Raw genomic sequence first — 72,089 nt, 5'->3', positions numbered from 1 at the left:
TCGGTAGGGGTGGAGTAGTTAGCGGTGATGCACGGCCAGCACAGCCTGAGTTGTGGCTCACAACGTGACGCTACCCAGCCTGAGCTCTGGCTCGCAATCCACGGGTTAATGGATATTTGTCAGCTAGCAGTTAATATTAAATATTAACTGCTAGCTGACCTGTAAATGCAAAATTTTTGCATTTACAGGTCCAGGCTGCCATGCTTAACTGCTCTAATCTCTGGTTGGTGCGGGAGGGGAACGACGTCACTCAATGGCACCGATAAAACTGAGCCGTTCTGCTGGGTTGCTCTACAAACGTCCTTCAGCTTCCTTCCTATCCCTCCAAAGAGGATGATGGACTGCAGGGAAAGGGCAACTTCAGCCTGTGGTCCATCGGGTTAACGTCTTAATGATCCTGGGGCAACAACAATAGCAGCAGCAACAGCAGCAGCAGCCTTTGACTTATGGCATTTTTCTCAATTGAGGATAATCGTTTGGTGTTGGTCTAAGCAAAATTCCTAGGTGTACCAAATGCAGAGAGAGGGTTGCTCGTCTGGTGCTGTTCAAAATAAAGTGTCTAGGTGTACCAGTAGCAGAGGGAGGGTTACTAGAGATAGTTTTCAAAGCCTGTGACTGCCCAAATTCTCTCAGTTGAATTATACCTGCTGGTGTTAGCCTAAAGTATTAGAAAGCACCAATCGCAGCAAAAAGGTTAATGCTTCGTGTTCTGTATTTTGACTCCCTCCTGGGCTGTCGATGATTGGTGCTGGATCTAACTGTGGAAAATATGATGATAATGGCGGTGGTGATCAGCGGCGTATCAGGGAGACTGGAAAATGGAGATGAATTGAATTTCTGTTGTCTGACAGTTAAATACAAAGTTTCTCCTTTGCGCAAGACAGATATGAATCTTATGCAATATACGTAAAGCTGCCAGAATTTCATGTTCTGAAACTCAGGTCTGCAAGATAATAGCAGAAGTTAGGGCGAATAATTTATTCAGTACTGGAAAAAGCAGGATAATTACATGAGCAATTGCTGAGTGAATCTTTACACTTGGAAGACGGGAGGCAACTTCAACTCTGAATAAAAAGAAGAAAATAAATAAAGTTAAGTAAACACTGGCGTGAGCCATGTAACAATATTTCAGATTTCTCACGTCTAAGCAAGGCGAGTCAAAGGTGTCCTCTTCCCTTCACGTTACGTGCATCACCTTGTTAACTAGTCTATAGCAGATAACTGAAGGACAGGTTTTACAGCCTCATTCATAATTTTGTTGAAATGATTAGTGCTGAGTGTAAAAGTATCTAGATCTCACATGTACAGTACAGTCAGAGAAACAAGTATCTTCCCATTTCTGTCTGAAGAAAATTTAAACTGACGAAACACAACGAAAATCCTGTCTCAGATTATGCCTGTCTCAATTGGTTTGACTTTTTTGCTGTCTGTTCGTCAAACTTAAGGAAGATATTTGTGTCTTCGCCTGCACGTAAAACTTTAGCACAATGTGCCAGAATAATAGATTGTTTTTATAGTATCCGTAATTTTTTTGGACAATATAAGCTTATCTCCTCTCTCATTCCCGCCCTTCCCCCCCACCCTCTTCACCTACTTCTCTCCCTATCCTTTTCCTACCCTGTTCCCCTCTCTCTACCTGTCCCTCCCTCCCTCGTGTGGCCAGTCAGCTCAGACGTGCCTGAGACCTGTGGTAGTGTTGTGCTAGTGTGCTTTAGTGATCTGTGATAGTGGTTGTGTTAGTGTGTTGTAGTGATCAGCGATAGTGCTGTGCTAGTGATCCGTGAGAGTGTGTGTTGTGGTGACCCGTAGTGACCCGTGATAGTGTGTGCTACCTTGTGTGAACTAGTGCGTAATGGCTTCCTCGGCAGAGAGCTGTGTCCCCACTGCAGGTACTGAAAAGGACTACCTTGAATTAAAGGAGGAACTTCTCGAACTGAAGCGGGAGGTACAAATTCTCAGGCAGGAGAAGGCACAGATGAGGGAATTGTTGGAGGAGATGTTGGAGGAGAAAGAGAAAAAGGCTGAAGGTTGGACACTAGTTAACAAGGGTGCAACGAAGTTCACCCTTAAAAAGCAAACGGAAATTAAGACAACTAATACATTCGACGCACTACGGGACGAATGTGAAGGGAAGGCAGAGAGGGAAGTAGGTGGGGAAGGACGGTGAGAGAACTTCCAGTACAGGTAAGTATAAACAGAACAAGAAAGGTAAGAAAAATGTTGTTGTTGTTGGAGACTCCCAGGTGAGATATCTGAACAGGGCCATGTATACTCCACTCGCTAAACATGTGTGTCTTCCAGGGGCCAGGGTGGCTAATGTGGTAGAAAAAATTTCAAATATCGTAAAGGAAAGTGGTGACAAACCCACTGTGTGCCTCAGTGTAGGAGGCAATGATATTAGTAGCCGTAAGAGTGAGGTACTGTGGAAAAGGTACAAGTTGATGTTAGAAAAGGTTAGGGAGAGGGGAGGAACCCCTGTAGTGCTTGGTGTTTTACCAAGGTGGCGGGTTGGAAGGGAATGGTTGAGCAGGGCAATAGGGTTTAATTGCCGCCTTGAAAGGTATTGCAAAGATAATGCAATACCTTTCATAGACAGCTGGGACCGGTTTTATGGACGGAGTGCCTTGTATAGTTGGGATGGGACTCATCTTAGCAGGCAGGGAGTTACTGTTTTAGCTGGAATGATAGATAGGGAGTTGGAGGGATTTTTTCGAGATTGAGAAGTAGGTGTACAGGAAGATGCAGCAACTACACTCAGAAATCATTATTACCATGTTTGGATAGATGCATCGATACTTGCAATTTTAAGAACAAAAGTTCAACCAATAGTGTAGATACATCCACTCAGGCACCTCAAATTGAGCAGGCGATGATAGATGATAGAACAAGCGATGATAGAAGGGCGATAAGCGATAGTACAAAAAATTGTTATATTAGTAAAGTAAAGAGTTTCCCAGTTAGTAATAAAATAAATAACAGCAAATGCTAAGGTAGAGGCATAACTACTAGTAATAATCTGAAAGTGTACTACACAAACAGCCGGAGTTTACGTAATAAAATGGATGAACTGAGGGCTTTAATTTGTACAGAGAAAATAGACATTGCCGTTATTAGTGAAACTTGGATGAATACAGACACTCGAGAATTTTTAGCAGAATATCAGATAAAAGGCTATAATATTTTTGTGTCAAACCGTCAGGGAAGAAAGGGGGGAGGGATAGCTGTTTATGTAAAGGATTCATTAATCTGTTATAATAAAGAAGACATTAAAGTAAATAGGGACACAGAAAGTGTCTGGGTTGAAATTAGTAACAATAGGGAGAAATTAGTCTTAGGAGCAATTTACAGATCTCCTAAATTAAGTAGAGCTGATAGTAAATACCTTTGGGAGGAAATGAGGAAAGCATCACAGTCCAGCTTAGTAATAATTGTAGGGGACCTTAATCTGCCAAGGATAGATTGGAGAATTCAGACAGGAGATGCAGAGTCAGAGGAATTTCTAGAGGTAGTACAGGATAATTTCCTTTATCAGTATATAAGGGAGCCCACCAGAGGTAATAATATACTAGATTTGGTTTTAGCTAATAAAGAAAATATCATTAGCGATAGAGGTTGGTGGACGACTTGGTAATAGCGATCATGAAGAAATTAAGTTCAAATTTATTTGGGATGTCTGTTCCACTGAAAATACCTCCACCGTTCCTAATTTTCGTCTAGGAGATTTCGATGGCTTAAGAGCTTATTTTCGAACGGTATTCCACAGGGAGATTAGCTATTGGAGGGAATGCCAGGTCAGTGTGGAATCCCAGGTCATAGGTCAGGCTCAGGAAACACCTGGGGATGTCCGTCAGGTGCCTATGAGGGAGGAGGTGGTAGATAGGAATGTAGTCCAGGTAACGGAAATTAACTCAGCTACAGTACCAAGCAGACGTTCAACCAGTGAGAAGTATAACGAGTTAATAAATATAATACACGGAGGCCAAGATAGATATATTCCTTCAAAGCCGTTTAGAACTAATAATTCGGAACCTAGATGGTTAAACAACAGATTAAAATCTCTCATAGGCCAAAGGAAAGGAATATATAGAAAAATAAAACGTGGAGAGGAACACTTACGTAACCGGTACACAATTTTAAATAGAGAAGTAAAGAAGGAGATAAGAAAAGCAAAGAGAAGTTATGAAATTAAGGTTGCCAGTGAATCAAAAGAAAACCCCAAGGGTTTTTATCAAATGTACCGAACGAAAAATAAAGACAGGATAGGACCACTCAGAACAGAATCAGGTGACATTACCAGTGAAGATAAAGAAATGTGCTCCATCCTAAATAATTATTTCATATCAGTATTCACCAAGGAAAATCTAAGCCTGGTCCCTCAAGCAGCAAATATTTACCATGAGAATACGGAAAATATTCTTAGTAAAATAACCATTAGTAAGGAGGACGTATTGAAAGAAATTAATAAGTTAAAACCTCAAAAATCGCCAGGTCCGGACGATATATATGCAAAAATTATAAAAGAAACCAAAGAAGAATTATGTCAGCCACTTTTAACGTTATTTAATGACTCTTTAAGTTCAGGAGAAGTTCCAGAGGCGTGGAAAACCGCAAACGTAGTGCCCATCTTTAAAAAGGGTGATAAATCAGCTGCGTCGAATTATCGTCCGATAAGTCTAACGTCAATAGTAGGAAAAATGTTAGAGTCAATTTTGGCAAATAAGATTAGAGAACACTTAGAAAGATTTAATCTTATAAACGAAAGTCAGCACGGATTCAGGCAAGGACGATCCTGCCTCACAAATTTGTTGTCATTCTACTCGGAGGTCTATGAGGCAGTAGATAGCGATAAAGCTTACGATGTTATTTATCTGGACTTTAGTAAAGCTTTTGATAGGGTCCCACACGAAAAGTTAGTTAGAAAGGTTCGAGCACACGGTATAGACGGCGATATCTTAAAATGGATAGAATCCTGGCTGAAAGGACGAAAGCAGAGAGTATTAATAAATGGAACTAAGTCGGACTGGGGATTAGTAACTAGCGGTGTACCACAGGGTTCAGTACTCGGTCCCTTATTATTTATCATATATATAAATGATCTAGACTTAGGAGTCAATAGCAGCATCAGCAAATTTGCCGACGATACAAAAATAGGGCGTATCATTAACTCGACTGACGATTGCCATAACTTACAGAAAGACCTCGATACATTGTCCAAATGGTCTAAAACTTGGCAAATGGAATTTAACGTTGAAAAATGTAAAGTACTTAACGTAGGCAAGACCATTGGAGATACTAAATACAGCTTAGATAACAAAGAAATTAGCAAATCGGAATGCGAGAGAGATCTAGGAGTTATGATTAGTAACGACCTTAAACCTAGGCAACAGTGTATTAATGCGAGAAATAAAGCAAATAGGGTCCTTGGATTTATTTCGAGAAGCGTGAGCAATAGATCATCTAAAGTAATACTAAAGCTTTATCTAGCATTAGTAAGGCCACATTTAGACTACGCAGTACAATTCTGGTGTCCTTACTATAGAATGGATATTAATTCGTTAGAAAATGTACAGAGAAGAATGACTAAAATGATACATGACGTCCGGAACCTGTCATATGAAGACAGACTGAAAAGACTAAGTCTGCATTCGCTAGAGAGGCGTAGAGTAAGGGGAGACTTAATTGAGGTGTTTAAGTGGATGAATGGTATAAATAAGGGAGATATTAGCAAGGTACTTAAAGTGAGCATACAGGATAGAACTAGAAATAATGGTTTCAAACTAGAAAAATTCCGTTTCAGTAAGGAAATCGGTAGAAATTGGTTTGGTAATAGAGTAGTAGACGAATGGAATAAGCTACCTAGTAAAGTAGTTGCTGCCTCTTCCATTGAGAGTTTCAAGCATAGGCTAGATAAGCATATGACAAATAAGGGGTGGATATAGAATAAAGAAAATCTTATAACCAATACTAATTCAAAAAAATTTTCTTTTCAGGTTACACTATGATAGTCTCTATTCTCCTTTCACACTTTCCTGTAAAATGTCCACGCCAGTTTTTCTATACGGCGTGGTGTTCTTTCTGATTTTTTCCTGCCGGCTTCGGCTGGAGGTTTTGGAGGGCGGGGGAGAGCCTTCTTCTTTGCTGTCCTTATCTCATTCTAGTAGTTCAGTTACTCTTCTAGGAGCTGCCTAGCATGGGCCAACCGGCCTACTGCAGTTATCCTCTCTTCTTATGTTCTTATGTTTTCCTACCCTCTCTCCTCGTCATTTTTATCTTCCTACCCTTCCAACCTCCCCCCCTCCTCTCTCTCTCTTCTACCCCCACCCTACCCTCATAAAGCCGGTAATGGTAGCATGATGGAAAAGTGTTGTGGTAATGATGAATGAGGTGATGTCACGCACTGTTCTTTAATCACCACAAGTCTGGTGAGTCAAATATTCAACTACATCGACATTTCCCGGAGACCTCTAGCGGAAGAAGAGGAGGGTGATGTGGTAATGTGGTGAGTGACCTGGCAAGTGATGAATGGAGTGATGAGAGGGGTGAGTGATGTGATGATACATGGAGTAGTGAGAGGAGTGAGTGGTGTGATGATAAATGGAGTGATAAGAGGGGTGAGTGGTGTGACGATAAATGGAGTAGTGAGAAGAGTGGGTGTTGTGATGATAAATAGAGTAGTGAGAGGGGTGAATGGTGTGATGATAAATGGAGTAGTGAGAGGGGTGAGTGGTGTGATGATAAATGGAGTAATGAGAGAGGTGAATGGTGCGGTAGGTGGTTAGTGTTGAGAGGGGTTAGTTGTGGGGGGGGGGGAATGGTGAGAGGGATGAGTGATGTGACAGATGGCAAATGAACTGGTGAGAGGAGTTTGTGTTTGGCAGGTGGTGCATGGAATTATGAGAGGGGTGGGTGTGATAAGGGTGAATGGAGTGGTGAGAAGGGTGAGTGGTGTGGTAAGTGGTGATAAGCGAGGTGAATAATTAGGTAAGTGTTGACTGGAGTGGTGAGTGGTGTGATTAGCAGTGTGATGAATGTGTTGAGTGTTGTGGTGAGCGTGATGAACAGTGTAGTGGGTATAGTGTGTGTTATGCTTATTGTGGTGGTGGATGTGGTGTTGGATATGGTCAAGAGTGTGGTGGAGGGTGGTGTGAGGGATGTTGTGGTGAGTTTTGGTAGTTGTGGCACGAGGAATGAATGTTGTGGTGACAGTGGGAGGAGGGGCGAGTGTGTGGTGAGTGGGAACTGCCTGACATATCACGAAATACAGGGTGGTGTTTTGCCTAGGAGGGGGGTTGGGAGGGAATGGTTGAGCAGGGCAATAGGTTTTACTTGCTGCCTTGAAAGGTATTGCAAAGATAATGCAATACATTTCATGGACGGAGTTCCATGTATAGATGGGATGGGACTCATCTCAGTAGGCAGGACTCATCTCAGTAGGCAGAGAGTTACTGTTTTAGCTAGAATGATAGACAGGGAATTAGAGTTTTTTTTCGAGGTTGAGAATTAGTTGTAAAGGAAGTTGCAGCAGCTACACTCAGAAATCATTATCGTCAGATTTGTATAGATGCATCATGACGTGCAAAAGTAAGAACAACAGCTTAACAATCAGTGTAGAAACATCCACTCAAGCACCTCAAAATGAGCAGGCGATGATAGAGGACAGAAAAAGCGATGATAGAGGAGCGATAAGTGATAGTATAAAAAACTGTTATATTAGTAAAGAGTTTCTCTGTTATTAACAAATTTTAAAACAGTAAGTCCCAAGGTGGAGGTATAACGACTCGTAATAATCTGAATGTGTACTACACAAACAGCACGAATTTAAGAAATTAAATAGATGAATTGAGGGCTTTAATATGTACAGAGAAAATAGACATTGCCATTATTAGTGAAACTTGAATGAATACAGACAATCGAGAATTTTTAGCAGAATATCAGATAAAGGGACATACTATTTTTGTGTCAAATCGTCTGGGAAAAAAGGGGGGCGGGGTATCTATCTATGTAAAGGATTCATTAAATTGTTACAATAAAGCAGACATTAAAGTAAATAGGGACACCGAAAGTGTCTGGGTTGAAATCAATAACAACAGGGAGAAATCAGTCTTAGGAGCAATATACAGATCTCCAAAATTAAGTAACGCAGATAGTAAATACCTTTGGGAAGAAATTAGGAAAGCATTACAGTCCAACTTAGTGGTAATTGTAGAGGATCTTAATCTGCCAAGGACTGATTGCCAAAATCAGACAGGGGATGCAGAGTCAGAGGAATTTCTAATGTAGATATAGTACAAGATAATTTCCTTTATCAGTATATCAGGGAGCCCACCAGAGGTAATAATATACAAGATTTGGTTTTAGCTGATAAAGAACATTTCATTAGTGATATAGAGGTTGGTGGACGACTTGGTAATAGCGATCATGAAGAAATTGAGTTCAAATTTATTTGAGGATATCTTTTCCACTGAAAATACCTCAACCGTTCCTAATTTTTGTCTAGGAGATTTTGATGGATTAAGAGCTTATTTTAGAACGATATTCCATAGGGAGACTAGCTGCTTTAAGGAGTGCCAGGACTGTGGGGAACCTCAGGTATTAGGTGAGGGGCAGGAAACTGGTGGAAATGTACGCCAGGTCTCTGCGGAAGGTTAGGTCATAGGTGGGAGTGTAGTTCAGGTGACGGGGATTAACTTAGGTCCAGTACCAAGCAGCCGTTCGGCCAATGAGAAATATAACGAGTTAGTAAATATAATACACGGAGGGCAATATAGATATATCCCTTCAAAACTATTTAGAACGAATAATTCAGAACCAAGATGGTTAAACAATAGATTAAAATCTCTCATAGGCCAAAGGAAAGGAATACATAGAAAAATAAAACGTGGAAAGGAACATTTACGTAACCGGTACGGGATTTTGAACAGAGAAATAGAGAGAGAGATACAGATAGCAAAGAGAAGTTATGAAATTAAGGTTGCTAGTGAATCGAAAGAAAATCCCAAGGGTTTTTATCAAATGTGCCGTACAAAAAATAAAGATAGGACAGGACCTCTCAGAACAGAATCGAGTGACGTTACAAGTGAAGATAAAGAAATGTGCTCCATCCTAACTAATAATTTCATATCAATATTTACCAAGGAATATGTAGACCTGGTCCCTGAAGCAGCAAATATTTACGATGATAATGCGGAAAATATTCTTAGTAAAATAACCATTAGTAAGCAGGACGTATTGAAAAAAATTAATAAGTTAAAACCTCAACAATAGGCAGGTCCGGACGATATATATGCAAAAATTATAAAAGAAACCAAAGAAGAATTATGTCAGCCACTTTTAAGGTTATTTAATGTCTCTCTAATTTCAGGAGAAGTTCCAGATGCGTGGAAGACCGCAAACGTAGTGCCCATTTTAAAAAGGGTGATAAATCAGCTACGTCGAATTATCGTCCGATAAGTCTAACGTCAACAGTAGGAAAAATGCTAGAGTCAATTTGACAAATAAGATTAGAGAACACTTAGAAAGATTTAATCTTATAAATGAAATTCAGCACGGATTCAGGCAAGCACGATCCTGCCTCACAAACTAGTCATTCTTCTCGGACGTCTGTGAAGCAGTAGATAGCGATAAAGCTTACGGTGTTATTTATCTGGACATTAGTAAAGCTTTTGATAGGGTCTCACACGAAAGGTTAGTTAGAAAGGTTCGAGTACACGGTATAGACGGCTATATCTTAAAATGGATAGAATCCTGGCAGAAAGGACGAAAGCAGAGAGTATTAATAATGGAACTAAGTCAGATTGAGGATTAGTAACTAGCGGTATACCACAGGGTTCAGTACTCGGTCCCTTATTGTTCACTATATACATAAGTGATCTAGACTTAGGAGTCACTAGCAGCATCAGCAAATTCGCCGAGGACACAAAAATAGGGCGTATCATTAACTCGACTGACGATTGCCGTAACTTACAAAAGGACCTCGACATATTGTCCAAATGGTTTAAAACTTGGCAAATGGAATTTAACGTTGAAAAATGTAAAGTGCTTAACGTAGGCAAGACCATTGGAGATACTAAATATAACTTAGATAACAAAGAAATTAGCAAATTGGAATGCGAGAGAGATCTAGGAGTTATGATTAGTAACGACCTCAAACCAAGTCAAAAGTGTATTAATGCAATAAATAAAGCAAACAAGGTCCTAGGATTTATTTCGAGAAGTGTGAGCAGTAGGTCATCAAAAGTAATACTGCAACTTTATCTAGCAATAGTTAGGCCACATTTAGACTACGCAGTACAATTTTGGTGTCTTACCATAGAATGGATATTAACTCGTTAGAAAATGTACAGAGAAGAATGACAAAAATGATACATGATGTTCGGAACCTGTCATATGAAGAAAGACTAAAAAGCCTAGGCTGCGGCCACACCGAACGCGACGAGCGGGGAGGTAGCGTCAAGCGATGAGCGGGGAGGTGAGCGTCAACTCAGTGGGTGTCCAAATAGGAAGCGGCAACCTTGTGGGCGACAGATAGTCAGAAGCATGCCTATAGTGAAATATCCATATATACATATACACATACATATAGTGTATACACTTATCTGTTTATTAGTTTTAGACCTACGATGTAACAAAGGGAATAGAGCAATAAATACTAATAAAATGCCCGCCGTGCCCGCCGCCGGACCTCCCACCTCACCACCCCCCACCCCACCACCGGGCCGCCACCGCACCACCACCCCAGGAGGACACACTGGTGAGGTTAGTGACCCCGTTCAAGAGGGTCATCAGGACATTACTGTCCTGGGCCCTTGTTCACCGCAATTGTCCCAACCCCAGGTGATCAGGGGAAGTAGATTACATTGCAGGTGGAGCAATGATCGCCAGAATAGGGGTGGGACTGAACCAGATTCAGTCCCAGGTAACACCGTATTGACGGCTTTGTTACACCCTCTAGGGCAGGAAGCCCAAGGCTACGGCCTTATAAAGTGTGTGAAGGGGAAGGCGACCCCAGGCTCCGGCCTTAGCACACCAGAGAGAGAGAGTTGCCCCAGCGCATCACTGTCTTGCTGTTCTCTCCTTCAGGAGCAACTAAACGTCGTCAGCCCTGAGCCACGGCGAAGAAGGGACGGCCCTGTACACCCGTCAGTTGTTCCTGAACGGATAGATCAGCTTCCGGCTACGGCCAGAGTACGGACCAGGGTAAAGAGCCCGTTACCATACGTGTAGCACTTCCCTATTACAGGAGCAACACCACATCGTCGGCCCTGAGCCGCGGCAAGGGGACGGCCCCGTATGCCCTGTAGGTGTTCTCCATACGGGTAGGCACTCGGCTCCTGCCGGGGCACATACCAGGGTAGAGAAGCCCCTGAAGGTAGATTCAATCCGTATTGGAGAGAGTGTGGCCTCTGTGCCCCTCACTCCGGCTTGTCTCCTACTACGGGAGCAGCACCACGCCGGCAGTCCTGAGCCGCGGAGACGGCCTCGTACACCCTGCAGGTGTTCCCCGTATGCCGGGCAAGTCCACGGCTACAGCCAGAGTACGTAACAGGGGAAGGCGACCCCAGGCTCCGGCCTCCAGACGTACTCGAGAGGACACGAGTAACGTGAGTCCTCCTCCAGCCTCTTTCCCTTCGGGGAGCCCTTTGTCACCACCAGGGAATATAGCCCCGGAGGAGACGCTAGAGTGGTGGCAAGGCCCGATATCGGGCTTACCGCCTACACCCGGGAGTTCCTTGTTCCTGTCCGAGCCCCGTAGGAGATGCTGCCGCAGCCCAGTCCTGATGGCGCCTCTCCCCCTTGGTGCCCGCAGTCCCAGGACGCCCAGGCCAGACTCTCCAACTCCTGACAAAGGCGATCCGGGCTCCCTCACTCCCCGGAGCCAGAAACGGTAGGCCCGATTACTCCAGCTGTTTGGTCCCATTCCCGAGGGCCACCTATCAGGTCGAGGCCCCCAGATTAGAGGGCCTCCCTGCACCCCACCGGCGCGGCCCTAGTACGAGGGCCGCCTCCCAGGTCGAGGCCCCCAGACGGGAGAGCCTCCCTGCACCCCACCTACGAGTGCGACCTAGAGTGAATATTACCCAGGAAACAGGAAAACAGTGATTCACCCCCCCCCTTCTTTGTGTCAAGAACGACTGGGGAAAACGAACAGTGCACAGTGACTCCGTAAGAAACAGAGCAATAGTTGCCTACCACAACTCAGTGTTGACAGGGTAGAAAGTGAACTTTGTGTAATTATCCCAGCCCCCCCATGTAAGAGAGTCTGAGAATTTTCTGTGAACATCTGAGGTAAGGGCTCGCGGGCCAGTCAAAAACCTAAGTGTGTCTCCGTGACAAGGTGACAACGTCGAGTGTCGCTATCCGCGCCCTACCTCATTTATAGTAATATTCCCCATACAGACTCCCAACCTTGTTTATTCCTTATGTGAACAATTCTATTTAAATCCTACCTCCAAGTGACGTATAAGCAATATTGTAGATAATTCACGATCTCCCTGTATGAACATTGTATTGTGTATTCAGTATAACTTTACTTTGTGGTGCTAAGTGTTAAGTCTGTGTCTCTGTGTCCCTGTATCTCAAATATCACTCTACGTGTATTGTTACGGTTAGAATTAAGGTAATGGATGTGTTAAGGTATACTGCCTGGTTTTTATGTTCTTTTCCTTTGTTGGTGCTTTACTTCCGGTCTAGAAAGAGGACCCCGCTTCAGTAGCTAGTGTTTTTACAACGAGAAGTCGCCTTAAAAACACCAGCATAACAACTAGTATGAATTTTAGACATTAATGGTCTCTTATACGTTTTATAACAACGGTGGAACAAACGTTACTTAGGCAAACGTATGACAGATTCTCGATTATAATTTATCATTTGTATGCAGTTATTCAGACATCTTCCCAGTATTTCTTCAACACTCCAGTATTTTTGTGGAGTGGATCATTTGGATCCCACACAGCTCTCCTCTGGTACACGGCTTCAACAGGGTGTTCAGTAGACATAAATACCAGAACCTAACCGCCCCAAAACACAGTAATAGCATGAATGAATGATGATGCAAATGTCTGGGGAGTGGGGGTGTCGCTAGGCAGTGCGCGACATTTTGGAACATGCTGCATCGCGTAGAGACGAGCGTGGAGGGTGAGCGGGGCGACAAACCTCCCCGCTCATTCAGTGTGGCCACCCACATAATATTTAGTGTGTTTTATCGTGTAGTCTCATCCCTCCCCGCTCAAGTTGCCCCGCTCGTCGCGTTCGGTGTGACCGTACTTATAAGTCTGCACTCACTAGAGACGTAAAGGAAGACTTAACTGAGGTGTTTATGTGGATGAAGGAAATAAATATAGGAGATATTAACAAGGTACTTAAAGTGAGCATACAGGATAGAACTAGTAGCAATGGGTTCAAATTAGAAAAGTTCCGTTTCAGTAAGGAAATGGGTAGAAATTGGTTTGGTAATAGAGTAGTTGATGAATGGAATAAGTTACCTAGTAAAGCAGTTGCTGCCCCTTCCACTGAGAGAGTCAAGCATAAGCTAGATAAGCATATGACAGATAAAGGATGGGTATAGAAAAAAAGTCTTATAACCAATACTAATTCATTCTTTTTCCTTTTCAGGTTACACTGTGATAGTCTCTATTCTCGTTTCACACCTTCTTCTAAAATGTCCACGCCAGTTTTTCTATACTGCGTGGTGTTCTTTCAGACTTTTTCCTGCCGGCTTCGGCTGGAGGGTTTGCGGGGCGGGGGAGAGCCTTCATCTTTGCTATCCTTATCTCATTCTAGTAGTTCAGTTACTCTTCTAGGAGCTGCCTAGCATGGGCCAAACGGCCTGCTGCAGTTATCCTCCCTTCATATGTTCTTATGTTCTTATGGCTCTACACTCAGCTACCTGGTGTCTATTTCCTATACGTGTAAAAGTCTTACTATAGTCTTCTGCCTTAAGATGGCCCAGATTTTTGTCCTGTTGGAATCAATATGACGAAGTTCAGTGGCAGAATGAGACAATGATCTGACTCTACATCCTTTAAAAGGATTTCTTCATGACTTGCATCATAGTCGTGTTTATACCTTCTTACAGTTCCAGTATTCATGATGAAGAGATGACAGTTTCAGGCCAAGTTGGAGTAACACGTGTATAGGACTTCTTTTTTTTATGGGTTACTTTTCCATATGGGACAGGATCTATTGTATTTTAAGTGAGATGTGTCAGTAATAAAAGTGTATCAACCCCTTGAATCCACTGACTTGCATTTTCGCTTTAGCACCGACTGGCTATTTTGTTCAGACTAGATTTTTCAAGCTGGGTGGGTTAGATATTACATTTATTACCCCACTGCGTATTAGATATATAAAATGATTTATCTGTAGCAAAAATAAAGTAGAGAGTATTTTATCACAGGGTAAATATCATACACACAAGTTGATATTCGGATGTAAAATAAATCACTGAGGATGAAGTGCTAAGGAATCCTCTAAACTTACGGTCCCGGGTCTGGTTTCTCGGGATTTGGTATGGATTATGGAAATGACACCTGGTACAAGCAACAATCTGGACTATTACGGTGGGAACTGCTCAGCTTCAATTGCGCATTTGGTAGTTTTATCAGCTGTAACTGACTCTCGCAAAGTTTTACGTCTTAGATACCCAGTTCTGCCTGCCTGCCTGCCTCTGTTTGTCTGTCTGTCTCTGTCTCTTTCTGTCTGTGTCTGTCTGTGACTGTCTGTCTCTGTCTGTCTGTCTGTCTGTCTGTCTTTCTGTCTGTGTCTGTCTGTCTCTGTCTATCTGTCTGTCTCTCCGTCTCTGTTTCTCTGTCTCTGTCTCTCTATCTCTGTCTGTCTGTCCGTCTGTCTGTGTGTGTGTCTGTGTGTGTGTCTGTGTGTGTGCTTGTGTGTGTGTGTGTGTGTGTGTGTGTGTGTGTGTGTGTGTGTGTGTGTGTGTGTGTGTGTGTCTGTCTGTCTGTCTGTCTGTCTGTCTGTTTGTCTGTTTCCGTCTCTGTCTCTGTCTGTCTGTCTGTCTCTGTTTGTCTATCTGTGTGTGTGTGTGTGTGTGTGTGTGTGTGTGTGTGTGTGTGTGTGTGTGTGTGTGTGTGTGTGTGTGTGTGTGTGTGTCTCTCTCTACGGCTAATGACTGCTGCTGTGGAGGGACCGGCAGAATGCGTTCCACTTGGCGATCCCATTCTCAGCACCTTTTCCCCGAGGCTACTTTTAGACGATTTTATTCAGCTTGGGTGGATTCTTTAGTAGCAAGTGAGTTAAAGACTATATCAAACCTCTACAGTTCAAAAAGCCAATCTCTAACTTAAGGAACCTGTCTGGGATAAGCAATAGCAAAGGTCATCGGACTGAAGGGGTTATATTTCTGATGTAAAAGATGAGTCACGTTTTTTGACCGTCTAGCTTCGCTGAATCACACCGTCAGAAAAACATCTGACACGGCCCACTATATTGTTACTTTATCTAATTATCAGCCAATTGGTTTAGTGATTAGCTGAAGAACCATTTTTTTTTAAGTGCTATACATTAGGTTAGTTCAGTTCCACCTACGCCAATTCATATCCATTCAAGATCAGTTCGATAAAGTTAAGGGGAAGACCTGCTCTGAGCTCTCCCAAGATGCCGTCAAGATGGAGCCTGTCCAATGATTTTCCTGCCGTATGTGTTCCAGGGAGTTTGTAAGAGACTTCATGGTGAAAGAGGAAGGTGAGTACACGTGTTGTCTGTTTTGTGAGTTAGCAAGTAGGCATTGTTTATAAATTAGGCAATACAGTGAGGCAATTGACGCGTTGAAAGATTGGAAGAATGAGGCTAGAATGGTGAGCGTCAAGGCAGTGCATGTAAAGGAAATGAAAGCAGAAGTGTTAGGCAAGGTAGACGACTTAAAAATAGGCTAGTTAAGGCTGAAACAAAGCTAGATGACAGTGATGGCTTCCGGCCAGTCAAGGGAGGGTGCAAGTGATAGGACTGTGCTGTTAGGAATAGCTTTCAGGTACTAGAGGACGAAGTGCAAGATGAGCCTAGCTTCACACTTGCCGGGGATTTGTTGATTAGGTATCAAGAGAAGGAGTTTTGTATTAAAAATTCTAGGAGGAAGACTCTTTGCTTTTCTCAGTTTAGGATACAGGACTTGACTAAGAGAGCTGTTGACATAGAAACACATTAGAGGATTCGGTTTTCGTTTCTGTGGTAGGGACTAATAATGTAGCTTCAGGCAGGTCAGTTGAGATTCGTAGGAGTAATAAGGACCTTATAAGGAAGTTTAGGGAACATCATTGGAGTTAGTTGTCTGTTGAGTATTACCAAGATTAGAAGTTGGTTCTGTAATTCTAAGTAGAGTGATAGGAGTCAATAGTAGGCTAGAAGGTCTGTGTAGAAAGGAGGTTGTGATGTTTGTTGATGTTTGGAATAATTTCAGTCATGACAGGAATTGGTATAATTGAGGCGGCCTTCGTCTAAATAGGGAAGGGAAGGTTAGGTTGGATGGGGTTCTAGATGAAATCATTAGGCATGCTTTAGGTAGTGTTTGAGAGGTGGAACGAAGGACAGTTAACGGCGCTGTTAGTAATCCAATCCCTGAGGCCAGAGGAGTAGGGTAATTGAGGCAAGATCAGTTCACCAGAATAGACGGGTGCATCTGACCTCACCTCGGGTGCAGGTAGAAAATCAGGGGATTAGTGAGGAGGTCATCAGCGGCTCGTAGGAGTGTTGCCACACCTACAACACTAGATCCAGCTGTACTATGAATATCTGTCTATCTATGTATCTATAGCCCGACGCCATAATCCTGCAAAGGGTGGCCGCAGACAAAACTCCTTCAAGTCGTTCTGTCACCCACCATATAACTGCCCTCCCCCCAACTCACTCCCCCCTCCCTCATATACCTCTCAATTCCATCCCTCCACCTCATCCTCGGTCTTCCCCTCCCTCTCCCTCCCTTCACTTCACCTACATACACCCTCTAGTCAGTCTGTCATTCTCCATTCTCTCCACATGTCCAAACCACATAAGTGTATTTCTCTTAATTTTCTCAACCACATCCACATCCACCCCACAACGTTCCTTCACGTCGTCATTCGTCAACCTGTCACTCCATATGTTCCCCTCTATCAAGGTCCGTGCCTCGCTTCCATACGTCAGGGAAGAGATCACAATACTATCATGCAGTGATTTCATAACTTCCATACTCACCTCCCTATTTCTCATCAGTGCTTTCAGTGAACCAACAACCTTCCTTCCCTGCTGTACCCTTTCAAGCACTTCATCCCCAAAAGTTTCATCCTTACTCATCTCCCTACCCAAGTACTTGAATGCACTCACATTCTCCATATCCTCACTATCCAACCTCACCGTGCATTCTGTAACTTCATTCCTTTCAAACACCATAACTTTACCCCTGTTTACATTCACTTTCAGATTCCTCTTCCTACACACTGTCCCAAATTCATTCACCAGACCTTGCAACTCCCATTCATCTTCACTCAACAATACTGTATTATTAGCAAACAGCAACACCAGAATCTTCCACATCTCACCCTCATTCATTAGAGCCACCCCCACATCCACTGCCCTACCTTGCACCTCCTTTACAACCCCATCCATGTATATATTAAACAGCCATGGAGACATCACACATCCCTGTTTCAGCCCCACATTTTGATCAGAGAACTCACTCAGCTCACCATCCATTCGCACTGTAGCCTTGGCTCCTTCGTACATACTCTTCACAGCACTCAACAATTTCCCCTCCACTCCATATATTCTTAATACTTTTCACATACTGTATCTTGCCTATCTATTCTGTCATAAGCTTTCTTCAAGTCCATGAAGGCAGCATACACTTTCTTTCCTTTCTCTAGATACTTCTCCACTAAACATCATAGAACAAAAACCTGATCCACACAGCCTTTTCCCTTCCTAAATCCCCATTCTTCTTCTCCAGCTAGTTCCTTTGTTATATGCTTAACCCTATCAATAAGTATTCTACCATATATATTTCCAGTCATTCTAAGAAGATAAATACTCCTACGGTTACCACATACTTCTCTCTCCCCTTTTCCTTTGTATAAAGGAGCAATTATACCTGATCTCCGGTCCTCTGGAACCCTTCCTGCTTCCCAAGCCAATCTACACAACTTCCATATCCACTCCACAACAATCTCACCCGCATACTTCAGCATTTCACCACACACTCCATCAATTCCTGGGGCCTTTCCCATCTTGATCTTCTTCACTGCTTCCACTACTTCCGCCCTACTGATCTCTTCCTCCTTCCTGTCATCTCTTCTTCTCCCAGCCATTCCCCAACCACTAATACTAGCACTACTCTCACTCTCAACATTCAACAAATCCTCAAAGTGCTCCTTCCATCTCCTCAGTTTCTCTCTCTTCTCCATCAACAATCTATTATATCCATCTTTCACTCCCCTGCTATTTCCCCTTTCACACTCTTACTTTCTTTACTTCCTTCCAAAACAATTTCTTACTCTTCCTCCATTTTACACTCAGAATCTTCCCAAATTCTTCATCCACTTTCTTCTTGCTCTCCTTCACCAATCTCCTCACCTCCCTTCTCCTGCTCACATATACCTCTCTCTTCTCTCTCTCATCTTCTCCCCTACCTCTACTCGCTAGCCATTCACTATATGCCTTCTTCTTTTGTTCCACAGCTCGTTTCACCTCATCATTCCACCATACTGTCCCTTGCACACCCCTGCATCTCCTCCTCAATCCACAAACCCCCTCACACGCTGCGCCTATCTCTTCCGTGAATATCTTACATACATCTTCCACCCCTTCCATCTGCTCTAACTCATACCTTCCCAATCTTTCTTTCACTATGTCTGCCATTTTCTCATTATCTTGCAACTTCTCCACTCTTCTCACAGGAGCTGTTTCCTCCTGTCTTACCATTCGTCTCTTCACCCATTTTCTTTGCAGCCTTAACCTTGGCCATCACTAAGTGATGGTCCGAGATTCCATTCCTCCACCCTCTCCACACTCTTGCATCCAACACTTGTCTTCTCATTCACTCATCCACGCACACGTAATCTATCATTGCCTTTCGTTCAACAAGTTCACCGTCTATCCTCCTCATGACTCTTCATGTATACCTGTGGATCATCTTATGCTGAAAGAAGGTGTTGGCTATTGCCAACCCCTTACCAGCACAGATGTCCACCAAAGCATTACCATTCCTATCTACTTCAGCTGGCACACCCCACTGACCAACCACTCCATCCATTCGTACACTCCCAACTTTGCCATTCATGTCTCCAGGCAAAAACACTCTCACTTCTCTCAGACTTGTCCATACATGCTTCTACACTTGCCAAAAACTCATCTTTCACTCTTGCCACTCGGTCCTCTGTCGGTGCATACGCACATACAATAGCCTAAGCTTGTATATCTACTTTCATCCTTACCCATACAATCCTTGCACCCACTGTTCAATACTCTCTTATATTCTCCTTCCACTTCTTGCTTATCATCAGACATACTCCCTCTCTTGCCCTTTCATTCTCATTAACTCCCTCACATATTCCTATACCGTATTCCCATTCTCTCACCCTTTCACCTTTCCATTTAGTTTCAGTCAATCCACATACATCCAATCTTGCATCCTCAAGCAGCTGAACAATCTCTCTCTCTTTCACTTCATCATTCACTCATCTCACATTCCATGTCCCCAACCTTAGAATGTCCTTTGTCCGTCCCTTAGTCGTCAACGTATGGTCCGTCCTGGTTCGAGGCTCTTTATTCGCTTGTTTAGTTAGTTAATTTTACTGGGTGGGGCAATAACCCACCACCAAGCCTTCTCGTTGCCTCATACGACAAGCAGGGATACTGGGGGAGTATTCTTGAAACCACCCTACCTGAGGGTAAAGGGGTTTCAAGAATACTGTTATTTCAAAATGAAATGAATTGATTACTCATGCAACTACTGAATATCTCAACATAATTATGATTACAGCATCATGGTTAAACTCTCATGAAGAACACCTCATTGGAGAAGTTTCGCTACAAAATTATAATATATATATATATATATATATATATATATATATATATATATATATATATATATATATATATATATATATATATATATATATATATATATTGTTATTAGTTTATTCTAGTTGTAAAGTTGTTTGATCGATATGTGAGCGATTGAATTTTAGTAGTATAAGGTTATTGGAGACTGAATCATAACTCAGTGGCACAGAGTACTTAAAAATGACTTTAGAATATGCTATATTTATATCGTATACCCATTCCACATGGCCTCAAAATGATCATAAAATTGGCCAAAATGCAAAATTCTCTCGTGGGGGCGGGGCGCCCACAGCGTCCCTATGAACCCCCCCCCCCCTGCTGTACGGGCTGGCTTCGCTCGCCAGTGATGGGTTCCGCAGTTAAAAAGATAATTAAAAAAATAGGCCCCCTCCCCTTTTCAACTTTCTGGGTACGCCACTGTATATATATATATATATATATATATATATATATATATATATATATATATATATATATATATATATATATATATATATATATATATATATTACCCACTAAACCACCAGGCGCCAAAATTTGGTTATATGGTTACCACCCAGCGTAGTAAATGGTTTCCTGGTGCACAGGAAATATATAGATAGACAGATAGATAAATAGATAGATAGACAGATAGACAGGAGCCTCTGTGGTACAGTGGTAGAGTGTGCGTTTCGGAAGCTGGTGAGCGCGGGTTCGCCTCCCGTCAGAGTTGTAAAAACTTTGGGAAGCGTTCACCAAGCCACTTGCTGCTTTGGCGGACACAAGGAGTACTGTGGTTGAACCAGTGTCGCATACAAGTATGCTTTTTTTTTTTTTTTTTTTTTACGTGTCCGACTCTGGGCAAAGGCTTCAGGGCCTATTTCCCAGGGGCAGTGGCATATCCCAAGGCCCAGTAGTCTTCCTACATCTCCACATATCACCAATTCGGCGCTAACACCCACCGTCCATATTGAATACATGCTAGGGCTGTCTCATACATGACTGGTGTATCGGTATTACCGGGGGTAATTTTTCGACATGTCGGCGGGTCATCTTGTAGATCAGGAAAGGCTGCATTTAGGAAATTCAAATCCTTAAACTGTTCCCTGCCCCAGTCGGGATTCGATCCTGGGTCCATTAGGACCGCAGGCCGCCTCTCTACCGATTCAGCCACCGCCTCCCCCCAATCGGCTTAAGGCTGGCCGATTACACTTGGTTCACAGACTACACACACATCCAAAGCCACAACAACATTACAGTTACACTTACAAGCACTTCTCACCCTACAACAGTCTCTACCAGACTGCCTAAGCCACTGGGTAGAGATACATTGGCTGTATCGTCCCTGCTTCGGTAGGGGTAGGCCGGTCCTGCAGTGGACCACAACGGCTGACGATATATATATATATATATATATATATATATATATATATATATATATATATATATATATTTCTGCCATCTTTCCTGTCACTTCTTATTGCTTTTCTTTCCTTTACAGGTGGCTTTACATTAAGTGACAAGCCAAATCGTTTCCTGTAAGCCAAGAAATCATTTACAACGCTGGGTGGTAACCATATAGACAAACCATACGTGCTCCCTACGTATCAACTAGTGGGTTGGTGGAGGGTTAGTGACCCTCCCCGTAAAACAAATAACTCAAAGTCAAATGGCCACCCCTTATGGGATTATGGCGTCTGGCAATATATATAGATAGATAGATAGATAGATAGATATAGATATAGATATATATATACCTATATATATATATATATATATATATATATATATATATATATATATTTATATTTATAAATAAATAAATAAATAAATAAATATATATAGATATATATATACCTATATATATATATATATATATATATATATATATATATATATATCTACGTTGCCCCATGAGGAGCGTAGGAGTCCAGGGCTAGGCAATTGGTCCTGACATTTGAGATGAGAGTGGCCAGCCTCACTCATCCCTAAGTGACATTACTTGAGCAATAAACCCCAACCATCCCTTGGATATAAACCTTCACCGGCTCAATAATTACCCACTAAACCACCAGGAGCCAAAATTTGGTTATATGGTTACCACCCATCGTAGGAAATGGTTTCCTGGTGTACAGGAAATCATTTGGCTTGTCACTCAGTGTCTAGTCATCCACAGGCAGACGGAAGAGGAAAGAATGAAGGAAAGAAAGACAGAAGAGGGTGTGTAAAGTCACACGTAAGCAGAAGGACGAGGAAAGAATGAAGGAAAGACAGAAGAGGATGGAAGGAAAGAAGGACGGAAGAGAGGAAAGGGCAGACACCCGAGAGCAGCACTACATGGAGTGAGTGGATGGTAAGAGCCCCCACCTAACACTAATATATATATATATATATATATATATATATATATATATATATATATATATATATATATATATATATATATATATATATATATATATGCAATACAAATTAGTAATTTAGAGGCTAAAACATACTGGTATGGTTGTCGAATTTTTCAAAGAGTAGTAAACCCAATCTTTTCTCTGTGATATATAGACGTCTCAAGTTTGAGGAGGAAAATTATATGATATTGTATGACAAAATAATACCAGTAATTAATAAAGACTGAGGTATTTGGGGGCCTTAAAGTATCAGAATATTGATTGGAAAAATCCATGTGTAGGCAAAGAAGAGAACAGGTTGTTAAAACTGATAGACGATGCTCTTTTAAGTCGGCCAGTGAATACACCGACGCGCGGTAATTACAAGCGAGCGAGCCATGTTTACTATTGGTCAAGTTTGGAAATTAGCGGCCTGGTTCGATCCGACCGTCACACTAAGTAGAAGCTAATAACTCTGCTCCTGTGCGAAGTAGTGTTGAAATTGTTTTTGCATGTGCTACGTTCATTGAATAATTTTTGGTTATCAACTAAAAACTTACCCATAAAGGCATAGGAACCCCTTGGAATCTCGACTTTTCCAAGGGAGTGTTCGACTCTATATCACTGAACGCCTGAATTAAGAAATAAAATAAAAGAAAATCCTTCGTAACACTGTGTTTTTTGGCATCAACTCTGGCAAATAAATATCTGAGATTCATCTTATAATTTTATATTTATATATAATATACTGTATATGATAACATGGTGCTCGCTCGCTGGTCAAGCTCTCACAAAGCACACTTTACTGCTAAGATTCTCGATGTTACCCTAGCAACAGACAGTGATCTTATAAGATTATGTGATGCTGGTGAACATTTTAGCAACAGCGATCTACTGTAATTAGACCTGAATAAATACCAGCTGTAAGACCTATATAAACAGCCTTGTAGTTCCTAACTTCAAAAAAGCCAACTTCGATAATATAACAAAGGAACTCTCCAGCACCAACTGAATTACTACACAAGGATAACGTCGAAGAAATGTGGGAAATATGCAGTAATCGATTGATGCCTATCAAACGAAAAAATATACAGAGAATTACCGGAAGAAATTATCACATTAATAAACCAGCCTGGAGATCAAAGAAAACTGAAGCAATCACTGGTTGCAAGAAAAGAGCATATAAAAAATATAAACGTACAGGAATTCATAATCAGGGTGCCGAATACTTTAAACTACAGAGGCAATGTAAGCAAATTATTAGGAAAACTAAGCGATACTACAAGGAGAAAATTTCTCGTGAACCAAAATCAAACCCATTTTTTTTTTTTTTTTTTTTGTGTGTGTGTGTGAGGAGTTGGAAAAATGTTAAGGAGAACATAGGCCCTCTAATAAGCTCGGAAGGCGATCTCGTCGATGGTAACCAAGCAACAGCAGCATAACTGAACGACTGCTTTCACAGTGTTTTCACAGAAGAAAATAGTGTAAACATTTCCGTCCCTCAGTTGATTTTCTTAGGGCAAGATGATGACAAGACACAAAGTGTTAAATTATGTTCAGCAAATCGACCCAACTAAATCAATTGGACCAGATCACACATCTCTTCGCATACTGCGTGCATATTACAGACAGATAGCCTTTCGTATAACTTCAGTGAATCCAAGACCAAATGTAAAGTGCCTTATCAGTGAAAGCTCGTAATTATATCGCCAATCTTTAAAAAAGGATGGTAAAAAACGCGCCACAAATTACCGCCCAACAAGCCTAACGTCGGTAAGAAAAATTTGGGGAAAATTATGTTAGAGATAAAAATACTGTATTCCTTAATAAGCATAATCCCATAACACACTACACGTCCTTTCAAAACAGAAAAATTAAATATGGCGCATGTTACTGATGCCTCGGAGTTCCCGGGGGGGGGGGGGGACCATAAATGCCCCCACCGTCCGCCCATCTCCCTGCAACGACCCTAAGAGCTGCCTGGAACCAATGTCTGACTCACTTCTTCATTTCTGCAACGTTCGCAGCCTTGCGTTTAACTTTCTGTTGAACATCACCTCTCCTCCTCTAAACCTCATCTTCTCTTCCTTACCGAGACTCAGCTGTCTGAGGCATCTGACAACAAACCCTTTTCTATACTCATTTCAAAGCCAAAGGTGGCTGTTGTGTATATATACGCAACGACTTATCTTGCTCTTGTGTTCCTGAACTTGATTCTCCTTAATTCTCTACTCTCTGGCTTCGGGTCTCCTGTCATTCTCTGACTAAATACGTCTGCGCTGTTTACTTATCCCCTAATTCTAATGACTATCAAAAATTCTTTGACTATCTTACTTTTACGATGGAACACATTCTATCCATTTCTCCAGTCTCTGAAATCTCCATTCTAGGAGATTTCAATGATCACCACCACCTTTGGCTCTCCTCTCCTTTCACTGATCCACCTGGCAAACAAGCCTACATCTTTTCTATCCTTAATGACCTAGAGCAGCTTGTACAGCACCCTACCCATACCCCTGACTGCCTTGGAGAGAGCTCCAACATACTTGACCTCTTCCTTACAACTAATCCTTCTGCTTATGCTGTTAATCTTTTCTCTCTGATGGGCTCCTCTGATCACAACCTTATTACCTTAACCTGTCCTATTGCTCCAGTGTGGCCTGTAGACCCTCCAAAGAAACGTCGACTTTGGAGCTGCGGATTGGGAAGCCCTCAGGCAGGACTTCTTTGATTTTCCCTGGAATGATTATTGCTTCCGTGGCCAGGAGCCATCTGAGTGTTCCTTGCGCATTACGAAAGTTATTCTCTCGGTCAAGGAAGCATACATTCCTTTCTCATATCCTTTGACTAATGCAAGAAAGCCTTGGTTTTATCACGCTTATTCTAATGCTGTCCGTAACAAGGAGAGGGCCTATAAAAGGTACCAGAGAGCCAACCCACCCCTGAATCACATCTTTTTTATGTTTCTGCCAAGAATTGTGCTAAGTCTGTTCTTCACTGTGGTAAAAATGATTTCATCCGGACTAAATGCTCTCAACTCTCCAACTCGAATTCCTCCCGCTCCTTTTGGCACCTTGCCAGAAGCCTTTATAACAACTTTACCTCATCATCCTCCCCCCCTCCTCTTTTCTGCTGTGATGGCTCTGTAGCTATTTCTTCTACTGATAAAGCAGATCTCCTTGCTCAGACTTTCTCCTCCAATTCCACCTTAAACGATTTCGCTGCTGTTCCTCCATCACTTCCTCCCTCTGACTTCCTCACGGCTGACATTAAAATTTCTTCAGCTGATGTATTTTCTGCCATCACAGGCCTCAATACTAACAAGCCATATGGGTCTGACAGAGTCCCTCTTATTGTCCTCAAGATCTGTGCTTCTGTGCTTACAACCTGCGTATGTAAACTTTTTCGCTTTGTCTTTCAGCTTGTACTATCGTGCACAAAAATCCTGTCCACTACCCAGCCACAGTGAGGGTTCGAATAGCCTGAGTTGAAACAGCTGGGGAAATGCCATGGTCGGCCAACAGATGTCGCCCTCTTTAGTGTGTGGGGGTGGGTGGGGAGAATAGAGGAGGTGGGGGCTGGATGAGAGGCAGGTTGGGTGCGAGTGGAACATTATCACGAACGCTATACGTACACGATACTGATAACGTGAGAAATGTGACAGAGATGGCTTATATAACTGATAAGATTCAATTATATAAGTTGTAATGCGGTGTTACAAAAAGAAAACGAGGCTGAAGCAGCATAATTAGCATAATCGTGTAGAACAATTATTACTGCGCGTAGCAGTATCTCAGGTTTTAGAACAGCAGTATAGAAAACGTTATATTCAGTGGAGGTGTGTGACAAAGCTCCCTGCGCCGCAGCGATTCACCTCCCTCCATTTATCCCTATGATGTCATTCGGATATGTATGCTTCTGCAAGTGTGCGGCATAGACGTCTTATGACGAGCATTCATATACAGTATTTGGCAGTGTCACTGCCACTGATGGCTGCAGTAAATTTAGGGAAAAGCTATGAATTCTTGTAATTGGATGACCATGGACTCTGGGGTGAAAGACCCTTTGGAGGGTAGGATGGCTGGGGTTTGGGATTATGCATAAGAAGAAAAAGTTACAAACATGAACAAGGCTAAGGAAAAAGAACAGTCTGGCGTCAACCGGACTGCAGATAATATATGGTCTTTAATTGTTCTCTAAAGAGTAGTTTGTTTATTACTTAAACCACCATAATTACAACCTACCATTTTAACTACGTTTAGTCTTACAGTTGTTTCGATATGGTTACGAATTCGTGGAACACGTGCAGTGCCCTGGGTGCTTATTGCCCCTCGGGTCAAAATGATACATTAGAGAATGGAGTATAATAGTTTATTTATTACTTATACCACCATAATTGCAAGCTACCATTTTAACTACGTTTAGTCTTATAGTTGTTTCGATATGGTTACGAATTCGTGGAACAGGTGCGGTGCCCTGGGTGCTTATTGCCCCTTGGGTCACGATGATACTTTAGAGAATAGAGTACCGTAAGGATAAAAGTGAAAAGGATCAGGGTGATGGGCCTTGGTCGGCTAGTTTTACTCACCGATCAGGTCACAATTTTGTTATTCTTACAATGAGATAATGGTAATATTTATTTATATTCCGCCCAACCTTTGTATTTGTGATAACGTACAATATTACTGTATATATACAGTATACTTATGTTAAAAACAGTGGAGTGAAAAGTTATCAGTATTGTAGAATAATATTCAGAGTTAATCTAGGTGACTGTTCCAATTCTTCAGTTCCAACCCATGCCCCTCATGACCTTGAAAGCCCATGTGTGTGGGGGGGAGGGGGGGCAAGTGCGGGGACTGGCCGCCCGTCACAGCACATATCCAACTCTATATACAACCACCACTACAGCAACGCTCAGTGACCCACACCGAATCAATGTGAACTTTGTTTCGGGTTACCGTTACCTCGACGTGTTCTATACATCCCATTCTCAGCTCTTGCTGATAGAGAAGAACAATGCTTTGCCCAACCTCTCCTTTCGTGAACGTGAGGTGGCCGTGACAGCATATTATTCAAGGTTGCATGGGTTCTCCTGAACCCATAACTGGAAGGACCACAGTAAAGACCCAGGAGTTAGACAACTCGTCATTAGGTCTCTACTGCTCTAACACCACACCACAATATGCAAGCTTCATAGATATGGGGTGTACTCAGTTACCGTTAATATTGTGTGCTGAACATTATGAGCATTTCAGTGATGGTGGCAAGTGTAACTATGTAAGAATATTGTGTTATAGGAAAATATATTCCACGACGTGTCATATAATATCATTGTAGACCACACAGTACATAATTTGTGCCTGTTAAGTTACTATATTATGAATTTTCATGCGAGATAGTTCAAGACATCATTAAGGAAATGGATTTAAGATAACATTGTAGGTAAGTTAATATATTTTATCTGTATTTAGAAGCACCACCAAAATCCAAATAATACACCAATACACACATCTTACTGTAGTAGTTGGTCAAGCCACCCACTGCATTCAGAACGTCCTCAAGACGATTAGTGATGGAGTCGACCAGCTTTAGGCACAGCCCTGGTCGTCGACGTATACTCTCCCACACTTCGTGAGCTTTGGCCTCTATTGCTGCCCAGGTGTGCTGCTCCCCAATATCTCAATAACGTTTCATCATGGCCCAATTATGTTCAGTCGGATTAATATTACATCCTTGTGTTGGCCAGTCGATGACCTCAATTTCAGGGTGATCCTGGAGATAGTCCTTCACTATGTTTCTGGTATGCCCCACCGAGGTGGGACCTCAGCAAATTCGACTGGACCGTCTTTGCCAGAGCCTTAACCACCATTTTCGGGGCCTCTCCTCCCGCCCTAGACCTCGAGGGCAGAGCACATGAAGTTGCCAGTGCTTTTGCACAAGCCGCATCTCGCCATCCCGCTACAGCGACGATCCACGAAACGATACCAAGATGGCTGGATCTACTGCGACAGGGTCAGGGAACTGAACCACCTACTCAATGCAGCACGTAAGCAGTACCGGCAGCGCCGCTCATCCCCGTGCTGTAACACAGCACGTTGTGTCGGAGAAACGCCGCATGAAAGAGGAGGCGTGGATCAGATGGTGCAGGACTTTGGACTCTCACTCCACTCTCAGGGAGATATGGAGGAGAATCCGGTCTGTCTCTGACCCATGTCTTCCCCGTCCACACTTTCATCCAGACCCAGTCGCTGAAGCCAACCGTCTTGCGCAACACTTTGCGGACCGCTCCACTTCCCACAATCTCCTGCAGTCCGTTAGAGACAAGCAGGAGCAGTTGACTACCTCTCGTCTTGTGGCAATTCAGGCTGCCTGTAAAAGGCCTGACCCTGCCGATGTACTTTTCACCGGCAGGGAACTGCAAAAAGCACTGCAGCACAGAGGAGACACTGCTCCGGGGCTTGATGGACTAACGCATTTTCTGTTATCACATGCCAGAAATTGTGGGAGAGACTGTCTCCTTGATCTGCTCAACCTCTCGTGGTCTGAGGGCAGTTTGCCAAGGTCATGGAAGACAGCTGTCATCCACCCGATTCCCACACCTCACGATCCCGGAGCCATGCACCCTATCTCACTTCTTAGCTGTGTGGCTAAGACAGCAGAGAGGGTCGTGTGTGCTTGCCTTGCCTGGCGTCTGGAACCGTTGCACCCGAGGAGTTTTGCTTACCACCCTGGCAGGAGTGCGTCTCACTGCCTTGCTTCCTTCCTCGGGGAGCTTCAAGGTGGACGGGGGATGGCTGTCTTCCTTGATCTCGAAAAGGCCTTCGAGCTGGCGAACCCTCCTGTCATCCAGGCAGCCCTTGCTGACAGGGGAGTCGGAGGTAGACTCTTGTCGTGGGTGGGGGACTTCTTTCTTAATCGGACACCAGGGGTCAGATTACAGGGGCAACTCTATCCCTTCTATCATCATCCCAATGGCGTTCTTAGCTCCCTGTTATTCAACGTGTTGGTCAAGAGACTTCTAACTGTTGACTGTGGACCCGGCGTGACACTGCTCATTTACGCAGACGACCTGGCATTGGTCTTCTCGAGGAAAGACTGCTTCACCCAGGCACCCATCTCTCTTTCTAGATTGCACAACAAGTGTAATGAACTCAGGCTGAAAGTCAACCTCAAGAAGACCAAGTGCCTACCTTTCGGTCTCCGCCCTCCCGAACATCCCCTCTCATTGGGTGGCCGCTGCATTGAGCCCGTCACACTGCACCGATATCTGGGGGTCTACTTTGACTCGGAGATAACTTTCACCCGACACGTGAGATACTTACGAGAGTGGGCTGCCGCCTGCATTTCTGCTCTCTGCTACCTCTCTAGTCACAGCTTAGGGGCGTCATATGCAGTTCTGTGTACTTTCCATGTCCATGCAGTCTGCTCCCTAGTCAATTACAGTGCGATCTGGCTCCCAGGGCTGGCTTCCCCCATCTCCCAGTCCTTGGAGGTACTCCAAAATGACACTCTATGGGTTACGCTGAGCGCTCCATGCTGAACCCGGCTGGTCAATTTATGGATGGAGAGTGGGTTTCCATCACTCACCCACAGGATCGCACTGCATGCAATGGCAGAAACGCTTGGTTTAGTTAAACTTCACCTGATGCTACATGTCTCCATTCTGGTTAAACGCCTAGCTAGCAGGCCCCCAGACCCGTCCCCACCTCGGGATTGGGCTCCAGCCATGGCGGCTCTCTTTCACAAGTTGGGTGTGGCACAAGAGGTGTGCCCAGATCCAGAGCTGGCATGTCCAGGTTACGAACCTCCTGCACCCTGGGCGCCTCCCCCTTTCACCGTTATCAGTCCCACCGACATGAAGCCTCCCCACTCGATCCCGGCCATCCTTCGGCAGGAGAGTCTCAGTAGACTCGCTGCGCTCAACTCCTCTGATGCAGCAGTCTACCATACGGATGGCTTTGTTTCGTCCGATGGTTCGGCGGGAGCTGCTTTTGCTTATGGGGACCATACTGTTGGTGGCACCAACCTTGGTAACAGCTTGTGTACCCTTCATTTCCTTTCACTTTCTTTTCTCCACATCCTTTCCTCCCTCCCATCGCCCCAGTCACGTCAACCTACCACCCAGTACCATGGAGGGAGCTGAAGGCGACACACTTTCTGTTCTTCTAAAAGTCCATTCCATCCATCCATCCATCGTCCAATCCTTCATTGCCCCATCAGTTTAACCCACATTCTTTCACTACTAAACCTTCTTCCCCCTTCCCGATATTTCACTATAGCTGTCGGTATCTCTCGCCTCGACTCCGACATTTGTAATGGTTGCCTTGCGTAATTTGTAAAATCCACCCCACTGCTAAACGTAATCCGAAAAACCCATATACTGTATGTATTGAAGTTTTCTACTCCGAATCAAAAAGTTTTTTCTATCTATCTACTATCTACTGCCAGACGCCTCAATCCCGTTTGGGGTGGCCACAAACAAATCGCCTCCAAGTCGCCCTGTCCCCCGCCATTTCACTGCCCTGCTCCCAACTCACACCCCCCTCTCTCATATACCTCTACACCCCATCCTTCCATCTCATCCTCGGCCTCCCCCTCCCTCTTCCTCCCTCCACCTCACTCACATACACTCTCTTCGTCAGTCTTTCACCCTCCATCCTCTCCACATGGCCAAACCACCTCAGTGTGTTCCTCATAACGCTTCCTATCACATCCACATCCATACCACAACGTTCGTTTATATCCTCATTCGTCAACCTGTCTCTCCACGTGACTCCACAGGCTCCTCTTAAATAACTCATTTCCACTGCTCTCACTCTTGACTTGTGTCCTTCCAACAATGTCCAAGCTTCACTTCCGTACGTTAGAGTTGGTATCACAATACTGTCATGTAGTGACTTTTTCACTTCCATGCTCACTTCCCTGTTTCTTATCACTGCTTTCAAAGAACCAGCAACCTTTCTTCCCTGCTGTACCCTTTCAAGCACTTCACCCTCCAAACCTCCATCCTTACTCATCACACTACCCAAGTACTTAAACGTACTCACATTTTCCAATTCCTCACCATCCAACCTCGCTGTACATTCACTAACTTCACCTCTCTCAAAGACCATCACTTTACTCTTCCCTACATTCACCTTTAGGTTCCGTTTCTTACACACTCTCTCAAACTCATCCACCAAGCCTTGCAGCTCCCCTTCGTCTTCACTCAACAACACAGTATCATCTGCAAACAACAGTACAGGGAGTTTCCAAACACTATCCTCTCTCACCAGGGCCACTCCAACATCCACTACCCTACCTTGTACCTCTTTTATTACCCCATCCATGTACAGATTGAACAGCCATGGAGACATGACACATCCCTGTTTCAAACCAACTTTCAAAGAGAAAAATTCACTTAGTTCACCATCCACACGCACTGCAGCCTTCGCACCATCGTACATACTCTTCACAGCATTCAACAACTTCCCATCTACTCCATATATTCTTAACACTTTCCACAATCCTTGTCTATCCACCATGTCATATGCTTTCTCCAAATCCATGAAAGCTGCATACAACTTCTTTCCCTTCTCTAGAAACTTTTCCACTAAAGATCTAAGAATGAATATCTGATCTACACAACCTCTTCCCTTCCTAAAGCCTCCCTGTTCTTCTCCAACTAATTTCTCTGTTCTTTCTCTAACTCTGTCTATAAGTATCCTACCATACACTTTTCCTATTATACTAAGAAGACAAATGCCCCTATGATTACCACACACTTCTTTTTCCCCTTTTCCTTTGTACAAGAGAATAATTATACCTGACTTCCAATCCTCCGGGACTCTACCTTCCTTCCAGGCCAATCTGCACATCTTCCACATCCATTCTACTACTAGCTCTCCACCATGCTTCAGCATTTCACCACACACTCCATCAATTCCTGGGGCTTTCCCAGATTTAACTTTCTTCATTGCTTCCACAACTTCTATCCTACTGATTTCTTCCTGTCTTCTCACCTCCCTCCTTCTCCCAGCCATTCCCCAGCCACTTATACTCGCATTACTTCCATCCTCTACGTTCAACAATTCCTTAAAGTGTTCTCTCCATCTGCTCACTTTTTCTCCCTTCTCCACTAGTAATCTACCATTTTTATCTTTCACTCCCCTGCTAACTTCACTTCCACCCTGTCTTACTCTTTTCACTTCTCTCCAGAACATTTTCTTACAGTCCCTCCACTTTACACTCAAATTCCTTCCAAATTCCTCATCCACTCTCTTCTTACCTTCTCTTACTAATCTTTTCACCTCTCTCTTCCTTTCCACATATAACTCTCTCTTCCGCCTCTCAACTTCTTCCACGCCCCTATTTCTCATCCATTCATTGTATGCTTTCTTCTTTTGTGCCACAGCCTGTTTCACCTCTTCAGTCCACCACGCTGTTCCTTGCACCCCCCTCCGTCTTCTCTTCCTTCCACACACCACATCACATGCTGCACATATTTCTTCTGTAAATATCTTACACATACGTTCCACGTCTCCCATCTGCTCCAATTCATATTTGCCCAATCGTTCCTCCACTTCTCTCTTATACTCTGCCTTTTTCTCATCCTCTTGTAACCTTTCCACTCTCCTTGCAACTACTCCTTCCTCTCGTCTTTCCCTTCTTCTATTCCTCCATCTTACTGGCATCCTAATTCTGGCCACCACCAAGTAGTGGTCAGAAAGTCCACTCCCCCAACCTCTATACACTCTTGCATCCTTTACACATCTTCGCATCCTTTCATCCACACACACATAATCAATCATTGCCTTCCTTTCATTCAGTTCACCACCCACCCTTCTCATCACTCGCCATGTATACCTGTGGATCATTTTATGCCTGAAGAGGGTATTGGCTATCACCAACCCCCTCCCAGCACAAATGTCCACTAACGCACTCCCATTCTCATCTATCTCAGCAGGCACACCCCACTCACCAACTATTCCACCCACCTTCACATTACCAACATTACCATTCATATCACCAATCAAAAACACTCTCTCATTCCTTCCAAACTTTTCCATGCACACTTCCACATTTGTCCAGAACTCTTCTCTCACTCTTCTAGCACGGTCTTGCGTTGGCACATACACACACACAATTGCCCACATTTGTATTCCAACTTTCAAAGTTTTTTCACCTCTACAAATAACTGCTGTAATTTGTGGGAGACCCTGTTATAATTATATGACAGTTTTTATCTGTGGTCCTTAGTTAAATTCACAATAAAAATATGGTGTTTGATGCACTATGCGTTTGATGGTCATATATGCCCCACGTAACTTACTCGGTTTTGTTACACTCCCCGTTGCAACCTAGGAGTTTCGGTTGGGTAATGTAGTATTATGAGCAGAAATGGAATGCAGAACAATGCAATGAACATGAACAAAAACTTTTTGATATAACGAAACATAATGTATTGTAACCTATTACAGCTGTATGTAATTTGGGACGATCATGTCATAGCAGAAAAATGTCAAAGATATATGTAAAGCAGTGGAAAACCATATATTTTGATGATCAGCGAGGCTAACTACCTATAAAAAAATAATAATATTTGACGATTGGTAAATGTCCTGGGAAGTATATAATAAGCTAATAATGATCAGATCATCGGTTTGTCTTGATCATCATGAAAACAATCCACTTGACATCATGAAACTATTCTGACTCGTCTAAGAATTGGGCATACGCGATTGACGCATGGCCAACTCATGTCTTCTTCTATTGGAGCCCAACCTATATGCTCCAACTGCCGAACACAAATAACAGTCAAACATTCTCATTGAATGCCCTGTTTATGATCAGTATCGAAAAAAGTGCTTCATTAGCCCTACAATGTATGATATATTAGCAGAGCCACCAAAATTTTCCCGAAGCTCAGTTTTGACCTTTTTGAAATACTGGAATTTCCTCCACACAATATAACAGTACATTATAGAAACGCATTCCGTACATGTGAACTAATCTTTCGGGCCAGCCCTAGGAGAGACTCAAATGGGTGTCAGTGGTCTGGTTAAACTAAATCCTGATGATGATGATAATGCTCATGATGATGATCATCGGCAAATGTTCACTTTACTGTCGCAGAGGGGGGAGTGGAGGTTGAAGGGGGGGGGGAATCCACTTGCAGTTCACTATGACTATGTGAATTAGGAAAGGTTTCTTGGGCAGTTGTTTGTAAATGATTTACCAAAACGTTATGTGATATTAATAATACTTTACCTAAGTGTTACTAACACCATTAATTTACCACAGAATATAAAATTCTGCATCTGTTACCCCGACATATTACTCTGCCGTATCAGAGATGCCTGCAGGACGAGCAAATTCGTCGGATGTGATTGTTGAGAGAGGCCAAATCGTCGGGATGTGGAGAGCTGGGCAACTGTGCTATACATCTCTCTCGAAGTGGGGAGGAACACCAAGACGATTAGGAGGTGGATCCGCTGGTGGGAAGAAGAGGGCAAATTGGAGATAAAACCTCGAAATGGAAGGCCACGAGTAACATCTGCAAGGATGGACGCTTTGATCATGGGAGCTGCAACGGCATGTCCAGTGCGAACATCAATGGAGCATACAAGAAATTTGGGGCTGAACTGCCATCATATGATGACGAGACGCCGACTTCATGAAGCCGGGATCGACTGCCTTATTTCAGCTCACAAAGGGTGGCTAACACCTACTCACAAAGAGTGTTGACCCAGATTTGCATAAGAACACCTTCCACACACTGAAAAATACTGGAGAACCATTATATTTACTGGTGAAACGGTGTTCAGGTCAGTGGGAGCTGAAGCAAGGCGGTGCTGGCGGCCCCCCAACACACGCTACCATAAGAAACACATTCAACAGCGAGCAGTGAGTGGTAGGGTGTCAGTATCAATCTAGGGGTGGATGTGGGCACATGGGCCAGGTGAACTGGCCAAGATCAATGGCCGTTTCACTGGTGAGCAATATGAAGACATCCTGGAGCAAGTGCTAATTCCTACAGACCGGGCGATGGCAGTTTAAGGCCCCAACACAATCAGGCTGGTTCATGACAACAGTCCCATTCATACCAGCAATATAGTGAAGGATATCTCCAGGATCACCCTGAAATTGAGGTCATCGACTGGCCATCATAAGGATGTGATATTATTGAACATATTTGGGCCATGATGAAACGTTATTGGGATATTGGGGAGCAGCACACCTGGGCAGCAATAGAGGCCAAAGCTCACGAAGTGTGGGAGAGTATACGTCGACGACCAGGGCTGTGCCTAAAGCTGGTCGACTCCATCACTAATCGTCTTGAGGACGTTCTGAATGCAATGGGTGGCTTGACCGGATACTACAGTAAGATGTGTGTATTGGTGTATTATTTGGATTTTGGTGGTGATTCTAAATACAGATAAAATATATTAACTTACCTACAGTGTTATCTTAAATCCATTTCCTTAATGATGTCTTGAACTATCTCGCATGAAAATTCATAATATAGTAACTTAACAGGCACAAATTATGTACTGTGTGGTCTACAATGATATTATATGACACGTCGTGGAATATATTTTCCTATAACACAATATTCTTACATAGTTACACTTGCCACCATCACTGAAATGCTCATAATGTTCAACACAATATTAACGGTAACTGAGTACATCCCATATCTATGAAGCTTGCATATTGTGGTGTGGTGTTAGAGCAGTAGAGATCTAATGACGAGTTGTCTAACTCCTGGGTCTTTACTGTGGTCCTTCCAGTTATGGGTTCAGGAGAACCCATGCAACCTTGAATAATATGCTGTCACGGCCACCTCACGTTCACGAAAGGAGAGGTTGGGCAAAGCATTATTCTTCTCTATCAGCAAGAGCTGAGAATGGGATGTATAGAACACGTCGAGGTAACGGTAACCCGAAACAAAGTTCACATTGATTCGGTGTGGGTCACTGAGCGTTGCTGTAGTGGTGGTTGTATATAGAGTTGGATATGTGTTGTGACGGGCGGCCGGTCCCCGCACTTGCCCCCCTCCCCCCCGCCCCACACACATGGGCTTTCAAGGTCATGAGGGGCATGGGTTGGAACTGAAGAATTGGAACAGTCTCCTAGATTAACTCTGAATATTATTTTACAATACTGATAACTTTTCACTCTACTATTTTTAACATAAATATAATGTATAGATATTATTGTATATTATCACAGATATTTATTAAGTATACTGTATATATATATATATATATATATATATATATATATATATATATATATATATATATATATATATATATATATATATATATATATATATATTGAATGCTATCATAAATATTAGGCAAAGGATGAGTGGAATATAAATAAATATTACCATTATCTCATTGTAAGAATAACAAAATTGTGACCTGATCGGTGAGTAAAACTAGCCGACCAAGGCCCATCACCCTGATCCTTTTCACTTTTATCCTTACGGTACTCTATTCTCTAAAGTATCATCGTGACCCGAGGGGCAATAAGCACCCAGGGCACCGCACCTGTTCCACGAATTCGTAACCATATCGAAACAACTATAAGACTAAACGTAGTTAAAATGGTAGCTTGCAATTATGGTGGTATAAGTAATAAATAAACTATTATACTCCATTCTCTAAAGTATCATTTTGACCCGAGGGGCAATAAGCACCCAGGGCACTGCACGTGTTCCACGAATTCGTAACCATATCGAAACAACTGTAAGACTAAACGTAGTTAAAATGGTAGGTTGTAATTATGGTGGTTTAAGTAATAAACAAACTACTCTTTAGAGAATAATTTAAGACCATATATAATTTGCAGTCCGGTTGACGCCAGACTGTTCTTTTTCCTTAGCCTTGTTCATGTTTGTAACTTTTTCTTCTTATGCATAATCCCAAACCCCAGCCATCCTACCCTCCAAAGGGTCTTTCACCCCAGAGTCCATGATCATCTAATTACAAGAATTCATAGCTTTTCCCTAAATTTACTGCAGCCATCAGTGGCAGTGACACTGCCAAATACTGTATATGAATGCTCGTCATAAGACGTCTATGCCGCACACTTGCAGAAGCATACATATCCGAATGACATCATAGGGATAAATGGAGGGAGGTGAATCGCTGCGGCGCAGGGAGCTTTGTCACACACCTCCACTGAATATAACGTTTTCTATACTGCTGTTCTAAAACCTGAGATACTGCTACGCGCAGTAATAATTGTTCTACACGATTATGCTAATTATGCTGCTTCAGCCTCGTTTTCTTATTGTAACACCGCATTACAACTTACATAATTTAATCTTATCAGTTATATAAGCCATCTCTGTCACATTTCTCACGTTATCAGTATCGTGTATGTAAAGTGTTCGTGATAATGTTCCACTCGCACCCAACCTGCCTGTCATCCAGCCCCCACCTCCTCTATTCTCCCCACCCACCCCCACACACTAAAGAGGGCGACATCTGTTGGCCGACCATGGCATTTCCCCCAGCTGTTTTAGTACTTCAAACTCAGGCTATTCGAACCCCCACTGTGGCTGGATAGTGGACAAGACTTTTGTGCACGATAGTACAGTCACGGAAAGTTCCGTATTATCCACCTCCCGAAGCACTTGTGTGAGACGGGCGAATGTGAAGCGGCGGCCAGACCTCATTTGTCTGGTAACTGTGAGTGTGAAAGAGGGGGAGGCGGGGGACTGGGTGCAGAGGAGGGTTTAGTTACAGATTGAGAATCACGTGTAGGTGTGCATTGTATGACTTGGACGGTGTGTCGGAGTTAATTTAGTAAGGTTAGATGATAATATGATCTAGGATTTTATGAATAAAATTACGTAAATATCTGTAGTGTTGTCAGGAAAGTTATGGAAGTCTGCAGGGTTCGGACAGAGGTTTGAATGCTTTCATCCATTCTCGAGTTTAGCCTGAGACGTTTCCCCAGACATTCATATTGATGTAACATATATGTATATTTTGTGTTGAAAACAAAACCTCCATATTATCTGTCTATCAATCCATCTGTCTGTCTGTCTATCTGTACTTTCCATGTCATTCTGTCTATAGGAAAACGAAAAACCTGTTAATCGCTCATATAAATATTTTTATTATTATTTTTATTACACACTACCCTTGACTCGAAGTTCAAGATGAATAATTACCAGAATTTCACTGAAAATTTTTGCAGGCGGATGTTTAGAGTGGGACGACAGAGTCCCACTGTAAATATCCGCCTGCAAACATTGTCAGCGAGATTCTGGTAATTATTCATCTCGCACTTCGTGTCAAGTGTAGTGTGTAAAAAGAATAAAAAATATTTATATGAGCGATTAACAAGTTCTTCGTTTTCCTATAGACAGAATGATATGGAAAGTCCTAATTATAAGATCAGTCTCTGTAACTATCATTCCTATCGAACGTTACAAAACGAAGCCAAAGAAGCATACCCTTGACAGTAAACATGTATTGATACTGTGACATTAGGAACTCTCCAAACCCTCCCACCCCCGGCCAAACTCCCTCTCACTCACAGTTACCAGACAAGTAGGTCTGGCTGCTGCTTCGTGACTACTCGTCGACCACCAATGCTCCGAACAGTGGGTAATGCGGAACTTTCCCTGACTACCTTTCCTTCCTGCTGAAAGTTTGCTTTCGGGACTTTGATGGATGGTTGCGAAGAGTGAAGACGTGTTTCTGAGCTCTCGTCTAGCTGCAGGGTTGCCTCACCGGCTTTAGCTTTTTCTTTTTTCGCCACTAGGGCGTTTTTCAATAAAGTTAGGTTAGCTAGAACTAATTTTCCTCCCTGGCCTTAGTAGATATAGTAGGTGTCTATATCTAATTTCTGAGATTGCCTTTGCTTACTCACCTCTGGAGTGTACCCCCCACTGATCGCTCTGGGGTGTGAGTTACACACGGGCGCGTCCTCCCGAGAGTGGTTTGAGAGGGTAATCTCAGACTAGGTGTTTTTTCCCCGGGCAAATTCTCCCTTGGTTGTTTTTCTCTTTCTTCCCACTTCCCCCTCACGGGGGAAGTGGTAACTATGGCGGACGCCACAACTGCCTCCCCCCCCTCCAGGGGGGGAGGTAGTCCTGACGACATCCATACCGTGACTGACCGGCCCCAGACTGACGGACGCCAGACTCGTTCCCCGCTTGACATACCCGTCAATAACGCGACCTTTGTAACTCTTCATGCTCTAGGTTCTACTCCCCTGTCCAGACTCAATCCCTTCATTGTCAAGAAGGTGATTGACCACTGTGCGGGAGAGGTGGAACAAGTTAAAAAACTTGGAAATGGAGACCTCCTGGTTAAGACGTTCAACTCCTCTCAAGTTAAAGACTTGCTAAAGCTGCGTAAGTTTCACTGTCATGATATCGAGGCCAAGATCCCAACATCCATGAATTCCTGCAAGGGTGTTATCACTTGCAGGGATCTCATGGTGATGAGTGAGGAAGAAATCATACAGGAACTTGCTCATCAGGATGTAATTGATGCCAAATTCATCACTCGTTATCAGGAAGGTGTAAGGACGAAGACAGCCACAGTTATCCTCACTTTTGGCAAAGTTTTGCTACCTACAAATGTCAAAGTAGGATATGAAATTGTCAATGTAAGACCGTACATCCCGAATCCCCTTCGTTGTTCAAAATGTCAGCTCTATGGACATCATGAAAAGGCTTGTCGGGCTTCCAACATCGTGTGTGGCAAGTGTGCGGCTGTAGGTCACTCTGCTGACAACTGTACATCCGAGACTGAGTGCTGCTTTCACTGTAAGGATGCTCACTCCACTTCCTCGAGGGCTTGTCCCAAGTGGAAGGAGGAGAAAGAGGTCTGCACAGTGAAAGCGACTGAGGGCATATCCTTTTACGATGCTAGGAAGAAGGTGAAGGAGTTGCATGCAACTCCCAAGCCTAATGTCTCCTATGCATCGGCGGTTGTGTCCCGTCCCGTGATGTGCACTGTGGAGACACAGACTGACCTTACCTTCGCTCCTCATGCCACATGCCCTACCTCTAAGTCTAGACCCCCTGTACGTTCCAACTCTCTTACAGACATCCCTGTCGCCACTTCTTACTCTCAGGCTGCCGCTGCTCCTTCGCAGTCGGTGCGGCAAAAATCGAAGCCCGACAAGTCTGATAAGATTAATCTGACCACCCTCACAAAACAATCTCGTCCTCACGTTCTTCCAGTTCCCACTCCAGCGAGGGAGAGGAAGGTTAGCTCTTCCTCGGGGGAGTCTGGGAACCTCGTAATTGATGATAATATGGAGGTTTCCATGAACAAGCACCGGGATAGGTCCCCCGGTAGTCGCTCGCCTTCTGGCGGGCGACAAAAAAAGACGAAGCACACTGGCCCCCAACGAAAATCTTAAACTGCTGCATTCACCCTATTACAGTGGAATTGTAGAGGTATTGGGAATAAGTTACAAAATATAGCAATCTTGCTTTCTATACACAGGCCAGACGTTGTTTGTTTACAGGAGACGCGCCTGGAGGATCGTCCTGATCCTCCACAGTTCAAACACTACCACTCGTATAGAAGATATGAAGGTCACGGAGTTGCCATTTACACACACAAATGACACCCACAAACGGAAGTGATTCTAAATTCTACTCTGGAAGCTGTCGCGTGCAGAGTAAAATTTAATAACACGTATCTGTCTATTTGCTCTCTGTACTGTCCTCCACATGGCCCCATTGATAGTGATGCTTTAAATTCACTAGTGGAACATCTGCCTGGAAATAAGTTAGTGTTGGGCGATTTTAACGCCCATCACTATCAATGGGGTAGCTTGAGGATTGATGGTCGTGGGGAGCAAGTAGCCGACCTAATACTACAGTCCAACCTCTGTCTTCTGAACGATGGTAGAGCGACTCGTGTAGATGATCGTACTGGTAACTTTTCGGCCATTGACTTATCTTTGGCCTCCCCTGGTATACATCAAGATCTCTCATGGGACCCTTACGACGACTCCTTGGGAAGTGATCATTTACCCATCTGTCTTTCTTATACACGCGACATCATTTCGGACCCTCCACCTCCAAAATTTAACTATAAGAAAGCAGATTGGGGATCCTTCTCAAGGATCGCCAATTTAGATATATCTGGGGAGACCATAGATGTTAAGGTCGAAAATATAACCCAATCCATATTACACGCAGCTGAGGCTGCTATTCTCAAGACTTCTACAGTTCATGCGAAGCATAGAGCACATTGGTGGACGCCGGATTGCCAACAAGCATTAAGAAAACGCAATAGGAGATACAGGATTTTTGATAGTCAGCCCACTGAGAAAAATTTTATTGCATACAAACAGGCACGGGCTGAGGCAAGGAGAATAATAAGAAAGGGCCAAACGTGACTCCTGGCGGTCCTTTGTGTCCACGGTGACTCGCACAACACCATTACGTAAAGTCTGGTCCACCATAAGAATATTAAATAATAAAGGCCCATATTTCCCCATTACCACCTTGCAAGTAAATAATAACATCTATGACGAGCCCGTGGACGTTGCTAACATCCTCGCCAGGAGTTTTTCTCATGTAAGTAGCTCGGCCAATTATGACCCGCGTTTCCAACATCATAAACGCACGTCTGAGCTACAGATATTAGACTTTGCCACAGAAGACGTAAACTCCCCGTACAACCAAGAGTTTACGCTAGATGAACTGCTCCTTGCCCTTAAATCCTGTAAAGACACCAGCCCTGGACCAGACACCATCACGTACGGTATGATCCAGCATCTTAATCAGGACAACCTGATTAAGATGTTAGCATTGTACAATGAGATTTGGGAGTCTCGAACGTTCCCAAACTCATGGCACTTTGCGCACGTCATACCGATACCCAAAGAGGCTGGTCGTCTTATGAATCCCACTTCATTTCGTCCTATTGTGTTGACTTCTTGTCTATGTAAGGTCATGGAACGAATGGTTAACAATAGGCTTCTTTTTGTTTTAGAGTCGAAGAATTTGTTAAATGATCAACAATGTGGCTTCCGTAAATACAGAAGTTCACTAGATCATTTAATGAATTTGGAGCATTGTATTGCAGAGGCATTTGCCAATAAAGAATTCATGATAGGGGTGTTCTTGGACATCCATAAAGCCTATGACATGACATGGCGACACGGTATATTAATGAAGCTCTATGCTTATGGTTTAAGAGGAAATTTGCCTGTTTTTATTTCAAATTTCTTAAGGGACAGAACTTTCTCTGTCAAATTGCCCCGTAACGTAACATTGGATATATTTATGCAGGAAAACGGGGTGCCGCAGGGAAGTGTGCTTAGTCCTACTTTATTTAGTATTATGATCAATGATATTCTGTCATCAGCTCCCATCCCGAGGAATCTTAAATACTCACTCTACGCTGACGATTGTGCAATATGGCACTCTTCCCGTAATGCACAATTTTCGGCTGGGCGGATTCAAGCAGCCCTTGACTCCGTCCACCAATGGGCCTTGCAGTGGGGATTTAAGTTTTCCGTACGTAAGTGTGCCGCTATAGTTTTCACTAATCGTAACGTACCTAATTTGTGCTTAACTTTGGATAATCAGGCGGTACCTTTTCAGAATTCTGTAAAATTTTTAGGAATACACTTTGATCGTAGAATGAATTTTAAACTTCACGTTAATACTTTGCTTGCTCGTTGTGATAAGCCGTTAAATGTCCTCAAGTACCTAGCGGGTACTACCTGGGGTGCCGACAGAAAATCTTTATTAATGGTGTATAAGTCCCTTATTCGATCAAAGCTAGACTATGGCGCACAGGTGTATGGCTCGGCATCTGATGCCACGCTGAAAGGATTGGATGTGTTACAGAATAAATGCTTGCGAATGTGTCTTGGAGCTGTACGGTGTACCCGTGTGGCTCGTATGGAAGTGGAGGCGAATGTGCCTCCCCTCCGTATTCGCCGTGACCACCTGGCCTTGTCCTACAGAATAAGGACATTAAGAAAAAGTAATATCGGCAATGTGGCCTGTACCCCCCTGCGCCAATACCACCACCTTCTGCGGGGGGTGCGTCGGCCACTTGCCGCTCGCCTCCACATACTGACTCAGGAGCTTGATGTGGACCCCAATGACTGTGACAAGTTGGTGCTTAAAAATATAGCGCCTTGGGAGCCACCCGGCTTTACAGTCGATGTTACATGGCTCCCAGCACCAAAGGCCAAGGCGCCGGAGGCGGAGGTCCACCACTTGTTTCGTAACATCATTGTTCGTCACTTGGGGTCCCATCAATTGTACACCGACGGCTCCAAGTCGAGTAAATGTGTGGGTGCAAGTGTGTGGTCGACTGAATGTGCCCTCAGGTATCGGTTGCCGACTCATACATCTGTGTTTACTTCAGAACTTTTTGCTATTGACAAAGCCATAGACTATGCTCTCAATTCTAGACATGACTCATTTGTCATATTTTCAGATTCAAAATCAGCCCTTCAGGCAATTGCATCTTGCACTACGGACTCTCATGAGATCCAGGGCCGCATCGTTAATAAGTTGCATTCATGCAACAAGTCATTCACGCTGATCTGGGTGCCTGGTCATTGTCGTATCTACGGCAATGAGCAGGCTGAGTTACTTGCAAAGTCGGCTGTAGAGCTCGAGGAGACTTGGGACGTTCCTCGTGATCTACAGTCGAGTCTATCTCTCGGAAAGAAATCAATAAATCTTCTGTGGCAAGGTCAGTGGACCAGACTAAATATTCCAACTTGTAAGCCGTACCTGGGCGACTGGGACACTGCCGACCGTCCCAGTCGCCTAGAAGAAAAAGTGTTGGCACGGTTACGGCTTAATGCCACCATTGTAACCCACATAAAACCATATATGGAAAGACGCTTCCCACCGCACTGTGACATCTGTAATGCGGTGTTATCTATCAGTCATATCATCCTGCGCTGTCGGCGATTTATTCGTGAACGTGCTTCACTTATAAATTACTGCGGCGCAGTAGACGTCCCCTTCACCCTTTCCACCATCCTGGGTGATGGGGACATTGTTATGACTGATAAATTGATGGCTTTCTTGAGAGAGACCGGACTGATCAGAGTGATGTGACTTTTTTACTGCGTGGTTATGCTTTTTATGAAGAGTAAATATGTATATATTGTAATATTAATTAGGGTTGACAGTTGACATATTTTAAATAGTTCCTCCTCCCACCGATCTATTTCTAATATAGATGTCCCCTACATTAAGCCAAGTTCCTCGCCTGACAGTCACCAGCTGATGAGTGCAAGGGTGCAATATAGGAAGGTATTGGGCACTTGCAGTCGATGGTGGTCTGCTGGGCGAGGTTCTTCACTTTTTGTACAAATTATGTAAATACATTATATTATCTTGCTTAAGTTATTCTAAGCAGGGACGACAGCTGACGTATATGGAAATGTTCCTGACTCGTCTGGTTCCCTTTCATATATTGATGTCCCCTATATTAGGTCACCAGGTGATGAGTGCAGGTGTGTCATGTAGAAAGGCATTACATATCTGTAGTCGATGGTGTTCTGTTAGTCGAGGTATTTTTACCATTAGTGTAGGTCTAGCTATTTGTCTCTGTAGGATTTAGTATAGGTTAGCGATTTGTCTGTTAGGTGATTAGTTTTAGGGTCTTTAGATTAGTTTTTTCCTTTATAATATAAGGTATAAAAAATAAAAAAACAAGAAAAAATTAAAAAAAAATAAAAATTCCAAAAAAAATAAAAAAATAAGATTAAAATTATTATATATATATGTACGTTTGCATGAAAGTGTGTCTGTATGTATGCATGGAAGTGTGTGTGTGTGTGTGTATGTATGTATATATATATGTTTGTATATATATGTATATATGTTTAAATGTATATACATGTATATATATATATATATATATATATATATATATATATATATATATATATATATATATATATATATATATACACGGCCTTAATAACCAGGGGCTAAGACCCCAATGGTTGATAGGCCGGGAAAAAAAAAAAAAAAAAAAAAATTCATTCAGCCAGTCCCAAAGAAGGGTGACCATGCCCAACCCTCTAACTATCGTCCAATTGCTTTAACATCCTGTGTCTCAAAGGTTTTCGAGTCTATTCTTAAAAGAAATACTTTAAAGCATCTTTCCTATCACAACTTTCTTTCTGATCGTCAGTATGGGTTCCGTCAGGGACGCTCCACTGGCGATCTTCTCGCCTATCTTTCAGACTCCTGGTCATCCTCCTTTCCGGACTTTGGTGAAAGCTTTGCCATAACACTTGACATCTCAAAGGCTTTCGATCAAGTCTGGCATAAATCTTTATTTTCCAAACCGCCCTCTTACGGTTTCTATCCTTCTATCTGTGCCTTCAACTACAGCTTCCTTTCTGGTCGTTCTATAGCCGCTGTTGTAGACGGCCATCCTTCTTCTAGATCTATCAACAGTGGTGTTCCTCAGGGCTCTGTCCTATCACCAACTCTCTTCCTTTTATTCATCAATGACCTTCTAAGCTGTACTTCTAACCCTATCCACTCGTACGCTGATGATTCCACCCTTCACCTTTCCATTCGGTTCCCACAACATCCATCTCAGCAGTTACTTCAAGAAACAAAGGATGAGGCTATGGCACACCTAATGTCTGACTTGGCTTGAATCTCTGACTAGGGTAAAAATAGTCTTGTTGTTTTTAATGCATCAGAGATTCAGTTTTTACACTTACCAACCCGACAGAATCTTCCACAGGAGTACCCACTAATGTTTAATAATATCCAGCTCAAGCCTGCATCATCCTTGAACATGCTTGGGGTTTCATTCACTCGGAACTTATCTTGAAAAGTTCATATTACATCGCTCGTAAAATCAGCTTCCAAGAGATTAGGTGAGCTAAGCCGACTCTGTACCTTCTTTACCCAGTTGTTGACTTTATACACGGGTTTTATTCGTCCGTGTGGAGTACATCTCTCATGTGTGGGGAGGCTCCCCACATAAAGCTCTTCTCAATAGGGTGGAGTCAAAGGCTTTTCGTCTCATTAACGCTCCTCCTCTTATTGGATCCCTTCAACCTTTGTTTCTTTGCCACACTGTTGCCTCTTTATCTCTTTTCTATCGCTACTTCAATGGTCACTGCCCCTTTGAACTGTCTGCTTGCATCCCTCCACCTCCACGGCGGGCGCGTGGCACCCGTCTAGCAACAAACTCTCATCCCTTTTCTGTCCAACTCTCTAATGCAAGAGTTAACTTTTACACCCAGTCCTTCATTTATGCAACGGGTTAGCTCTGGAACTGTTTCCCTCTGACTGTATTTCCTACTTCCTATGATCTCCAGTCTTTCAAACGCAGTGTGTCCAGGCATCTCGAAATGAGCAGATCTTGAATTTGGCTCACTGTTGTATTGTTTTTGTTTTTTTTCTTGGAAGGAATTGTTTGCGGGCTCCCAGCCTTTGGTTCCTTCTTATTCACATTAAAAAAAAAAAAAACAATCAGCACTAGTTTTGTAATTATAGATCATGCCTTATAAATTTGCTTGAATTTTTAATCAACACACACACACACACACACACACACACACACACATATATATATATATATATATATATATATATATATATATATATATATATATATATATATATATTGTTACGGAACAGAGAAAGATAATGTACACATTAAGTGAGAACACTAAGAGTCACTACTGTCCCGTAAAGTTCCAAGTTCAAAACAAAAGAGTTAGGTAAAATTACAAGTTAAAGTTTAATGCTCAAACTAACAACAAAACATTCAGGACTCATAAGGATAATGTAATGGCAAAAACAGGTTAAATATATGGTTAACTGCAATAGCCTCTATTAACACGAAATTAGCATGAGTAAATTTATCTAAGTCAGCCCTGATGAAATGAAAACACTGGGTAATGCTCAGTTAATGCAAAATAAATAATTACAGATACAAACTATTATTACCACTGGCTGACAAAATGAATTCTACACAATTTACAAAAACTTTCCAGGCCTAAGAATTAACCTTATGCCATACAGTACAAGAACAAAATGCAATAACACTTATACTCAAATCACACAGCTGCTAGATGGTTGGAGACTTCCTGAGAAATTCACAATAATAATAACTGTACAGGGGAGGACAGAGATGTGAACAAAATGAGGAGCAGATCTAAGTGGCAATGATGCAGAGACTGAGCTCATTATATAGGGGCCAGCAGAGCTTGATACAACTTGTAAGAAGGACGCGCAAATGAAGCCATGGGGACAAAGAGTTGACAATCCTGCTCTGAACTCCAGAAATGATGACTTACTCTACTATAACGGTAGAAGGGGGGAACTGAGGCAGAACACGCTCGTGATCAAACATGCAGCATACTGTGCGTTAAAATTACACAAAGGATGATGAAATCATAGGCTATGTAACACCTCCCCACAAAGAAAAAAGAAATTTACAAAGGAAATTTCTTATTACTCTAAAACAATCTGTATATGGCATTACAAAACATGCAAAAGTCTTTCCTAGTGTTACAAAACATGAGATCTCCCTAGCACGTTCAGTCATAGGTACTTGCCAGTATCCCTTTAACAAATCAAACTTACTTATGTACCTAGCCTTTCCGATCTTGTCTATGCAATCTTCCACGCGAGGGAGAGGGTAAGTGTCTGTTTTGGTTATCTGATTAACACGTCTGTAGTCGATGCAAAGCCGCTGTGACCCACCTGGCTTAGGGACTAGAGTGACAGGAGAACTCCACTCGCTCTGACAGGGCTCAATCATCTTGTGGTCCAACAGGTAGCCAAGCTCCTTCTGGATGAGAGGAACTTTCACTGGGTTCACACGGTAAGGAGGCAATTTAATTGGCTTTGCGTCTCCAACATCGACATCATGCATCAACACAGTGGTTCTTCCTGGAGTGGCACGGAACACTTGCGGGTACTCCTGCAGTAATGCCGAAAACTCCTGCCTTTCCTTGGGTGGTAGATGAGAAAGCTTAGTCTGGAGATCATTCATGATATCAGGATTCTTCCCCAAACTATCACTCAGGCTCATACTGCATGGGAGAGCTTCACTTGCAGACTCGGGTGGAACAGCTACAGTGCAGACTGGATTATTTTCGTCCCGCCTGTGATATAACTTTAGCATGTTGATGTGACATAGTTGCTTGTTCTTTCTACGATCTGGTGTGGCGATGACATAGTTGACATCACTGAGTTTCTTCTCCACGAAATAAGGACCACTAAACTTGGCTTGAAGAGGTTGCCCATGAACCGGTAGCAGAATCAAAACCTGATCTACTGGCTGAAAGTGGCGTAACCTGGACTTCTTATCATACCAAGTCTTCATCTTCTCCTGAGCAGCTCCTAAATTCTCTCTCGCCAGCTGTAAAGCAGTGGACAGCCGTTCTTTGAACTTCATCACATACTCCAGCAGGTTGACGTCATCTTCCTCCGACAGCCAGCATTCCTTGAGTAACTTAAGGGGTCCTCTTACTTCATGGTCAAACAGTAGTTCAAAAGGTGAGAAGCCCAGTGATTCATTTGGAGATTCTCTTGCAGCAAACACAACGAATGGAAGACCTTTATCCCAGTCTTTCTGATGTTCCAAACAGTATTTCTTGAGCATCGATTTGAGTGTTTGATGATATCTCTCCAACGCTCCTTGGGTCTGGGGATGGTAAGCTGAAGACATGATCTGGGTGATGCCCAACTCTTTCAGAGACTGCTTGAAAACATTCGACATGAAATTACTTCCCCAGTCTGACTGTACCTCCTTGGGCAGACCAAACTTTGTGAAGAACCCTAACATTTCCTTAACCACGTTCTTTGCTGAGATGTTTCTAAGTGGAATGGCTTCAGGATAACGAGTAGCCATATCAATCATGGTCAACACATAAGAAAATCCTGAAGAAGTCTTAGGAACAGGGCCCACAATATCCACCAACACACGGGTGAATGGCACCTCAAAAGGAGGAATGGGAACTAGAGGTGCAACCTTTTCGGTCTGATTACACTTCCCCACAACTTGACAGGTGTGACAAGACTTACAATACCAGGAAACATCCCTGAAGATACCTGGCCAGTAGAAGTGTTTCAAAATGCGTGCCAGTCTTCCTCACTCCAAGGTGTCCTGCCAAACTGGAATCATGAGCCACTCTAATGATATCCTGCCTACAAACACGAGGAATGACAACTTGATGTACAACCTCCCATTCACAGTCGGCTGATGCTGTTGGGGGTCTCCACTTCCTCATAAGTACTCCTGACTTTACATAATAACAAGTAGAAGCACAGGCTGACTCTTCTTCACTGTAAGCAGAGTTAGCTAGACCTTTCAACTCAGGGTCAGCAACCTGCAACTCAACCAACTCTTGACGAGACAAATTATCAACACTACGGGGTACTGCCTCATCTGGTGAGTGGTCCAAATTAGCAAGAAAAGCGTCAGCTAGGATAACATCATCATCATCATTATCCTCTAAATCACCAGTAACTTTAGACTTAGCCCTAGTGACAGCACATGCAGGGAACACATCAGGGACATCACAATCCTGGGCCGCAGCCACTGGCTCACTAGACAACTGAGGAGCTGGATACACTTGACTTCCACCAATATCATTTCCAAGTAAGAAAGTTACACCTGACATTGGGAGTGTCTCAACCAACCCAACCATAACAGAACCATTAACAAAACCAGACTCTAAATTCACTCTGCACAGAGGGACAGAGAAGTAATTATTCCCTACACCTTGTAAGATTACAGTTTCATCAGAGGAATTAACATTAGAGCCTAGAACACTGGTCAGCATAAGGGATTGGCAAGCACCTGTATCACGATATATTTTAACTGATTTCCTGTCATTACTGTCCAGAGGACTGACAAAACCATCAGACAGGAAATTAGCACATGAACTCTTGAGAGTGTCACCCACGTTACTGCTCAAAAGAGGAGCTCCATCATGAGAATTTAAGTTACCCCTCAAAGCAGGTTCAGTTAACTCAGTTAAAGAATTCTGGGAACTCTCAAGAGTGGACACTAGACCAATTGACTGAATATTTAAAGACTCCTTTTTGTTCACATCACGCTGTCTCCTGAAACATTTCTCCGTAGTATGACCAAGCTTACTACAATAAGTACATTTACTTTTCTGAAATCTAGAGGTGAAGCTGGTATTTACTTCCTGAGAAACATCATCTTTATTCTCATTCCTGTTACCTGTACTCTGAGTAGAGGCAACGTACTTACTCTCAGCTTTCCTTTTTCTCTAGAATATCTCTTGTGAGTGAGAACATATTCATCAGCTAAAACTGCAGCATCAGACAAATTATCTATTCTTTTCTCATCAAGATATAGGCTTACATCTTTATAAATACACCTCTTGAAGTCCTCCAGCAAAATCATCTGCTTAAATTTACCAAAATCAGAATCCACATTCTTAGAATTTAACCACTGCTCTAACAGATCTTCTTTGATTTTTGCATACTCAACATGGGATTGCTTATCTTGCTTATAAGTTGTCCTAAATTTTACTCTATAGGCTTCAGGAACAAGCTCATAGGCCTTAAGAATCAAGCTCTTAACTACATCATAATTATCAGATTGATCCTGAGGCAAAGATACATAAGTTACTTGAGCTTTACCGGTGAGAACAGTTTGAAGGAGTACTGGCCAATACTTTTTAGGCCAATTAAAACCTGTAGCTACCCTCTCAAACAACTGAAAATACTTTGTTAAATCAGATTCATTAAAAGGAGGGACAAGTTTAACATTTTTAGCCACATCAAAATCATCAGAGCTAGATGATCCAGTTCCTCCTTGTTTCATGCGATACTCATGGTCTGCCTGAATCCTAGCAAGTTCAATTTGTGCCTGAGCCTGTATTTGTGCCTCCTGAATCCGAGCCTGAGATTCAGCCTCCTTAACATTTGCTTGAAATTCAGCCTCCTGAATACGAGCCTGAGACTCCGCCTCCTTAGCCTGAGACTCAGCCTCCTTAGCACGTGCTTGAAATTCAGCCTCCTTAACACGAGCCTCCTGCAGGGCTAGCTGTAACTTAGCTAATTCAATCTGCGTTTGCTCATTTGGAGGAGTTACATTAAACAAGCTTTTACTAATCATGCCAACAATTTGATCTTTAGAATGATGAGAGTGAACTGCAATTCCCAATTGTTGAGCAACAAGCTTAAGTTCATTCTTTGTTCTGTTTTCTACATCACACACTGTTTGCACATTTGACAAAAAATCTTTGGCTTCATCAAGTGTAGTAATAGTAGACATCATGAATAAGTAACAGTCACAAAATATCAAGCAATATCCTTATGATAATATCCTGAATATCCTGATATGAGGTCGCCAAATTTATGTTACGGAACAGAGAAAGAAAATGTACACATTAAGTGAGAACACTAAGAGTCACTACTGTCCCGTAAAGTTCCAGGTTCAAAACAAAAGAGTTAGGTAAAATTACAAGTTAAAGTTTAATGCTCAAACTAACAACAAAACATTCAGGACTCATAAGGATAATGTAATGGCAAAAACAGGTTAAATATATGGTTAACTGCAATAGCCTCTATAACACGAAATTAGCATGAGTAAATTTATCTAAGTCAACCCTGATGAAATGAAAACACTGGGTAATGCTCAGTTAATGCAAGATAAATGATTACAGATACAAACTATTATTACCACTGGCTGACAAAATGAATTCTACACAATTTACAAAAACTTTCCAGGCCTAAGAATTAACCTTATGCTATACAGTACAAGAACAAAATGCAATAACACTTATACTCAAATCACACAGCTGCTAGATGGTTGGAGACTTCCTGAGAAATTCACAATAATAATAACTGTACAGGGGAGGACAGAGATGTGAACAAAATGAGGAGCAGATCTAAGTGGCAATGATGCAGAGACTGAGCTCATTATATAGGGGCCGGCAGAGCTTGATACAACTTGTAAGAAGGACGCGCAAATGAAGCCATGGGGACAAAGAGTTGACAATCCTGCTCTGAACTCCAGAAATGACGACTTACTCTACTATAACGGTAGAAGGGGGGAACTGAGGCAGAACACGCTCGTGATCAAACATGCAGCATACTGTGCGTTAAAATTACACAAAAGATGATGAAATCATAGGCTATGTAAAAATATATATATATATTGTTACATAGCCTATGATTTCATCATCCTTTGTATAATTCTAACGTACAGTATGCTGCATGTTTGATCACGATTCGCCTCGTGGCTTCCATAGTGACCAGGCTTGAGTGGTCTAGCTCACTCCCCCCTTCTCCCCCTTATAGTAGAGTAAGTCATTCTTTCTGTTGTTCAGAGCAGGACTGTCAACTCTTCCTCCCCTGTGCCTTCATTTGCGCGTCCTTCTTGCAAGTTGTATCAAGCTCTGCCAGCCCCTATATAATGAGCTCAGTCTCTGCATTAATGGCCACTTAGATCTACTCCTCATTTTGTTCACATCTCTGTCCTCCCCTGTATAGTGTATTTTTGTGAGTGCTCAGGAAGTCTCCAATCATCTAGCTGCTGTATAATTTGAGTATAAGTGTTGTTACCATTTTTCTTGTACTGTATGGCCTAAGGTGTTAATTCGTAGGCCTCGTAAGGTCTTTGTGATTGATGTAGAGTTTTTGATGTCAGCCATTATTAATATTATTTTGTATTTGTAATAATATATCTTGCTTTAACTGAGCATTATCCGGTATTCTCATTTATCAGGGCTGACTTAAATAAATTTGCTCTTGCTAAATTCATGTTAATAGAGGCTATTGCAGTTAACCATATATGTAACCTGTTTTGCCATTACATTATCCTTATGAGTCCTGAATGTTTTGTTGTTAGTTTGAGCATTAAATTTTAACTTGTAATTTTACCTAACTCTTTTGTTTTGAACCTGAAACTTTGCGGGACAGTGGTGATTTTAGTATTCTCACTTGAAGTGTTCATTATCTCTCTCTGTTCCGTAACATAAATTTGGCGACCTCTTATCAGGATATTATCATAAGGATATTGCTTGATATTTTGTGACTGTGATTTATTCATGATGTCTACTATTACTACGCTTGATGAAGCCAAAGTTTTTTAGTCAAATGTGCAGTGTGTGATGTAGAAAACAGAACAAAGAATGAACTTAAGCTTGTTGCTCAACAATTGGGAATTGCTGTTCGCTCTCATCATTCTAAATATCAAATTGTTGACATGATTAATGAAAGCTTGTTTAATGTAACTCCTCCAGATGAGCAAACGCAGATTGAAATAGCTAAGTTACAGCTAGCCCTGCAGGAGGCTCGTGCTAAGGAGGCTGAGTTTCAGGCCCGTGCTAAGGAGGCTGAGTTTCAGGCAGACCATGAGTATCTCATGAAACAAGGTGGAACCGGATCATCTAGCTTTGATGATTTCGATGTGGCTAAAAATGTTAGACTTGTCCCTTTTTTTAATGAATCTGATTTAACAAAGTATTTTCAGTTGTTTGAGAGGGTAGCTACAGGTTTTAATTGGCCCAAAAAGTATTGGCCAGAACTCCTTCAAACTGTTCTCACCGGTAAAGGTCAAGTAACTTATGCATCTTTGCCTCAGGATCAATCTGATAATTATGATGTAGTTAAGAGCTTGATTCTTAAGGCCAATGAGCTTGTTCCTGAAGCCTATAGAGTAAAATTTAGGACAACTTATAAGCAAGATAAGCAATCCCATGTTGAGTATGCAAAAATCAAAGAAGATCTGTTAGAGCAGTTGTTAAATTCTAAGAATGTAAATTCTGATTTTGATAAATTTAAGCAGCTGATTTTGCTGGAGGTCTTCAAAAGGTGTATTAATAAAGATGTAAGCCTATATCTTGATGAGAGAAGAATAGATAATTTGTCTGATGTGCAGTTTTAGCTGATGAATATGTTCTCACTCACAAGAGATATTCTAAAGAAAAAAGGAAAGCTGAGAGTAAGTACGTTGCCTCTACTCGGAGTACAGGTAACAGGAAAGAGAATAAAGATGATGTTTCTCAGGAAGTAAATCCCAGCTCCACCTCTAGATTTCAGAAAAGTAAATGTACTTCTTGTAGTAAGCTTGGTCATACTACGGAGAAATTTTTCAGGAGACAGCGTGATGTGAACAAAAAGGAGTCTAAATATTCAGTCAATTGGTTGACCCTGACTGATATGGCTCATGATTCCAGTTTGGCAGGACACCTTGGAGTGAGGAAGACTGGCACGCATTTTGAAACACTTCTACTGGCCATGTATCTTCAGAGATGTTTCCTGGTATTGTAAGTCTTGTCACACCTGTCAAGTTGTGGGGAAGTGTAATCAGACCGAAAAGGTGGCACCTCTAGTTCCCATTCCTCCTTCTGAAGCTCCATTCACCCATGTGTTGGTGGATATTGTGGGCCCTCTTCCTAAGACTTCTTCAGGATTTTCTTATGTATTGACCCTGATTGATATGGCTACTTGTTATCCTGAAGCCATTCCACTAGAAATATCTCAGCAAAGAACGTGGTTAAGGAAATGCTAGGGTTCTTCACCAAGTTTGTTTTGCCCAAGGAGGTACAGTCAGACCGGGGAAGTAATTTCATGTCAAATGTTTTCAAGCAGTCTCTGAAAGAGTTGGGCATCACCCAGATCACGTCTTCAGCTTACCATCCCCAGACCCAAGAAGCGTTGGAGAGATATCATCAAACACTCAAATCGATGCTCAGGAAATACTGTTTGGAACATCAGAAAGACTGGGATAAAGGTCTTCCATTCGTTGTATTTGCCGCAAGAGAATCTCCAAATGAATCACTGGGCTTCTCACCCTTTAAACTACTGTTTGGCCATGAAGTAAGAGGACCCCTTAAGCTACTCAAGGAATGCTGGTTGTCGGAGGAAGATGACGTCAACCTGCTGGAGTATGTGATGAAGTTCAAAGAACGGTTGTCCACTGCTTTACAGCTGGCGAGAGAGAATTTAGGAGCTGCTCAGGAGAAGATGAAGACTTGGTATGATAAGAAGTCCAGGTTACGCCACTTTCAGCCAGGAGATCAGGTTTTGATTCTGCTACCAGTTCATGGGCAACCTCTTCAAGCCAAGTTTAGCGGTCCTTATTTCGTGGAGAAGAAACTCAGTGATGTCAACTATGTCATCGCCACACCAGATCGTAGAAAGAAGAAGCAACTATGTCACATCAACATGCTAAAGGTATATCACAGGCGGGACGAAAATAGCCCAGTCTGCACTGTAGCTGTTCCACCCGAGTCTGCAAGTGAAGTTCTCCCATGCAGCATGAGCCTGAGTGATAGTTTGGGGAAGAATCCTGATATCATGAATGATCTTCAGACTAAGCTTTCTCATCTACCTTCCGAGGAAAGGCAGGAGTTTTCGGCATTACTGCAGGAGTACCCGCAAGTGTTCCGTGCCACTCCAGGAAGAACCACTGTGTTGATGCATGATGTCGATGTTGGAGACGCAAAGCCAATTAAACTGCCTCCTTACCGTGTGAACCCAGTGAAAGTTCCTCTCATCCAGAAGGAGCTTGGCTACCTGTTGGACCACAAGATGATTGAGCCCTGTCAGAGTGAGTGGAGTTCTCCTGTCACTCTAGTCCCTAAGCCAGGTGGGTCACAGCGGCTTTGCATCGACTACAGAAGTGTTAATCAGATAACCAAAACAGACACCCTCTCCCTCACGTGGAAGATTGCATAGACAAGATCGGAAAGGCTAGGTACATAAGTAAGTTTGATTTGTTAAAGGGATACTGGCAAGTACCTATGACTGAACGTGCTGGGGAGGTCTCATGTTTTGTAACACTAGGAAAGACTTTTGCATGTTCTGTAATGCCATATGGTATGAAGAATGCACCAGCCACTTTTCAGAAGCTCATGAATGTTGTAACAGAGGGTTTGGCAGGGTATGTTGTTTATATAGATGATGTATTAATCTTCAGTGACAACTGGAAAGATCACCTATGCCATGTCAGAAAATTTCTTGAGCGTTTGGTTCAGGCTAATCTTGTAGCTAATTTGTCAAAGTGTGAGTTTGGTCAAGCTAAAGTTCAGTACCTTGGGTACGTAATTGGTGATGGACACATTGCACCACCAGGGGTTAATGTTCAGGTTATAAGTGATCTTCCCAGACCTAAAAGTAGGAAAGAGCTTCAATGATTTTTGGGAATGGTAGGTTATTACAGGAGATTTGTTCTTAACTTCTCAATTCTTGTATCACCACTTACAGACCTACTGAAAAAGGGACTTAAATTTGTCTGGACCGATAACTGTGAATCCTCTTTCAGTAAACTTAAAGCTATCCTATTAAGTCAGCCAGTGCTCGCTACTCCAAATTTTGCTAAGCCTTTTAAGATGGCTGTTGATGCAAGTGATACGGGAGCTGGGGCTGGTTTGCTGCAAGAGGATGATCAGGGTATTGAACACCCTGTATCTTATTACAGTAAGAAGTTCACTCCACCTCAAAAGAACTACTCCACTATTGAGAAAGAGCTTTTGGGCTTGATTTTGGGTTTACAGCATTTTTCATTTTATTTGTGTTCTGGTTTTGACCCCATAGTCATTTATACCGATCATAACCCACATTTGCGACTTAATACTAGCTGGTATGGATTTATTCATACCAAGTCAACAATTCACTAAAAGATCAAACTCTCCAAAATGGTTTGATGGCAATTGTGCCAGAACAACAGCCCAAAAGTCATTAGCATATAACTCTTACTTAAAATCAAAAACACCTGAATCACTCTCCCAATTTAAAATTGCTAGAAATCATGCAAAAGCTGTATTAAATCTATCTAAATCAAACTTTCTTCAAAAGCAAGCATCAAAACTACTTAACAACCCTAATGACAATAGAATATTCTGGTCAACTCTTTATTCTTTCAATAATAACTTTAACAAGTCATCTTCCATTCCCCCACTAAAATCCTCAGATGGCAATATTACAAATGACCCACGTGGGAAAGCAGATATCTTTGCTAGTACCTTTGCAAGAAACTCTACCATAGATGATACCAGCCAGAATGTCTCAGCACTGGAACTTGATTCTCCCGAAATTGCCCCACTTAAAATACAGACAAGATTTGTAAAATCCATCCTAGACAATTTACCTACCAACAAAGCTCCAGGCCCAGATGGAATTCCGCCAATTGTTTTGAAAAAGTGTTCCCCTGAACTTGCCTCTGTCCTAGCTAAATTATTCAGACTATGCATACGTACTTCTTTATTCCCAAATTCATGGAAAGAAGCCAATATCCACCCAGTTCCGAAGAAAGGAAGTTCGTCTGACCCCTCCAATTACAGACCAATAGCTGTCACATCTTCTCTTGGTAAGGTATTTGAAACTTTAATTAATAAGCATATTGTTAAACATCTTGAATCCAACAACTTAATTAGTGATAGACAATACGGTTTTCGACACGAAAGATCCAACATTGACATACTCAATCTCTTAACTCATACCATCCATCAATCAATTGATCTTTTTGGAGAAACTCATGCAGTAGCTCTTGATATGTCTAAAGCTTTCGACAGAGTATGGCACCGTTCCCTGCTGTCCAAACTCCCTTGCTATGGACTAACGTCTTTTGTTCCTTTGATTTCTTCTTATCTTAGTGACAGGAAAATAAGAGTAAAAGTAGATGATGTATATTCGAATTTCCACTCAATTAACGCCGGCGTACCGCAGGGATCAGTTCTGGCGCCAACCTTATTTCTGGTTCATATTAATGATCTCTTATCTGTCACTCACAATCCCATTCACTCATATGCAGATGACTCAACACTACATAGTTCATTCACACTCAGACATCCATTTACAAAGTCTAATATCTCTACCTCTCAACTCAGTACAGCCATCTCCATAAATCAAGATCTATCTACAATCAGTGAATGGGGACAAAACAACCTTGTCTCTTTTAATGCTAGTAAAACTAAATATATACAGTTTACTAATAGACGGATATTACCAGATTCGTACATTACCTTCAATGCTACTAATATTCCCATCTCCAAAAGTATTGAAATTCTTGGTGTCCCACTTAACAGTGCCCTCAGCTGGACCTCTCATGTCAGATCACTTGCTAAAACCACCTCAAAGAAACTTGGATTATTGTACAGAGTCCATAACTTCTTCGCCGATGAGCAGTTAGCTATAATTTATAAGAGTCATGTGCGCTCTCAGCTTGAATATTGCTCACCCTTGTGAAATGGTTGTGGAGAGGTTGCATTAAGACAACTAGACAAAATTCAGAATAAAGCTGTTAGAATCATTAACAACCCTGCCATTACATATAAACTACCTCCCCTGCAAGTAAGAAGGAATGTTGCCTCCCTTGCATTATTTTACAGATATTTTTTGGGCAAATGCTCAGACGAAGTTGCGTCCATGGTGCCACCTCTCCATGCCTTCCCTCGTGCTACACGGGCATCTGGTAGCGCTCATGACTGGAATGTCACTCAACCATATTGCAGAACTTCTGCCTATCAGAATTCTTTCATTCCCCGAACTGCATCTCTCTGGAACTCGCTTCCCCAGAGTTGTTTTCCTCCAAATTTCAACCTACAACTGTTCAAGTCTAACTGTTACAGATATTTTATGAACAGAGGACACCAGTAATCTGGTGTATGGATTATTTTTTTTTCCTCATTTGTTTTTCCTTCCTCCGTTCTGTTATTTAAAAAAAAAAAAAAAGACATACAACATGTCAAGGGGAAAGAAAATGTTATTGCAGATTGCTTATCTAGACTTTAGACAGATTAAAACAGAGTAATAAGAAATTTCCTTTGTAAATTTCTTTTTCTTTGTAGGGAGGTGTTACATAGCCTATGATATCATCATCCTTTGTATAATTCTAACGTACAGTATGCTGCATGTTTGATCACGATTCGCCTCGTGGCTTCCATAGTGACCAGGCTTGCGTGGTCTACCTCACTCCCCCCTTCTCCCCCTTATATTAGAGCAAGTCGTTCTTTCTGTTGTTCAGAGCAGGACTGTCAACTCTTCCTCCCCTGTGCCTTCATTTGCGCGTCCTTCTTGCAAGTTGTATCAAGCTCTGCCGGCCCCTATATAATGAGCTCAGTCTCTGCATTAATGGCCACTTAGATCTACTCCTCATTTTGTTCACATCTCTGTCCTCCCCTGTATAGTGTATTTCTGTGAGTGCTCAGGAAGTCTCCAATCATCTAGCTGCTGCATAATTTGAGTATAAGTGTTGTTACCATTTTTCTTGTACTGTATGGCCTAAGGTGTTAATTCATGGGCATGGTAAGGTCTTTGTGATTCATGTAGTTTTTTTGATGTCAGCCATTATTAATAATATTTTGTATTTGTAATAACATATCTTGCTTTAACTGAGCATTATCCGGTTTTCTCATTTGCCAGGGCTGACTTAGATAAATTTGCTCTTGCTAAATTCATGTTAATAGAGGCTATTAACCATATATGTAACCTGTTTTGCCATTACATTATCCTTATGAGTCCTGAATGTTTAGTTGTTAGTTTGAGCATTAAACTTTAACTTGTAATTTTACCTAACTCTTTTGTTTTGAACCTGGAACTTTGCGGGACAGTGGTGATTTTAGTATTCTCACTTGAAGTGTTCATTATCTCTCTCTGTTCCGTAACAATATATATATATATATGATAACTGGGATGCAAAAATACCGTCGGATGTCGTCTGTCTAGATTTCCAGAAAACGTTTGATAAGGTGCCCCATCTAAGACCACTAGAAAAACTAAAAGTCCAGGGCCTATTACAAATTATGTTCATGGATTGGTGATTGGTTAACGAACCGCGAGCAGCGTGTAGTAATAAATGGCGAATCATCAGACTGGCTAGAAGTAACAAGCGAACTTCCTCAAGTTTCTGTTCACTATCTACATCATTTATCTAGAGAATGGACTCGCTAATAAGGCAACAAAATTTGCATGTGACACGAAAAGTGGAGGCAAATTAATTACGAATGCAGACTGAATCAATACAAAGCGACCTGGATTTGTTAATAAATTGGAGTGAAAATGGCAGTTAAAACTTAATATACTATCACGAACAAAAGTTCGTTCCCCTAACCAGCCACTGTGTGAACCCGAAACACCTGAGGATCGAAAAATAAAGCATCTGAAAGAAGTACCATATTCGCCCAACAGATGGCGCACAGTAATGTTTTTGAGGGGGGGCAGGGAGGGAGGGAGAGGGAGGAGCGACGAAAGGAAGTTTGTATCTGGGTGCAGATTACGCAGCTTGATCACCAAATGTTGATGTGGTTACGGATGATAGAGATAGATTACAGTAAGAACGATAAATAATGTTCGGTAACAATATTTGTATGCGTGGTGGATGTTCTAGCAGCAACAGTGGCCTAGTTAATATTAATATTATTATCTATCTATCTATCTATGTACCTAGGCTGCTTCCCCCATGGAAAGGGAGGTAGCCGAGACAGGACGACACACTCCCCATTTACTCATCCATTCAAACACAGTCAATCGCATCTTAGCCCCAAAGGGGAGAAGGGACAGATCCTCACCGCACTACACCACACATGGGTCAACTGCGCAGTGCAATCAGTGACATCCGCAGCAGGGCCCGACAGCAGAGCTGGTTTACCCCTGCCACATCATGATAGACCCATCCCCTTACTCGCACCTGACCTGACTAGCTAATCACACCAAATGCTGGAGAATATCCCCTCAGGGCTGCGTCATCATTTATTCATTCACAATTTCTCTCCATTTATTTCTGTCACGCACAGCCACTCTTCCTTCCTCAACAGACATCCCTCTCGCATCCAGCGCTCTCTTCACACTGTCCATCCATCCTATTCGTGGTCTCCCTCTCAGCCTTACACCTCTCACATCAGATCTGGTTATCTTTTTCACCAATCGCTCATTATCCATTCTCTCCATATGCTCAAACCATCGCAACACCCTCTGCTCAACTCCACTAGCCATCTCCCGAACAACTCCAGTTTCCCTTCGCACTTCATCATTTCGCACTCGATCTATACGCGTCACTCCACACATACCCCTCAGACACCTCATGTCCATTACATTCAAACTTTTCCTCTTTGCTACACCCATATTCCATGTTTCAGCCCCATATAACGCAGTCGGTACCACAACACCCTCATACAGCCTTCTCTTTACATCCATTCTAAGCGAACGACATCTAAACACTTTTTTCATTCCTCCCAGCACCTTTCCTACTTCATTTATTCTAAACTTCACTTCTGCACCTATTCTTCCATCCATAGCAACATGCGACCCTAAATATTTAAAACACTCCACCTCCTCAAGCAACTCACCATTCAAAACTATATTCATCCCCCTAGCATTATACTGAAATCACACATTTTAAGTGCTGAAGCAGGGGCATATAATACTTGATACTAACATACAGTATTTGTGATATTATTTTCAACGTCGATAAACGGCCAGTATTCGGACAAGCTGTTATACCAAACAATATTTTATTTTGTCGGTTATAAAATATTAGATTTTATTCCACACATTACCAAGGCAGTAAATATCTCGCAGATAAGCAAATACATCGCACACTGTTGTGTGTATATCGTCAACAAATGTTGCCTCTCCCACCAAGTACTAAATGTATTGCAGGAATCAGTGGCTATAATACAACTACAGTTACACCTGGCAGGTTTCCGCCAACCTCAGGTCAACAAAAGTGGTGTGCATTTTTCTTTGTTTTCCACTTTACGTCGCTGACAGGCTACTTTAATGAGCAAAAGTAGAAAAAATCTTTTTCTCTCTTAATGAACTAGCACCTTCAGTGAGGCAAATTGTAAAAAAAGGCGTATTTTGTAAACTATAGTGAATGTTATCCCGTACCTTAGTTGAGGCAAACCTGTCAGCGTAACCTTGGCCTTATCCTGCCTCAACTGGAGCGGGTGGAATAGAGATTCCATATATGATGCTGACACTATCAGCTTCCTAGACTCGTTAAATAGGTCTAGTAATCATGCAGCTACTTAAGTTGTTCACTCCGTTACTTTCACTATGCAAAAATAAAAAACGTGATGTCCACAACTTATGTAGTAAAACAAATACCTTACTGTTAGGAGTATACTGTGAGTCTTAAATTGTCTATGATACACGTAACTGGTTATTGCATATATATATATATATATATATATATATATATATACTATATATATATATATATATATATATATATATATATATATATATATATACACACACACACACACACACACACACTTTCATACACACAAACACACGTACATACTGTATATATTGCATATAATAATTTTATTTAATTTTTTGTATTTTTATTTGATTTTTATTTTTTTATTCTTTTTCTTATTTTTTTAGACCTTACATTATTTATTAGGAAAAAAATGCCTAATTAACCTAAGACCCTAAAACTAATATCCTAACAGACAAATCGCTAACCTATATTAAATCCTACAAAGACAGATAGCTAAAGTACAGTAATAATAAAAATACCTCGACCAATAGAACACCATCGACTGCAGATACGTAATGCATTTCTACATTACATATCTGCACACATCACCTGCTGACTGTCTGTCGTGGCAGAAAATAATATAGAGGACATCAGTATAAGAAAGAGAACCAGAGGAGTCAGGAACTATTCCATGTACGTCAGCTGTCGACCCTAACTAAGAAAACTTATTCAAGATGATGGAATTCATTTACATATGTAAAAAAAGGTAGTACCTCGCCCAGCAGACCACCTTCGACTGCAGATGCCCAATACCTTTCTATATTGCACACTTGCAGTCATCAGCTGGTGACTGTCAGGCGAGGAACGGGGTATAATGTAGGGGACATCAATATTAGAAATAGGTCAGTCGTAAGCAGGTACTATTTCAAAAATGTCAACTCTCAACCCTAAATAACAGTACAATATATACATATTTACAGTCGATAAAAACAATAACCATACAGTAAAAAGGTCACATCACTCTGATCAGTCCTGTCTCTCTCATGAAAGCCATCAATTTATCAGTCATAACAGTATCCCCATCACCCAAGATGGTGGAAAAGGTGAAGGGGACGTCTGCTGAGCCGCAGTAATTTATAAGTGAAGCACGTTCACGAGTAAATCGCCGACAGCGCAGGATGATATGACTGATAGATAACACCGCATCACAAATCTCACAGTGCCGTGGGAATCGTCTCTCCACGTACGGATTCGTATGAGTTAAAACGGTGGTATTATACCGCAATCTTGCCAATACTCTTTCCTCAAGGCGACTGGGACGGTTGGCAGTGTCCCAGTCGCCCAAGTACGGCTTACATGTCGGAATATTAAGTCTGGTCCACTGACCTTGCCACAGAAGATTTACTGAATTTTTTCCGAGAGAGAGACTCGACAGTAGATCACGAGGAACGTCCCAAGTCTCCTCGAGCTCTACAACCGACTTTGCAAGTAAGTCAGCCTGGTCATTGCCGTAGATACGACAATGATCAGGCACCCAGATCAGCGTGAAGGACTTGTCGTTCGAATGCAGTTTATTAAAAATGCAGTCCAGGATCTCATCAGAGTCTGTAGTACAAGAAGCAATTGCCTGAAGGGCTGATTTGGAATTAGAAAATATGACAAATGAGTCATGCCGAGAAATTAGAGCATAGTCTCTATGGCTTTGTCAATAGCAAAAAGTTCAGAGGTAAACACAGATGTATGAGTCGGCAAACGATACCTGAAGGCACATTCAGTCGACCACACACTTGCACCCACACATTCACTCGACTTGGAGCCATCGGTGAACACTTGGTGGGACCCCAAGTGACGAATGATGATATTACAAAACAACTGGTGGACCTCCGCCTCCAGCGCCTTGTCCTCTGGTGCTGGGAGCCATGAAACATCTGCGGTAAAGCTTGGTGGCACCCAAGGCGCTATATTTTTAGTAACCAACTTGTCACAGTCACTGAGGTCCACACCAAACTCCTAGGTTAGTAAGTGGAGGCAACCGAAAAGTGGCTGATGCACCCCCCGCATGGGATGGTAGTATTGACGCATGGGGATACAGGCCACATTGCCGATATTACTTTTCCTTGATGTTCGTATGCCATAGGATAAGGCCTGGTGGTCACGACGAACATGGAGGGGAGGCACATTCGCCTCCACTTCCATTAGAGCTACACAGGTATACAGGATGGCTCCAAGACATGTTCGCAAACATTTATTCTGCAACACATCCAATCCTTCCAGCGTGGCATTGGATGCTGAGCCATACACCTGTGCGCCATAGTCTAGCTTTGATCGATTAAGGGACTTATACACCATTAATAATGATTTTCTGTCGGAACCCCATGTAGTAACCGCTAGGTACTCGAGGACATTTAATGGTTTACCACAACGAGCAAGCAAATTATTAACATGAATTATGAAGTTCAAACAACGATCAAAATGTATTCCTAAAAACTTTACAGAATTTTGAAAAGGTACCGCCTGATTATCCAAAGTTAAGCACAAATTAGGTATGTTACAATTAGTGAAGACTACGGCGGTACACTTAAGAACGGAAAACTTAAATCCCCACTGCAAGGCCCACTGGTGGACGGAGTCAAGGGCTGCTTGAATCTGCCCAGCAGAAAATTGTGCATAATGGGAAGAGTGCCATATTGCACAATCGTCAGCATAGAGCGAGTATTTAAGATTGCTTGGGACGGGAGCTGATGACAGAATATCATTGATCATAACGCTAAAGTGGGACTAAGCACAGTTCCCTGTGGCACCCCGTTTTCCTGGATAAATATATCTGATGTCCTGTTACGGGATAATTTGACTGAGAAAGTCCTGTCCTTAAGGAATTTGAAATAAAAATAGGCAAATTTCCTCTTAAACCATAAGCATTGAGCTTCATTAGTATACCGTGTCACCATATTATGTCAAAGGCTGTGTGGATGTCCAAGAACACGCCTATCATGAATTCTTTATTGCCAAATGCCTGCAATACAGTGCTCCAAATTCGTTAAATGATCTAGTGAACTTCTGTATTTACAGAAGCTCCATTGTTGAACATTTAACAAATTCTTCGACTCTAAAACAAAAAGAAGCCTATTGTTTACCATACGTTCCATGACCTTAGATAGGCAAGAAGTCAACACAATAGGACGAAATGAAGTGGGATTCATAAGACGACCAGCCTCTTTGGGTATCGGTATGACATGAGGAAAGTGCCATACATTTGGAACGTTTGAGACGCCCAAATCTCATTGTACAATGTTAACATCTTAATCAGGTTGTCCTGATTAAGATGCTGGATCATACCATACATGATGGTGTCAGGTCCAGGGCTGGTGTCTTTACAGGATTTAAGGGCAAGGAGCAGTTCATCAAGTGTAAACTCTTGGTTGTACAGAGAGTCTACGTCTTCTGCGGCAAAGTCCAATATCTGTAGCTCAGCCGTGGGTTTATGATGTTGGAAATGCGAGTCATAATTGGCTGAGCGACTTACATGAGAAAAACTCCTGGTGAGGATGTTAGCAACATCCAATCGTCGTAGATGGTGTTGTTCACCTGCAGGGTGGTCACAGGGATATTTGGGCATTTATTATTAAATATTCTAATTGTTGACCAGATTTTAGTGAGTGGAGTTGATCGATTCACCGTGAACACAAAAGACTGCCAGGCGTCACGTTTGGCCGTTCTTATTATACTCCTTGCCTCAGCCCGTGCCTGTTTGTATGCAATGAAATTTTCCTCTGTAGGCTGACTTATCAAAAATCCTGTATCTCCTATTGCGTTTCCTTAATTTTTGTTGGCAAGCCAGCCTCCACCAATGTGCTCTATGCTTCGCAAGAACTGTAGAAGTCTTGGGAATAGCAGCCTTAGCTGCGTGTATTATGGAATTAGTTACATTTTCGACTTTAACATCTATTGTCTCCCCAGATATATCTAAATCGGTGATCCTTGAGATGGATCCCCTCTCTGCTTTCTTATAGTTAAATTTTGGGGGTGGGGGGTCCGAAACAATGTCGCGTGTATAAGAAAGACAGATGGGTAAATGATCACTTCCCAAGGAGTCGTCATAAGGGTCCCATGAGAAATCTTGATGTATACCTGGGGAGGCCAGAGATAAGTCAATAGCCAAAGAGTTACCAGTACGATCATCTACACGAGTCGCTCTATCATCATTCAGAAGACAGAGGTTGGACTGTAGTAGTAGGTTGGGTATTTGCTCCCCACGACCATCTATCCTCAAGCTACCCCATTGATAGTGATGGGCGTTAAAGTCGCCCAACACTAACTTATTCCCCGGAAGATGTTCAAATAGTGAATTCAAGGCATCAATATCAATGGGGCCATGTGGAAAACAGTACAGAGAGCAAATAGACAGATACGTGTTATTAAATTTTACTCTGCACGTGACTGCTTCCAGAGTAGAATTTAAAATCAGTTCCATCTGTGGGTGTGATTTGTATGTGTATATGGGAACTCCATGACCTGCATATCTTCTATACGAGTGGTAGTGTTTGAACTGGGGAGGATCAGGGTGATCCACCAAGTGTGTGTCCTATAAACAATTAATGTCTGGCCTGTGTATAGATAGCAGGATTGCTATATTGTATAGTTTGTTCCCAAGAGCTCTACAATTCCACCATAACACAGTGAATGTGACGGTTTAAGATTTGCGAGGGTGGCCAATGTGCTTAGTTTTTTATTCCCCCCACGACCAGGCGAGTGGCTACCGGGGGACCTTTTCCGATGCTTGCTAACAGAAACCTCCATATTTTCATCAATAACAAGGCTCCCAGACTCCACTGAGGAAGAGCTACCCTTCCTCTCCCTCACTGGACCAGGAGCAGGAATGACATGAGGACGTGATGGTTTTGTGAGGGTGGTGAAATTATCTTATTTGACTTGTCAGACTTTGGTTTTGGCCACAACGACTGCAAAGGAGAAGCAGCCTGAGAATATGATGTAGTGACGGGGATGTCTGTAAGAGAGTTGGAATGTACAGGAGGGTAAGACTGAGAGGTAGTGCGCATGGCATGAGGAGCAAAAGTAAAGTCAGTCTGTGTCTCCACGGTGCACATCACGGGACGGGACACAACCGCCGATGCACAGGAGACATTAGGCTTGGGAGTGGTATGCAACTCCTTCACCTTCCTTGCCTCACAATAGGAAATGCCCTCAGTCACCTTCACTGTGCAGACCTCTTTCTCCTCCTTCCACTTGGGACAAACCCTCGAGGAAGTGGAGTGAGCGTCCTTGCAATGAAAGCAACACTCAGTCTCGGAAGTACAGTGGTCAGCAGAATGTCCTACAGCCATACATTTGCCACACATGAAGTTAGAAGCCCGACAAGTCTTTTCATGATGCCCATAAATCTGGCATTTTGAGCAACGAAGGGGATTGGGAATATATGGTCTCAATTGATAATTTCATATCTTACTTTCATATTAGTAGGAAGAGATACTTTTCCAAATGTCAAGATTACTGTGGCTGTCTTCGTCCTTTTGCCTTCCTGGAAACGAGTTATAAAACAGGCATCAATTACATCTTGCTGAGCAAGTTCACAGATGATGTCCTCTTATATTACCATGAGGTCCCTGCAGGTGATAACACCTTTGCAGGAATTCATGGAATAAGGGATCCTTGGCTCAGGATCATAACAATGAAATTTGTCCAACTTCATCAAATCCTTTACCTGGCACAAGTTTATGGTCTTCACTAGAAGGTCCCCGCTAGCAAGTTTTTTCACCTGTTCCACCTCACTGGAAATCACCTTCTTGATGATAAAGAGATTGAGGCTGGACAGGGGAGTGGAACCAACCGCATGAAGTAGCACAAAGGATGCGTAATTTACATCAGTGTCTAGCGGGGCATGTGTCTGGGGCCGTTCAGTCATGGGGCAGTCTGTCCGTGGAGCAGTAAGGGGTCGGTCAGGCCTACCTCCCCCCCTGAAGGGGGGGGAGGCAATAGGGGAGTCCGACATAGTTACCACTTCCCCCGCAAGGGGGAAGTGGGAAGAAAGAGAAAAACGAGCATGGTACAAAGTGCTCAGGGAAAGACACACCTAGTCTGAGATTACCCTCTCAAACCATACTTGAGAGGACGCGCCTGTATGTAACTCACACCCAAGAGCAATCAGTGGGGGGTACACTCCAGAGGCGAGTAAAGCAAAGGCAATCTCAGTAAGCTAAAATAGACACCTACTATATCTCTATCAAGGGTAGGGAGGAGCATGAGAACTAGCTATCCTAACTTTATCTGGGCTATGTACAAAACTATTGCCTGTGAGGCAGCCCTAAAACACTAGAGGCGAGATCAGCAAATACACGTCTGCTCTCGCCATGACCATCCATCAAAGTTCCCCTCTCCCAACCTTCTTCTTTTGATTTATGGCTATCGTCCTTAATGTGGCCATTAAGCCAAACAGTTACATACAGTATATACACATACTGTATATACATATACATACATATATATACACATAGACATATATACTGTACATACATATACATATACATATACAAATGCACCCACGCACACACAGGCCACAATATGAGGTACGAGATGAAGCAGAAGCAGTAGGGCAGGCAGGCTGTGGCAGGAACTTGATGGCTGAGGCTAGAGGGAGGCAGTGGCAGAAAGACTGGTTGCTACACTGTCGAGGAACGGGATCCAGCGTCCGAGTCCGAGTCAGGACCAGTGGAAAGGTGGGACTTCATGACCCTGAGGATGTAGGAGATGATACGACACTCCTCGGGGTCGGTAACAGCCTGGAGGGATCCCCGGTGCAGGTCGTTGAAGGAGAGCAAGGCTCGCTGGAAGTCCCCCTTGGTAAATTCCTGCTCGTCAGGCTCCTCTGGTGCCAGGTCCTTGTAATGGCTCAGCTGGTCCTCAAAGATCTCGAGGCCCAGCTGTGGAAGGGAGGAAAAATCATCCCAAGAGATGTACTGTGACAAACGGGAAGGCTTGAGGCTCGCTGGTGCCTGGTCCTCTGGTGGTGGTGGAGGCTTGAGGCTCACTGGTGTCTGGTCCTCTGGTGGTGGTGGTGTTGGTGGTGGAGGTGGAGGTATAGCAGGATGTGCTACAGAAAAAAGAGCAGCTGGAACCTCAGATGGCGAGGAGTGTGTGACATCCCCCACCTCCATGGGCACCTCTGAGAGGGACTGAGAGGCAGACCGGCGGGAGACGGCATGTCCCAACAATTGTATCCTCATTGGTGGAGTAGGGGACTGCAGTTGCAGCACCCTCGGGACCAAGGAGGTGGGAGTTGCAGATGGCCCAGGATGACATCGAGGAGCCCTCCTCCTAGGCCTCCTCTGCACCACGGGTGTGGAGAAAAAAGACTCGGGGATAGAGATGGCAGGAAGCCCATTGGCATGGAAGATGATGGGCGGGCACTGGGCAAAAACTGCCAGATCTCCCTCCGAGAAAGCCTTGGCAACCTCCACACACATTGCTATGATGGTAGAGGCAGAGGAGGTAGGGAAGGAGGCAGGAGCAGCAGGTGGAGGCTGACGACGACGTCTACGACAGGGGAGGGCGTGGAGAGAGCCCCACACTGCCTGGCCTGCAGGGCCAGTGACGAAAGCAGCTGCATGGCCCTTAGCATCCTCCTCCATCACAAACTCCACCACCTCGCCAGCAGCAACAGAAGGCACAGGGTGGGCTGGGTTGGGGGCCACAATGGACAACCAGTGGAGGAACACTTCACCCCCCGTGTCACGGCGTATCAAGAAGCCGTAGCCCCTCCGGACGTTGTCCCACTTCACTTGACCTACTATCTTGACTGCCATGGTGGGTGGTTGGTGTAGCCGTCCGTCTGCTTCCGATCTCAGGTGCTGGATTCTCCTCTATCGTCGGTCAGTTAGTTTCTCCGCTGGAGTGAGAATCCCCCCTCTCCCAATTTTTTTTTTTTTTTTTTTTTTTTTTTTTGCCTATCGACCATTGAGGCCGAAGCCTCTGGTCATTAAGGCAAATATATATATATGTATATATATTGACATATATACATATATATACAAACATATATATATACATACATACATACATACACACATCCATGCATATGAACATACACACTTTCATGCACACGTACATATATATATAATAATTTTTATTTTATTATTTTTTTGTAGTTTTATTTTTATGATTTTTATTTATTTTTTATATTTTTAACCTTATATTACTTATAAACAAAATACCTAATCTAAAGACCCTAAAACTAATCACCTAACAGACAAATCGCTAACCTATACTAAATCCTAAGAGACAAATAACTAGGCCTACACTAATATTCAAAAAGCCTCGACCAAGAGAACACCATCGACTGCAGATATGTAATGCCTTTCTACATGACATACCTGCACTCATCACCTGATGACTGTCAGTCGAGGCACAACCTAATATAGGGGACATCAATATATGAAAGGGAACCAGACGAGTCAGGAACATTTCCATATACGTCAGCTGTCGTCCCTAATTAGAATAACTTAAGCAAGATAATATAATGTATTTACATAATTTATACAAAAAGTGAAGAACCTCGCCCAGCAGACTACCATCGACTGCAAGTGCCCAATACCTTTCTATATTGCACACTTGCACTCATCAGCTGGTGACTGTCAGGCAAGGAACTTGGCTTAATGTAGGGGACATCTATATTAGAAATAGATCGGTGGGAGGAGGAACTATTTAAAATATATCAACTGTCAACCCTAATTAATATTACAATATATACATATTTACTGTTCCTAAAAACCATAACCACACAGTAAAAAAGTCACATCACTCTGATCAGTCCGGTCTCTCTCAAGAAAGCCATCAATTTATCAGTCATAACAATGTCCCCATCACCCAGGATGGTGGAAAGGGTGAAGGGGACGTCTACTGCGCCGCAGTAATTCATAAGTGAAGCTGCTCACGAATAAACGCCGACAGCGCAGGATGATATGACTGATAGATAACACCGCATTACAGATGTCACAGTGCGTGGAAGCGCTCTTCCATATATGGTTTTATGTGGGTTAAAACGGTGGCATTCAGTCGTAGCCGTGCCAACACTTTTTCTTCCAGGCTACTGGGACGGTTGGCAGTGTCCCAGTCGCCCAAGTACGGCTAACAAGTTGGAATATTTAGTCTGGTCCACTGACCCTGCCACAGAAGATTCATTGATTTCTTTCTGAGAGATAGACTGACCGTAGATCACGAGGAACGTCCCAAGTCTCCTCGAGCTCCACAGCCGACTTTGCAGGAGTCAGCCTGCTCATTGCCGTAGATACGACAATGACCAGGCACCCAGATCAGCGTGAATGACTTGTTGCATGAATGCAACTTATTAACGATGCGGCCCTGGATCTCATGAGAGTCCGTAGTGCAAGATGCAATTGCCTGGAAGGGCTGATTTGAATCTGAAAATATGACAAATGAGTCATGTCTAGAATTGAGAGCATAGTCTATGGCTTTGTCAATAGCAAAAAGTTCTGAAGTAAACAGATGTATGAGTCGGCAACCGATACCTAAGTGCACATTCAGTCGACCACACACTTGCACCCACACATTCACTCGACTTGGAGCCGTCGGTGTACAATTGATGGGACCCCAAGTGACGAACAATGATGTTACGAAACAAGTGGTGGACCCCGCCCCTCCGGTGCCTTGGCCTTTGGTGCTGGGAGCCATGTAACATCGACTGTAAAGCCGGGTGGCTCCCAAGGCGCTATATTTTTAAGCA

This window comes from Coenobita brevimanus, chromosome 64, assembly GCF_032717465.1.
Source record: "Coenobita brevimanus isolate Jiangsu-jjx chromosome 64, ASM3271746v2, whole genome shotgun sequence".
NCBI lineage: Eukaryota > Metazoa > Arthropoda > Malacostraca > Decapoda > Coenobitidae > Coenobita > Coenobita brevimanus.
The sequence above is the reverse complement of the archived record's forward strand: the minus strand, read 5'-3'. Positions refer to the sequence as shown.